This window comes from Rattus rattus, chromosome 8 (genome assembly GCF_011064425.1).
Source record: "Rattus rattus isolate New Zealand chromosome 8, Rrattus_CSIRO_v1, whole genome shotgun sequence".
Classification (NCBI taxonomy): domain Eukaryota; kingdom Metazoa; phylum Chordata; class Mammalia; order Rodentia; family Muridae; genus Rattus; species Rattus rattus.
Window position 1 is genome coordinate 52083926 of NC_046161.1, and position 70590 is coordinate 52154515.

Below are 70590 nucleotides of genomic sequence, written 5' to 3' on the forward strand. Positions count from 1 at the left end.
CCCTATCCCCCAAGTCTTAGGCATTTGATTACTTGATCTCTGATTGGTGGCTATTGGGGGAGAATTAGGAGATGTGGCCTTATTGGAGGAAGTATGTCACTGGGGGCTATGCTTTGAGGTTTCAAAAAGACTCACTCCATTCCCAGTGTCCTCTCTGTTTCCTGCTTGCCGTTCAAGGTGTGACCTCTGAGCTTCTGTCCATTCCTCTGCCACCACCAGTCTGCCACCATGGATGCTAATTCTCAAAATGAAGCCTTGAACACATGCTGGACCCTGACCAAGGAACTTTCTGGTCCCCTGTGACTTGATGGAGTCCCTCACGCCTATGTTAAAAATACAGCCATGCCTATCTCAGTCACCCACTGTCACCACTGCCTGATGACCAAGCTGAGACAGTCCTGTTTGTCTGGACACACGGCTCCAGGAAGCAGAGGCTGTGAGCTGGATGAGCATGTGGCCCCCTATTTAACTTCCCTTCCATCCCCTCCTATATAAACTCCAAGCATCCTCATCCCCCTTCCCAGGCATCCCTTCTCCCACCAGAAAGTGCTAGCCCCTCACTGTTTGAAAGAAAATATCTGTGAGGTCAAGACCCACGGCCTTTCTATGTTGCCTCAGAAATCTAACATGAACCCTTCGGAACCTAAGGCCAAAATAAGCTGTTTATTCTATAAGTTGCCTTGGTTATAGTGTTTTATTACAGATAAAAAACTAATTAAGACTCTGACCTCAAATTTTATACTAAGGATTTTAACTCTCTCTTTTTTTTTTTTTTTTTTTTTTTTTGAGACAGTGTTTCTCTGTGTAGCCCTGGCTGTCCTGGTGCCCATTCAGTAAACCAGGCTGGCCTCCCAAGTTTTGGGATTAAAGACACACCATCTGGCAAATTTTATACTAAGTTAAGGATGACATTGAATTTCTGACCCCCCTCCCTCTGCTTCCTGGAGGGCCATGATTACGCTTGTTTAGGTAGGTGCTGGGGATCAAAACTGGAACTTTGTGCTTGCTAGGCAAACCAAGTGAACTATACTCCCAGTCCTTGGTCATTTACTCTCCTCGGAAGAGATAGAGTACCGCAGCTGTAAACATTGAATCCTTGTGAAGTTTAGCTGGCTCTGTTCAAAATTGTTATTTGTAGGCCCTAGAAAGGATTTTTTTCTGAGATAGACTGAGATAACCCCAAGATAGTGTGTCTCAATGGGGTAGACAGTAGCAGGAGAGCAAACTGTATGCTTGCATAGCAGCCCGGCCTCTGCACTTAATTTTCCATTACCCAATCTTCCTATATGAAGTCCAAGTATTCCCTATACTTTTTGAGGGCCCCTCTTTCCCCCAGAAGAATATCTGCCCTTCACTGTTTTGAAATAAACGGTCTCTTCTGTAGAGGTCAGACTGGTCTCTTCTACCTTCAGTCTCTTTATGCTACCTCAGAAATCTAACAAGGAAAGTGGACCAGATGCACCCAGGGTCTTTTAAGTGCCACCATTACTGAGATCTGTTTCTGGGATGCTGTAACCTTAGGAGCAACTGGTTTTCAGATTGAGTTGAACTTCTTAGGCAGGCTGTTATAGCAATAAGGTTGTCCTGAGCAAACCCAAAGTCTCCTATCCCTTCCCTCATGTCCTCAGCTGGGTCAGCCTTTCTCTTGACTTCTCATTGTAGCATGCTTTATCTCTTGAAGTCATTGGAACACTTGGACCTGGGGAGCTAATTCCCCAACACCCCCCGACACACACAAATACTGCACATTGCTCTATGGACATAGAGAGTCCCAAAGGCAGTGGGGGGGGGATGCTCGTAGAGGTTAGAATCTGATCGGTGAATATTTGATTGGGACATCACCAAGGCAGGGGACACAGGGATGCCTCCTTCTGCTCGGCAGTTCACTGTCGCCTGGACCTTCACAGCACATAGAGAGGGGCTATAGTACACAGGGGCTCAGAGTTCTTCTCCTGTAGACTTCCCAAGGCAGGACCTGGGAGAGGGTCTCCCGCTCTATTCCTCAGCCTCAGAGCTCTTTCCCATCCTCTAGCCCCATTGAAGCTCAGAGCGGATGAAAGGATGGGACAACATCACATCCCTCTTGGTTCTCTTAGGCTCTTGCTGTTCTCTTTACTCTTGGAGCTGGTTTTCTAGAAGCACCGTTGATGTTTTGTGTGCAGGTGGCTGGTTAAGGAATACTCCAGAAGAAAGCAGTAAAGGGGAAGAAGGGAGAGCAGGCGAGGAGGGAGCGAGGCAGTGGTGTGCATCCCAGAGAGCTCCCAGGCAGAACAACCCCTCAGAGCTCTTCCCAGCTCCAGTCAAGGGGACCTGGCTTCCAGGAAGTGTGGCATCAGCATGGGCTGAGGACTGCCAGGGGGCAGAAACTTGTATGCATTTTCCTCTCTGTGCCTGCACACAGTTCTAGTAGCTTGGAGAGTCTGGGTAAGGCCTGGGCCACCTTAGGGGATCAGGAGAGAGGTGGCATGAAGGGTACTGTGGAGCTGTGGTGACAGGCTGAAAGAGTCCCCAGTGTCACCAAGCATCGGGAGGCCTGGGGTCCCCTATCTCTGGTTCATGTCCTATAGTAGAGGGGAGACATCGGAGGGGGGACACAGAGCAGCAAAGGAGGTTGGAAGAGGCACAGCATATGATGGCTCTGAGTCACCTGCTCTCCAGGGCCAGTCCACATCAGAGATGTGCTGAGCTTCGTGGCCAAGTGTAAGCCCTCTACTTGGGGCACCCTGTACAGATGAGGCCTTTGCAGGGGTGAGGAAAGGTGCCTCTGAAGGTAGCCTTTCTTAAGGTCCCCACATCAACCCTCCAAAGTTCAAGAGCATCAGGACAGGAGACATGATCACAGCCACCAAGAAAGACAGTTAAACTCTCCCGTTGGAGACCTAGAGGGGTCTCCAACATTGGACCTCATGGAGGATCACTGCAGTCAGGCTGCTGCCTGAGAAAGATGTGATAAGAAGGAAGGCAGGCAGGCAGGCAGGCAGGCAGGCAGGCAGGCAGGCTTCACAGACCACCCCAGTTCTACAACCAGGCTAGGTCAGCTCCAGTGATTTCATCCTGGGGATGGCCAAGCATGGTTCACCATCAGGGAAGATCAAGGCTTCACAGGTTGAGCTTCCTGCTGAACCCCTGTGAAGCTTTGGAGAAATCTCTCTCCCTTCTCAGACTCAGTTTCCCCCTCTTGCGCTAAGTATTCCTCCTATCTTTTGACCTGAACAGAGTCCCTCTTTCTTCAGGTCAGTCTCTACAAAAATCCAAGTTGAGGAGAGTCCCTCGGCCTAGACCCTCCCCAAGAGACAACCAATCCCCAGGCACAGCCCATTTTCAAACGCCCCAAATGAGCCTTTCTGGAAAGACAGCAAAGGGGAAACTCCCGTGTAGCCATTGTGTGAGCATTTGAGCCTCATCTCCCTCAGTCCTTATCTCCAGACCCAGCTGCAAACTTGATGTATTTATTTGCTCTGATGTGTGTAAGGGGGCGGGGCTCTATCCAACCCACAAGTCTGCAGCACTGTGAGAAAGTGACCTTCCTACAGATGGCTGTCTACTAACCAGGCGGGGGCCAGAAGGAGGCGGGGACTGCTATAAATCCCTTCAGCCTGCCACCCAGGAGGTGACCCCATCAAGGTAAAGGACATCGTCGAGGGGGCTTGGAAAGGTGGGATAGAACCTAAATTCAGAATGGACTGGAATCAGGCAAGAGGGGACAATAAGAAGAGAGGGAGTAAGAGAGTGGAGGGTATTAGGGGCAAAAGCCTGTACTGGGGGGTGTTGTCAGCACACAGGCTGACACTATTGAGAAGAGAGGTGGATTCTCATTGTGTGTGCTCTTTAGCTGATTGGCTAAAGGTTAGTACTTGCTTAATTCTTAGGAGTTAGATTTTTAGTTTATTATCACGCTTAATTTGCAATGAGTGCAGTTTTAGATAATCAGGTAAACAACCTTTTTTTTTTTTCCTGGTCTCATCACGCTGGTCTTACTGGCTGGCTCTTCGGAAATTCTCTATGCTTAGCTAGCTGGTTTTTGTAATCAATCTGGCTATCAAGCTGAGGATATTTATAAGATGTATGAATTGCATTGTACTCTAGGCAGTTGGTCCAAGAGAGAATTCCTTTGAGCTGAGTTTAAAGAAGTTCCCCAAGCCAAGACTGAAGGAATTTTCCCCCTCACTTGACAACAATCATTTTTTATGGTTGGATAGAGACTTTCAAATTTCGCGCGTGCGTGCGCGTGTGTGAATGATGGGGGAGAGTGAGTGGAAATTCTAGATCCTTCTCTTCACAGGCATCTTTGTCATTTAGGCCCAGTGGATCTGGAGCTGACATCTGGGTTCAGAGACAAAAGCTAATGATGGTCCTGCCTACCAGTCTGGAGCCCCAGTTTTTGTGTGATCCCAGCCTCAGCCTGGCCCTCCTGTATGACTAGGACCGTGACTACTCTGAGGGGGAACGTATCCTCAGAGATCTCACCCATATCGTCTTTCATTGCTTTCCATATGTCCCCACCCGACAGCAGGCTCAGCACTCACGCCATGACCAGTTCCAACTTGCACTGTGACTGGAGGTGGGGCCTCCCCAGAAACTGTACATCCTCAACAAAGGCAGCACCCCCACTCCTAGGGGAGGGAAACTATCCCTGGCGGACAGCTGACAACTTTACAGAAATCACCACTCTGATTTCTCACTCTCCAAACAGCTGCGTTGCATAGGTACAGCTGTGAATGAACAAAAACACTCCTTCTAGAGGCACAAATCGAAAACGTCCCAGAGAAGGCCCCGGCATAACTGGCATTAACACACAACTGGGAGGAATGTGAAAATAGGACCAAATTATTTCAAAAGATCCTTTAAGGAGTGGAGTAATATAACAAAAAGATATTGAGAGACGCTGCCCTAAAATTCAAAAACATTAGGGCAAGCTTGAGCAGTGGGCCAGGTTAAGGGAGACAGGAGCTTCGAGGGCCTCCATTTCTCGCCACCAGAGATTGGGCAATCAGGATGCCACTGTAAGGAGACAGGAAACTGCCCCCCGCCCCGAAGCACAAGGTCAGATATCTGGTGGGGTGGCCTAGGCATCGGCTCCCTGTGGAGCCAATTCTTCTTCTGCCGGCATAGGTCAGAGAGCTGACCTTGAGCAAGATATCGGCTTTGCAGGTCCCTGTGTTCACTGGTAGGATGAAGACGAAGGCGTGATGAAATAGTTAGTGTAGCTGGGAGGAGGCGTTGAAGCCACTTGCTCCGGTGGTGAAGTCATGTGGTCGGGCAGCAGTCTCCCTCCTAGTATGATAGCTGGGAGACTATGCACCAAGATGGCGCCTGATGTACTGACTCTTGCCCCCTAGAGAGATCGGCATATGGCTCAGTCTTTCCTGTGATTGGTGGACTTGGCCCCACTGGGGTTCAAAGAGCTGCAGCAGAGGGCTTTCTAGATGCTTCTAAAAGCTGGTCCAAGAAATGGATAGGGCTTTGGGGTGCCATGCGAACAGAAGTTCCTCAGAAGCTTCAGGGACTCACTCCTTCATTGCTAACGCTACAGCTGGAGAGTAAAGAGTGAGTGGCCCAGATTTTCCCGGGATTCCTGATCTTCTCTGTAGACGCGACCCTGAGTCTAATCTAACCCCACACCTTACCATTTACCCTCAGCTGAACCCACGCACCCCACCCCAGTTCTAACCTGGGCCCTAACCTGGCTCAGCTTTCACTCTCCCATGGTCCTCGTCCTAATTTCACTGATTATCCAACATTTCCCAAACGCTTCCACATTTACAGGTTTGCTGTGCCTGTGTCCCTGCTGGGCTTATAGTTACTTAACGGTGATGATAAGCAGGTCTTTGAAGAATTCCAAATTAGTGGCATTCTGAGCTACTGTACCTCAGAAATCAGCGAGATTGGTAAAATTGTTCTTGATAGGTGTTCAAATAAATATAAAGAGTTCAACGTTTGAAAATTGTTCTCCATGGGTCAGCTACCTAAAGCTGTCTCCTGTAGTCCCGGAAGAATGCCCAACACATTACAAAGGGCTGGGATACAATATGTCTAGGCCACCAACCCCAGCAGAGCTGTGCACAATGGTCTGACAAACCTCTAGTCAGACATGTGGGCTGTGGCGCCCTCTGCTGACAGAAGCTGGGAGTAGTGTGAGCTTGGTGCCTCTTCTACCTGGGATGGTTCAGAGTCCTGACTTAACGGCTAGAGTGCCACAGCCAGGGAGTCCACACTAATTAGCTGTGCCCTTAATAGAGAGAAAAAAAAAGAGGCAGAAACCCAGAATGCGGGGGAACCAGACAAACCTAGGGTGTTGACAGGGAGTCTCAGAAGACCTAGGGGATCTGCTGAGAGGGACAGGATCAAGGTTAAACTTTGAAGGTGAAATGGAGTTTGGTCCAGGGTGGCAGAGCAGGCACCTGAGTAGCATTCGGTGTAGTGCAGGATAGAGAAACACGGTTGGGGCTAGGCTAAAGCAGACCTTCAAGGGACATCCACAAGGGCATGAGCTAGCCTTTGTTCCCAAAAGAGGGGCTGGGGCAGGAATGAGCCAAGCAGCCCCAGGAAGCCTGACCTTACTTCAGGTCCTTGTCCCACTGGGTATGTCAGGAACAGAGCTGCTCCTTTACTATGATGTAGTGGTGCCTGACTCTTGGCTCCCTCCCATAGATCTAGATGCCTCCCCCGCCCCCCAACACAGCGTGTCATATTGTTAAAATGCTAAGACTTGGTGTTCGTTTTCTTAAAACATGGTAACTCTCATCTTATTTGTCTATAAAATAAGACCTTAAGTCACATGCACTACTCTTCTTGTTAATTCCAGCAAAGATCTCATGAAGTAAAAATATAACATACATTACCTCACTTTACAGAGGAGCTGCCTGAGGACCAGGGAGTTAGGAGTACCAGATCAGGGCCACAATCTACCAAAAACTGAATCCCAACTCCCAGACCAATAAGGTGTTGGTTGGTGTGTCTGTGGGTAAATCTTGACAAAAATGTAAAATGTGGCACACGCAGCTAAACTTCGATATATTTTGGTCGAAAGGTCAAGCTGAGAGACTAAAGCTCTGGAAGTGGAACTTGGGCATCTGGGACAGGAAGTGGGTACAGTGGTGCTGAACAAGCCTGGCAGCTCACCCAGCCCAGGAACTGATCCCCTAGTATGCTGTGCACTGAAGCTTTGAAAGTTGTGAGCTAAGCTCCATCCAGGATATCAAAGACAACAGAGGGACCACACATTGCCAATTTCCTACGCTGCTCCTCATTTTCAATTTATAGGATTTTATTGCCAGCTCCAGAAACTTGAAAATGGGGGAGGACCCTGCAGGTCCTGGTCTCTGGTTCGTGACTATCTTGGGAGGCAATCCTTGAAGTTGATGCCTCTCCCTTTTGGAAACCACCCTGAGGGAAGTCCACCTAGGCTTCCCTACTTGAAATAGAGGATTCATGTCCTTAGCTCTGAACAAGGAGATGCTCAGCTCTGCCACTCTGAAAGACTTTTCCCAAAGCTGAGTTGGGCAATTACCTGCTCACCCATGCCTGGGAGAGCCTTTTGTCCCCAGAAAAAAAGGCACTTCAAAGGCTCCTCTAGGGAAGGAGGGATGAGAAGAGCTAGGGTTTCAGGATTCACATGTTTACTAAAGGCTGTGACAGCAGTGACAGGGCGGGGCTTCCTTCTGTCACTCATCTATCAGCAGCTGAAGACAAGCAACCTAGTGAGGCAGGGACTCAGTGGGCCCTGTTTAGTTCAGGGATAGGACAAGGGCAAGGTATGAGACACGGCCCCGCACTGCCTTGTCAGTACAGCCAGGCGAGGGTCTCAAACTCCTTTCCCCTCCCACCCTTATCCCCACACAGAACCAGAGCTCTAATGCATAGTTTCCAGAGTTCAGCCTTACTGTGGTAGGAATGAGCGTCTGCAGAATGCCTTAGAGCAGCAGTCCTCAGCCTGCTGTTGATCCATCTGGGAGTCAAACAACCCTTTCACAGGGGTCGCGTATCAGATAGTCTCCATACTAGATGCTTTCATTACAGTTCATGGACAGTAGCAAAATTACAGTTATGAAGTAGCAACAAAATCATTTTATGGTTGGGGGCCACCGCAACAAGAGTATTAAAGGGTCGAAGCATTGGGAAGGTTGAGAAAACACCTCCTTAGAACACCCACAGGATGAGTCAGAGGTGTGGGCACGCAGACATCACCCATATGAAAGTGGAGGCCTCAAGATGCAAACACTGGCACTCTGGGCTACGTGGAAAACACCGTAGGAGCAACCAAGAGTGGGTCAGGGTGAGGAGGACAGCAGCAGCTCAGCAACCGCAGGGAACAACTGACCTCCACGATGGCCATGCGGCCAGGGACCAATGGCTCAAAATGAGAGCTGGGCTCCAAGTTACCTGTTGTCCCAGTGAACCTGCTGTCTGACCCTGAAAGTCCAGAATGGCAGGGCTGGCTGTGTGGGGGCTGAGATAACGCCGCAGGTCAGCCAGCTCACCTCAGAGAACACTGGGGTTCTGGCCCTTTCCTAATCATCCTCAATGTGCAAGGCCAGGGCCTTTCTCTGCTGCCCTTGTGTGGTCTGAGGCAACAGTCATGCTCAGAATTGAGCATACAGAACCACCCAGAGAACGTGTTAACACTACAGGCCCTGCTCCAGAGATTCCGGAGACCTTTGGTAAAGCCCATGGGTTCGCCGTCCCAAGCTTGAGGTGCCCGTGCTCCACAGATGCCCCTTGGAAGGGCTGAGTGCAGGGAGGAGTCTGGTGGCTTGATGAACCAAGGACTAAAAACGGGCATGGGTGGATCAACAGTTCCTGACTTTCTGCTGCTGCAAGGCCCCTTTAGAACAAAAGTACTTTAAGAAAAATAGAACTGAACGCAGTTGGCCTCTGGTCAGTTGGGGCTGAGAGAACCCAAATTCGCGAGGGCGATTTGGTTCAAAAGGCACTTTGAGTGCTCATGGGGCTGCTGGTATAGCGGTCGGTACCACCTTAAAGTATTGTCTGTGGGCTATCAGCAGGTCACTTGGGACACGGATTGAGCATCCAGGGAGAGCTGCAAGGCCACCGTGGTAGTGGTAGGTGGTGACTGGGGGCCTTGGGAGCCCAGAAATCATGCCTTCTTTATGCAACCCTTCCTGGTTCTGGCTTCTGAAAGGGAGATCTAGGCCTGGGGTACCTTTCGTGTCTGCTGCAGGGACTTTAGAGAAAATTGAGTTTGGTCCCAGAGAAAGGACACCTGTTCTGAACTAAATGACGGACCTGGGAATGTAGTGAAGGGTGGGGCCTGGCTCAGAAATGGCCCTCCCTCTGTGCTGAGCGGCTAGGCCAGGCATCCCTTATTTTCAGCTCTGCCAGAGAGAGAAAGAGCAGTGCCTTCTGCCCCAGCAGGGACGTGCCCTTCCAACTGTCCATCCATGTAGGCGCTCAGAGCCTGCAGGAACTGGGCAATCTGGGTGGAAGCTGACGAGGGGGTGGTCTGCAGGCTCAGATAGTGGACATACTTCTTCAAGCCCTCTTGCCGGTTGCTGCGGTATGCGGTCAGCAATTCTAGGAAGCTCACATTGTGGAGGGCCAGCAGGCGGGCCTCAGGCTGGGGCAGGACCTGTGCCTGAATTAGGGGCTGCAGGGAAGCAAAGCACTGTAAGCTACTGAAGGAGTAGATATGCTGGGCCAGCTGCAGACCTGGGGAGACCTCAAGGAGGCAGCACAGATCTCTCATGGCCAGCACAGCAGCCAAGGCACTCCGTTCGCTCATGTTTCTCGCCAGGTAGGTCTTCGCTAGGTTCCTAAGTTTGAAGCTGCGGGCGCTGGGTATACGTTCCCGGATGAGGGGCAACACAGCCAAGAACCCCGAGATGGAGTCCTGGAATTCCCACAGCTTGTTAATGTCGTTCAGGGCCTGGAAGAAGATGGGGAGTCCGGGTCCCCACAGCCTAGGACATGCCAAGAGGGGACGGTGCATGGAGTTGAGGAAGCTGAGGAAGTGCTGCAGCCCGGACTCCAGGGAGACGGCCTTAGAGTAGACGCTGAAGGCCTCGGGCTGGATGAGCACACGGAACTTGCTTTCCCGGTTCACCGCAGCCAGTTGGCTAATTTTCTGGGCTAGGCAGGAAAGAAGGATAGGGTGAGGTTTCAGGGTTCAGGAGGGTTCACTGGGGTGGGTGCAAGGGATCGGGGCTGCTGACTCGCTGTCTAGAAATCCCACCTGGAAGCCTGCTGGCAGGAACCAAGTATCTTCCATATGTAGCCCTTGCCTGGCTCTGATGGGGGTAGGGGGGGCTCACCTGTCCCACAGCTGGCTTTTCCTATCTCTCCTGCCCTGGAGTTTGCCCAACCTTTAGAGTTCTGCCCATTTTCTATTTCCTCAACCTCCACCTCCCACAGAGACCCCATAGTATTTCTTATCGGCCTTCTATTCTGTTCCCACCTCCAACCCCATCTGTCCCTGCTGGATTGGAGCCCTGGGCTGCACCCCTTAAGAGCATGGCCCACAGTCTCCTCCTGAAGCCCAAAGATGGTTTTTCTGTGCTATGGAAGTATCTAATGATTCTGGCTGGCTGGGCTACTTCCAATACCGGGCCCATAACTGCTGACCAGAGTAAAGGGCCAAAGCTGAGAGGCCAGACAGAGAGGAAGACTAGGGACTTCCAGAAGGAGTCACAACTCTCTGTGACCTGGGTTATTCAGGCCTCCTTATGTATCTGCTGGTGGGCTGGGCCCTGTTCTGGGAAATGTGTGTTTATAGCCAAAAGTCAAGAGTGGATTACTTGTCAACAATGGCCTATCCACTGTTCCCGGTCTCTCCACAAAGGTTTTGTCAGAGGTGAATCTGTGGAGTTATATATCTCCCTCCCATGTCCAGGTTCCACTGCAGATATGGCAACACTTGGCATCCCAGTTCTGTCCACCTGGCTGTCATGGCTGACTAGGGGATGGCTGGAGCCTTAGACGTGGTTCTACCTGTCTTTTCCCTGGGGACTCAGAGACTAAGCTAAGAAGAGGCAGGGTAGGTCTCAGGGAACCCACTTTCATTGTCAATCTTGAGGTCGAAGAAAACCAGGGTCCTGTCTTCTAAGTGGGGTTCAGCAAGGCTCTCATCCAAGGCCTTGAGGGAATTGGGGCCCTCCAGCCGGATGCTACTGGACTCACTGCTGCTGTCGTCCAGCTCGTGGGAGGGCTGCAACACAAAGAAGCCAACAGGTCAGGAGTTCCGAGGCCTTGAAAGTCCAAGGCTAGGTGAGTCTGCGCTCTGGAGCAAGTGTGCACACAGGTAGCTGTGGGGGTGTTACCCGCTGTGCACAGGAGAGGGCAGACTAGTGGGAATGCACAACTGTGTATGCAGGTGTGAACTGGATGTGTCCCATGTAAGCAAGGGTCACACACATGAGCCAGGGTACACAGCTTAGGAAGGGAGGTGTGAAAGGGTAAGACCGTGCTGGGGAACATGAGTGTATACAGGTGTGTACGTGAGAGGTATGAATCTATAAACTGTTGACACAAGTTCGTGAAAGTGTGAGATGGGGTGGGACGGGACATGTTGTGCCTGCTTGCAGAGGCTCAGGGAAGGGGCCAACGACTCTGGTGGGCAAGGCCTGAGATATCTGCTACTAATTTCATCTCTCTGAGAAGACTCAGAAGAAACTAACAGCACAAATGGAGACAAGAGAAAGGGGCCTCATCAGCAACCCCAGGTGATTCTTTGGAAAGGGGAGGAGCCTATCTTTCCTTGTCCTCAAAGACAGCCTGACCCATGACATCTTACATTACAGGGAAGGCAAGGGTTGCTTGGCCTCCTGAAGTCCACATCTAGGTGGGCACACATCCCCTGCCTGGGAGACGGCCCTGGAGGGAGTAGCTCAGAGACTCAGATCCTTGAGTTATTCCTATCTCAGCTGCACAAGGAGGACTGGAGCTCTGGGACCCACCCCAGGCTTGCAGTAAGGCCCTGCTCTCCAGCATCCAGGATGTCCTGGCTGGAACAGCATTTCAAAGCCCTCAAGGATGGGAAGGGTGCTCTCTACCTGAGATTTTCCCAAGGAGCAGGGTTGGGGTGTGGATTGGCTACAGACAGGGTAGACCTCTGAGGATAACTAACAGAGTTACTTATCAGCACAGCGGATGAGTGTCCTACGAACTCCACTTCTGGATATTAGCCATGGCCCACGAGGAAGAGAAGGCCAGTGTCACTGGGCCAGCTGGGGAAAAGCCCAGATCAGGCCCCAGGTCTGTCTTCTATAGATTGCTCTGGTTGTCAATGGGGTTATGACCCGGGGCTGTGGCTTCTGCAGAACACCTCTGGCTGCAGAGAAAGTTAACATCCCTGCTGCCCTAACTGTGTTTTTTGTTAACTTGACACAAGCTGGAGTTATCTTATAAGGGGAGATGTGGGAGAATGCCTCCCTTCTTAACTAGTGACTGATATAGAGGGGCGAAGCCCACTGTGCGCGGTGCCACCCTGGGCAGATGGTCCTTTGGTGTATAAGAAAGCAGGCTAAGCAAGCCAGGAGGAGCAGCAAGCCAGCAAAAAGTCCTCTTCCATAGATTCTGAATCAGTTCCTGCCTTGAGTTCCTGTCCTGACTTCCCTGGACGACGGACTACAAGCTGTAACCTGAAATAAGTGGCCACGGCATTTATCACCCACCCTTCCAAAACACTTGCTTTCCACAAGCCGTCAGCCAAGAGAAGTCATGCTGCTCCCTAGAAAACTAACCGTGGCTGGGCTTCCTAAAGGAGGCTGCTTTTCATTCCACTTACACCAACTTCCTCCCAGCCTATCTTCACCCAGACTCTTCTCATTGCTTCTCCTTCTCTGTGAGGACCTTTCTGAAGGCATCTTCCTGGTTTCGAGCTCAGAGCTGTAGACTGTTCTCTTCCCCATGGGAGAATTCTGGTCATTTTCTGTCTGTGGCCTCCTCCAGGGTCCGTACTATCACTCTGGGTTTCTGTCATTAGACTCCCAGTGTCTGTCCTCACACTTGGACTGGTAGGCAGAGCTGAGCCACCCTGACTATGTCCTTCTCTGGTCTAGGTTCACCCTTGCCAGAGGCTGAAGAGCTGCCTCACTGGCCCAGTCAATTCTTCTACCAGTGACATGACACAGGGCCTGCGTCTTCCTTGGTCTTCCTTCTCACTCACTGCAAAAGCTCCTTTGTGGCCCTTACTCACATTATACAAAAGCTCCTTTGTGGCCCAGGGGCTTCCATCTGACTCTTTGCTTCTGACCATGTCCCTTCAGGCCTTGAAGGCAGTCTTCAGAGCAAGACACCTGGAGCACCACACGCTCTACCTTCTGACTACTGCCTCCATTGTCACACCACATCCCTTACAGCGGGGGAACCTTCTCTGAGGGAACCTGTGGGTGCGTCCCTAACAGGATGCCCCCTTTCCTCTGAACTGTGGCTGGAGGAAAGGCAGGGTCCCTCTTTTAGCCTGGACACAGCCCCCGCCCCTTGCCCTGCCCCCAGGAACTGCCAAGCACTGTGGCAGAGGCTGGTCTCACTGCAACACCATGCATTTAAGCTAGGCAGCTGTAAACTCCTTATTCGCCCCTTCTCTTAAATCTGAAACCAGCTTGGCAGTAATGCAGCACTTAAGCAAGACATTTCTAAAGACAAGAGTCTATAGGAAGGGTGCACAGGGCGTCTGGATCAGCATCTTACCCTCCTAGCTCAGCAAGGGAGGCTCTGGTCACACCAGAAGCCCTCACTTCTCCATTTTATTCCAAATATCAGAATAGCTGGGTGTGGAGAAGGAGGGAGGGAGAAAAGAAAGGAGGGAGGGAGGGAGAACAGAGGGAGAGAAGAAAGGAAGAAGAGAGACTGAAAATGGGAAAGAGAAGTGGAGGCAGAAGAGAACAGGGCTGAGAAAAGAGAATTCTCAGGCAGGCAGGGGTGAGACCAGCAAAGAGAAGGCCAAAGAATTAAACAACAACAACAACACACACACACACACACACACACACACACACACACACACACACACACACAAAACAAAAAATTGTGGAGTGAGATGATGAGAGACCAAGGAATGGAATGGGGCACTTATGTGTCATGGTGGGCCATAAGCTCCCCTCCCTTCCCTTCCTTCCCTTCCCTTCCCTCCCTCCTTCCCCCCTCCCCCCTCCCTCCCCCTTCCCTTCCCTACCCTCCCCTTCCCTTCCCTGTTCCCCCATGGAGGTGAGAGCTAGCCTTTCTTGTCCTTCCTGTATCCCATCCACTAACATAAATGTCACTTCCCTCAAAACAAATGAACATTCCTCTCACACAGACATGCAACCGAGTCCCCCAGTTCAGTGGTGCTTGACTTTGGCGAGGCCTGAGAAGCCTAGGAAGTCCAGGAGGTTCATGGGACAGTTCACTTAGAACCTGTGGGGGTGGGATCCAGCAATGTGCTGTTGCTTCAAGTCCTCACTGCACAGCTGGGCCTGAGAACCTCTGGTCTACACAGGCATTCATTCCACGTTTGACGATAAACTGAACAGATAAAAGTCAACTCCTTTTGGGAAGCTGGCATTTAGTTTGGGGAGCCATATAGAATCTTCCATCGATGATCAGCAAGAGTTGTGGTCCTGAAGAACTTTCTCAAGCCTAAGCATCAGCCATAGCTGGGCTCAGTTTAGTAAGACACATGTGTCTCTGGGGTTTAAAGACACAAGGTCCTAGCTCTTGCAGTCTTGAAGGCCTTGGAGACAAGGCACAGATATTAGCAAAGTAGGCCACGTAACTGGCAGCTAGGACCCTCCTGCCTGCTGCTGCAGCCCTCCTGCACGCAGCTCTGCTCTTGGGCAAGCAGTTCCTACCTTCTCTGCCAAGCTCCTGACTCTGATCTGCACACTCATCGGTAGCATGGTGGCATCTCAGCACCAGAGATTCATGGGCCTCCCTTCCTGTGCCAATCACCCTTGCTGGGTCTACCACGGGCTGCCTCCATTCCTGCTTGGTCCTGATACTGTCAAGGTCTCTGGTCATCTGTCACAAAAATGGATGAGAATACCTCTCTCTTCTGCTGTGAGACTCTTCAGCCCTGGCTAGGTGCCTGCCCATCTTTCCAGGGCTTACGTACAGCTTTTCTCCCGTGGACTCCACAAAAGACTAGGACTTGCCTTCTCTCCAAATCTGAGACCCTGCTGCCTCATCTAGCAAGAGTGAGCTCTTCTAAAACACTCCGCCTTGTGCCGTCTCTCCCCTAGGACAGGGGAGTCTTGTAACCGACATTGATGCAGGCCACGCTGAGGCCTATCCTTACTGTCTCGTTTGGAAAAGGTGGCACTTCAGCAGGCCAGTACTATAGAATGGCCCCTCATTACAAAGCAAGACAAAGGTCCTACAGAGAGGACATAGGGATGGGTACCCTGGAGTGCTCTCTGTTCCTCTAAACTGCAAAGTGGAGATTTGCAGGGAGGCGTGCTATAGTGCTTCAGGGGTTTGGAAGGGTCTCCTGGAAGACAGGAGGGAAAGGCATGAAGGGTTTAGTATATTGTTCAATTTGGGACTTCTCTTATGGACAGTTTTTACATATATAGACTAAAGCAGTGGACTCTTCTGTCCCCCAACCCCAGCTTGTTCTGCACAGTGAGTAATGGTCACCTCTTCCTAACCCAAAATGTGTATCTCCCTCCTCCCTTGGTGATCCTGATAGCCCACTGATGGTGGAGATGGATCTCATCTTCCTCTCCCCATCTGCTACGTTGCTTGTGGCATCTCCTGAGCTCAACCATGCACAATGTCCAGGGAAACCACTGGAATACTATTCTCCACTGTTCCTTCGTAGGTTTCCAATTCCATCCAGGGCCAGGAGTGTGAACATTATCAAAGATGATGATTAGATAGAAAGAAATGTCCAGGTAACAGAAGAACGTAGGCAACAGAAAGGCAAGAATTTTGGCTACGGGTGAGAAATAAGGGGTACCCTACCCTCAGCAATGCACCTCTGCAGAGGGCAGAGTGATAATCCAAGGGGGAGACAGAGAGAATGTGCACAGTGCACACGGGGCTTTAGGCAAAGCTGCTGGAAGGCCCTGTCAATCTGGTCTAGCAGGCAGGAGCAAGCACGGGCATCAGCTACTTCTAGCAACTAGTTAGAGTGGGCTGCCCTTACCCAGAGACTGTACACAGTACAGGGGGAAGAGGGTCCAGAACCAAAGCCAGAATGCTAACCTTTACAAGATCAAGGAGACCTGGAATGGAGCAGCCAGAAATGCAAAGAGAAATGGACTTCTGGGAGAAGCCAGCCCAGTCAAGAATGCTGTGGACTATCTAGGACCATGGTGCTGAGAGGCCTGGAGCTTCCCTGGCGCCGGCAGTGTAGACATGGTATGGAGATGCAGAAAGAAGTGGATGAATCAGAAGACACAGGGGGTGAGCAGGAGATAGAGTGAGGCTTCTCACCCGGCAAGGGCTGGGCCAGGACTCAGTAGTGGGTCTTAGAGGCAGACAGACTTCCCCTCCAACCAGGCAGAAGTGGCAGATGAAGCAAAGTGCCAACAGCAGGCAGATCTGTAATTAGGTAACAGATGCTCATTCCCACACCGCCAAAAGGGCTTCTGTGTCCTCCCAGGAGCAGAAGGTACAGTCAACAGGTTAGAGGGAGGATCAGGAGAAAGCTCAGAGAAGAAGTATCCCCGAGGAGCCAAACGACAACAGGATATGACCAGAAGTCCTTAGTTCTTTGCCTTCCTGTGTGGCTTTTCTCTAACATGTCTCCAGGGGGCAGCAGAGAGTCAACAGGGAAGAGACTCCCTGAAGAATCCCCGACTCTTCTGTGGTTGTTTCTGCCAGCAGATCTCCGTAAGATAATGGTTGAACAAGGAAGAGCTGGTAGGAGGTGATGGTAGATCTGAGAGCCCAGGGAACATGAGACTGTGGTCTGAGTCAGAGCAGTCCATTTAGAGACAGTGTGGAGGCACGTGGTGTGGCCATACGGTTGGCTGCCAGAGTTGTCAAGAAGCGGAGGTCAGATGGTGGGTGTTGAAATCAACCAGGAAGAAAGCAAGACATGAAGGGAAGGAGGGATTCTAGGGGATGGGGCAGGTGGTCCTATCTTTCCTCCATGAGAGGGGAGGTGGATAGACAGATATCTGAGACAAAGACGTCAAAGCCACCAGTGATGGACAATGACAGTACAGGTCTTCCCCTGCCTTCCACTTTGGATGTTCAGAGTGTGGAGGGAAGAGAGCCATGGTCTTCCCCTGAGAAGAGCTGAGTTTCATGCAGGGAGAAGACAAAGCCCCGCTGGGAAGACCCTACACGGGATCTGATGGCCTTAGGAAAAAGAGTTCACAATGGAGATTATTTAAAAGTATTTATTGAGCGGTCATACCTGCCAGGCTTTGGGATGGACAGAATCTCTACATTCGTGGACAGGGATGTCTGGCCATAAGATTGCAGAGTGGGACGGGGTGGCAAGCAGCCATGGAGGAGGGAAGAACTCAGGTTCTCAGAGACCCGTCTGAGAGAGGGCCCAGGCCTGGACTGGTAGAGATGTGACCTCTTGGTTGGGTAGAGTGGTGGTAATAAAGTTTCAAAGACGTCGAGGAGGGCCTTGAACTTGGGGATTCTTCAGGGGGGCTTGGTTAGAATCTCTGGGGTGAGGACCTGCTTCCTGAGCACCACCCATGGAAGAAGCATTGGTCTGAGAAGCCATGGAAAAGTAAGGGAGAAAAAGTAAATTGCAAAGTCACTAGTGAAGACCAGTGGAGCCCCGGAGGGAGTATCGAAGGGACTGGAAGGTTCTGTGCATCGAGCAGAATGTGTTGATATGGCATATGGCATCTGTGTATGGGCATTAGCAGGATGCCTGGAAAGCCCTATCTAGCAGGTGTGGTGGCCTGAACTGTAAGAGGAGGCCTGTGTCAGGGTACAATACCCCTTGGACAGGCTCCCAAGGGTGTGATGAAGGTGGGTGGCTCTCCTTGCTTTGTGTGAGAAAATGCGGATCTGAGAACAGCAGCACACTTCTGGCAAGTGGTCGGCTGGCTGGAAGAATCAGTCAGAGATTGCTCAGTAGGATGACGGGAAGACCAACCCGGTGGGTGGCAGGTACCTTGGTGTAGACTACGGGTCCTGCTGGGGTGGGGTGGGGTCCAACATAGGTGGGAGGGTCTTCAGGCGCTCAGCAGGGAGATGTGTGCTGGTAAAGAGGGTTCTGTACACTCTCCAATACAGGATCTCAGACTGTGAGCTTGGGGACCATAGGGACCTCCAGTCTAACCTCTTACTCTTCTCATGCTCTGCTTTCCCTGGACACTTAACAGCCTAGTTTCTGATGACATGCATGCCTCCAGATACAGAAGAGTCACTGGTTTCATTATAAGACGCCTTCAAAGAAGTTTTCTAATATGAGGTAAGATCTTGCATAGGGCTTCTCTGGTGGTGTGAATGAGGATGTTCCCCATAAGCTCATATGTTTGAATCCTTGGACTCTAGTCGGTGGAGCTGTTTGGAAAGGATTAGGAGGTGTGGCCTTGTTGGAGTTAGGTGGGTCACTGGGAGTGGACTTTGAGGTTTCAAAAGTCTATGTCATTCCCAGTTAGCAGCTCTCTCTGTAACTTGTGTTTGTGGGTCAGACGTGAGTTCTTGGCTCTGGCTCTGGCTCCGGGTCCGGCACCAGCACGATGCCTGCTGCCTGATGCTAAGCTCCCTGTCATGATGAGCATAGACTGACCCTCTAAAACTACAAAGCCAAACAAGCTCTCTCTACTCTAAGATGCCTTTGCATCGGTGTCTCTCTGCAGCAACAGAAAAGTAAACAAGGCATCCCTTGTCCATTGTTTGCTACCCATGGGCGCACTCTACCTATCACTAACCTTCACTGACCGACTCTGTGGTTGCTTTCCAATCAGAATCCCTCTACACAGCCCTGGGTTTCCTGGAACTCACTCTATAGACCAGGCTGGCCTTGAACTCGCAGAGATCCATACCTGCCTCTGCCGCCCAAGTGTCGGAATTAAAGGTGTGTGTCACCATGATGCCTGGGAATGAACTCTTGTCCAGCTTTCCTCATGGAGTACTTGGCAGATAGAAAATACACAAGGAAGCTCTAGAGAAGGGCTTTGGATATTACAGAGGATAGCCAAGGCCTGGAGCAAGCAGCCCAGTAAGCATCGCAGAGGTGTTCTTGCCTGGTGCAGGAAGAGGACCAGGATGCAATAAGCACGCAGCTAGTGCCTGCAGACGGTCCTGGCTATGACTTAGGCTTTATTGCCTTGCTGGGAACTTCCCAGCTGCCAGGTGAGCCTGAGAGTCACCTGCTGTGGCTGTGGCCTTTGGGACCTTGAACAAGGGGAGGCAGAAGTCCTAGGCTGAACTCCGAGTTACTCACCAGATTCTCAGCATCTGAGTCCTCTGAGCTGCTGATCACTACGATTCGCTCCTCTGAAATGGACAGGGGGAGGCAGCGTTAAATCCTTCCTGGGATGTCCACTGGCTGGGGTGAGACAGCCAGGAGAATCCTTGTAAGCCATTGGGGCTGGGGATGATGGATGCCCTGTCCTGTGTGCGTTAGGAGGAGATGGAGTGTTTATGTCCCCAGAGTGCAGAGATTGGCACTGGCAGTTTTGGAGGGAAGGAGGCAGAGCTAAGGCCCCTCGGGTGCCTCACACTGGAACCATAGCAAAGTGCAGGGTAAACTATGGTGCCATACTCAGTGGCTACTCAGAGCAACTCAGACACGGGAGTCCTGGTGGCTTTGAGTGTCCAGGTGGGACCGGAATGAGGAGCTGGGGCCTGGGGTGCTCCAGATGTCTGAGGGCAGTATGACGGTCCTACACAGGTATTCCCCTGCCTAACCCTCTTACCTGTTTCCCCTGCATCACTGGTCACATGGTTGTTGTTGGGCAGGGGCGTCTCTTTTTCAGGGATGGTGCTCTCAGTGCTGGAAGTCCCATCCGGATGGGAAGGTGAGATGGCCTTGGAAGTGCTGGGCCTAGGCTGCTCAGGGGAGCTTGTCGACAACCTGTCCTTGTTCTCGTCCGTGGACTCCATCTTGATGATCTTTCTGCAGCAATCTATGTGGCAGCACTTCCTCTTCATGGGGCTGACTGTCTGAGAGGCCTCCTGAGGAGCGGGGAGTTAGAGAGGTGACTCAGGTGCCTCTGGTGTCGCTGGGCTGAGACACTGAACTGAGCACCAGGGGTCTGTGGCACGTTTTCGCTCCCATCCTTTCGGGCATGCTGAGCACGTGTCTGCAAACAGGAGGCCCTCTCAGGTTGCCATGCACACTGGTCATGGCCGCTGACCAATAGTCTCAGTTGATCGAACTCATAGCTTTGGCTGTCTCAGCATCCCAGCTGGGCTGAGAGTGGCTCAAGCTTATTTCGAGTTTCCCGGGGGGGGCACAGCCCAGAGCAACGGAGAATGTGGAGCAAATAAAGACCTTAGAAAGGCCCAGATTCTTATCAGATTACACCTCACTGTTGGCAGGAGTCTAGGCCTTTTAGATGGAGGCAGGGTTGAATAGGGGGCTTACCTCTCTGTACGTGGGGCCTTTCATAGAGAAGGCATACACTGGTACAGGGTGTGCTCCAGGTACTGATTTTACCATAGCCACAGGTTGGGTCTTAGACAGCTCCATGGCCTGAGCCTGTGCCCTCTGTACTTCCTCGGGCTGTAAAATCAGGTAACAAGGAAGTTAGAAATGACCAGTGACCCTAGGCCTACCACCTGCCTCAGGTTTAAGTAACTTGGTCCCAATCGAAGAGTTCACTGGGACAAGTAGTTCTTCCCAAACCCACCATGATGTCACCTCCTTCTGACCTTGGGTTGCTGGTACCCAGGCACCACTTCAATCTGCGTGTGTCCTGACAGGGCAGGAAGCTATCTCAGGGACCACAGTGCCCAGTTCCTCAGAACATGCTTCACAAGCAGCCTAGCTTGTGTGCCTCTGGAGACCAGCTGCTTGCTGTTGAAAGTGACACTTCCCTGAGCAGTGATACAGTGGCAGCAGTCAGGAACTTGGAAGCCAGCCTCCAAGGAGCGTGCCTTACCCCCGAGTCTTAACTCTATCGAGCAGCTGATACACAAGCTGGAACTACTTAAAACTCACTGGGCCTCAGTCTCCCTCCATGAAATGGAATAATATGGCAATGGGGATGAAATATGCCAAACACCATCAACGCGCCTAGAAGAGCGTCTAGTACTTGCAGAGACCCATGAGTGAGGGTGATGAGGATGGCTAGTGAATACTAGTTTGATTACCATCCCATGTCAGACTTGGTGTTCAGGGCTTTGTGTCTCTGTCTCTAAATGAAGCACGAGCAGCTCCTCAAATAGTGAAAAGGAGCTGGAGAGATGGTTCAGTGGTTAAGAACATTGGCTTGCAAAGGAGCTGGGTTCGGTTCTCAGAGCCCACAGGACAGCTCATAACCATCTTTTACCCCGGGATTAGGGGATCAGACGCCCTCTTCTGGTTTCTGCAGGTACTGCATGCATATGGTACACTTAACATGCAAGCAAAACATTCATATACATAAAATAAAAGTGGGGTTGGGGATTTAGCTCAGTGGTAGAGCGCTTGCCTAGCAAGCACAAGGCCCTGGGTTCAGTCCCCAGCTCCGAAAAAAAGAAAAAAGAAAAAAAATAAAAGTGAATAAATCTTTTTTAATGAAAGAATTACCACACGGCTTACAAATTCTACTCCTAGGTACTACCTCAAAAGTATGGAAGGTAGATGTTCAGCTGCAAACTGTGCGTGGGGCTGGGCAGGAAGCCCAGTGGTAAAGCACGACCTCCCACGTTCCAAGGCCCGGATATTCCATCCTCAGAACAGGAGGCAGACAGCTTAACCATCTTATCTTTGCCTTTATGGCTCTGCAGTTGCTGGCGTATAAAAGGCCGGGAACTCCCTGTAGGCAAGGTTGGGTGCCTCTGCTTCTGTTCCCTCAGCACAACACTCACCAGAGTTGAAGAAGCAGAGGGATAGTCAGGTGAATGTGTGTGGAGGGGGCAGTGCTATGTCAACTGGTGCTGCCTCTCCTGACAGCACTGGCTATGCAACCATATTCCAGCCTCACGTGACCTTTGCTCCCGCACATTGCTACGGACTTCTTTCCTGAGTCCTATCAGCTTGTCAGCAGGTGACAACCATGGTGAAAAGGAGGAAGCCCTATGAAAAAAGAGCGCTTGCGTGCCCAAGTTCAAGTTCCAACTAGCTCACCGCCGATTCTCTTTGGGTCTTAACTACATCCCTGAAAGAGGTTTTTAGACTCCACGCGCTCTTATAGCTCTAGCTCAATTCTCAAAAGTCCTGCCTCCCCCAAGAAGCCTTTTCCCAGTGCTGTAACCCACAGCAATCCCTTTTCCATGGCTTACCCCAAGGCAAAGCTAGAAAGGTTTAATACCCTTGCTGCCCACCAGAAGGTCTGCCTGGCCCTGGGCCCACATCTTAACATGCAGCCGCACACAACAGTGACCAAGCTGGGGAGGGGAAGGATGCCAGGCTCGGGAAGGAAGGAGCTCATCCTGCTGCAGGAGAGCCATGCCTACGAGTGTTGGAAAGGATGCCCGTGGGCTTCTATCCTGAGAAGTCTCAGTTGGAGCAATCAGAACAGGAGGTACCGCCTCAAGAATGGATAAACTCCCTGCCCCCAGAGGCATGCGTATGAAAGCCACTGAGTCAAGGATACAGCAGAGGGAATGCAACATGAGATTTTCTAAGGGTGTTTCCAACCCTGAGGAGCTAGTCTTTTAGGCACATGATGGAATCTGTGGGATTGAGCTCTGACTCCTAGCCCTAAGTCCAAGAACCAAGTGCGTGGGAGTTGGTTCTATGCCAGCCCCAGACATTGGCTCAGACAGTCAGTGCGAGCTTCAGATACATCCCGTGTCATGTCGAACAGGGCCGCAGTTTACACTCTACACTCACTGCCTGCCCTCCCATGGGTCTGACCCCTCCTGGACTGGCTTGTGGCACATCAAGAGCTAGTCGGGCATTTAGGAACCTTGCACCAGAGACAGCCAACCCTTCCTTGACCCTCTCCTCCTGAGAGCTCCAGCCCAGCCACCTGCTATCCTCTCTCAGGCACTCTCCCTCATCACAGGACATCAGGACCCCCAAGCATTCGCGTGCTGTGCCCTACTACCCCTCCTCACACATCAAACTCCTCTCACCTGCTCAAGGTCAGTCGAGTCCCCAGGAGTGCTGGCTGCCTCTGGGTGAGCGCTGGCTGCCTCTGACTGAGCACTGGCTGCCTCTGGCTGAGCGCTGGCTGCCTCTGGGCTGGCTCTCCCAGCTACAGCTGCATCTGGGGGAAAACCAAAACAAAACATAGAGAACATTCTAGTAGAAATTCTTAGCTGGGACGGAAACAGAGGGGAGGTCCTTGATGCTTTCCTTGGGTATTCATTCGTGGGCACACCTCCACAGAGGGGCTGGAGTTGACTGCTGCAGGGATGAACCCAAATAGAATGGAATAGGGTGGAGTGGGGTGCGGTGTGGGCAGTAGCACTGGGTGACGCCTTTGGCTCTAAACCCCAAGTGCACATCTTTGCATCTGCCTAGATGGAGAAGCTAGAAGTCCATCTCCATTCTAGGACCCTATCTTTATAAGCCCCTGGCTTATGTGGTCCAGGAGGGAGCCCTCCTATCCTTGGAACCTGCAGGGAACCAAAAGGGGCACCCCCCAACAGCTGCTCAGAGCTAAAGAGTTAAACAAAACCCCTGAAGGTGTAAACGTGTACTCATGGTCTCTGGAAAGCCACTGATGCCACCCACTCATTCAGGGCACAGCTCCTGGATTTTGATTCAGAGCCAAGCATGTCTCTAGCTATGGGATGTAGCCCAGGATCCTCTCCCAGATGGACAACACTTGAGGTCAGGAACTGGCCTGCCACTTCCACACATCATAAAAGCCCAATAACAGAGACTCTAGGACCTAGAGACTGACAGATGACTGCTTTGTTCTAGGGGAATTCTTCCTTTCAGTGTCTGACTAAACACCTCATAGCTAGGTTTTCTGAGCTTCCTCCTCTCCTATCCTTACAGACCAGTTGACTTCTTTTTTGCTGGGCATAGGAGGCTGACACCGAGAGTGGGCTGCAATGATACCACATCCGGTTCTCAGCTCTCAGTTTCCACCTGTTCCCCAAGGCTCACAAAGTCACATCTACTCCATAATCTTAGAAGTTTGTAAAGTGTTTCCTCCAGATGCCTGCCACACCAGATCAGCATATCCTCTTACTCTGTTCCCTGGATCCTCAGACCTGATACTTGTCTTTCATCTATTAAATGGAGATTGTCTCTTCCGATTTGCCTGCCCCTGGGAACAAGAGTGAAGCATAGGTCCTTTAAATGACAAGCCAGCTGCCTATGAGCATGGCCTCAACCCTTACCCGTCCTCTGGGTGATGAAGGAGACGAGGTCCTGCAGGCACAACTTGAACTCCTCGAAGCCGCTGGTGCCCAGCTGGACTTTGTGATTCTGAGGCTCCTCCTGGCGCAAGCGGCAGAGTGCCTTGCGCAGAAAGCCATGCATATCCAGCACCTCCTGTTCGGAGGCGTAGAGCTTCATCCTCTTGACCAGCGCCCCACCAGTGCGGATGCGCTGCAGCACAGTTTCCAGGTGGCCCAGCTGGCCAGCTATTTCCTGGTAGTCGCGCTGGTAGCGCACATTCACCGCCTCGAGCAACTCGCGCTCCTGAGCCTGCACGTGTTCTATCACCTGGCGCACGCGTGCGCGGATCTGCTTCTCAGTGTCTGCGCGTGCGTCATCCAACTGGCCTATGGCTGAGTGCATCTGTGCATGGGCACTGTCGAAGGTTCTGCCCTGCTCCTCCAGAGCCTGCGTCATGGTGCCCAGCTCCTCATGCAGCTGCTGGATCTCCTTACCAATTTCACACTGGAGATGGCTGTGGTTGCGGTCCAGAAGCGCGCATTCACAACACAGAGGCTTGGCGCAGCCTCGGCAGTAGATGCTGTGGACACACGAGACCAACATACTGTTTCTCGGTTTATGCTTTTCCCCTGCTCAGTGTCTATGGATTTGGTTATAGAACCGGATCTATCCATAAAATACCAGACAATAAAAAGAGATGGTTCAACAAGTAAAGATGCTCACAGCCAAGCTTAACAACCTCAGTTGGATCTCCAAAACCTTTTTGATGGAAGGAGACAACCAACTTCTGCAAGCTGTCCTCTGAGCTCTACATGTGTGCCACAACACATGTGCACCCACACACATACACACATAAAAAATACATGTTAAAAAAAACAACTGGGGTTGGGGATTTAGCTCAGTGGTAGATCACTTGCCTAGGAAGCGCAAGGCCCTGGGTTCGGCCCCCAGCTCCGAAAAAAAGAAAAAAAAAAAAAAAAAACAAAAAAAAACCTACCATAGTAACGATTCCTCCACCGAAGCAGCAATGCAAATACAAGAGAAATAACCACTTCCTGCCCCTTCTTAACATCCCCTAACCCCAGCTCTGACCCTACTCTGCCCACTTAGGCCCAAGTTGAGTACGGTATGGCTTCTTCCACATCCAAACTCCGAAGTACGTGCATGCCACACTGGTCAAGTACTTTAATTATTCCCTTGTACAGATGAAGATTAGTATGGAGGGCTAATGTTTGATCTTTAAAAATAAAATCAAAGCACAATCACCTGGTAATTTCCCCCTCTAGTCTTTCCTTCAGGACAGCCCTTTAGGTTCACAGGGACAAACCCAATGTATTCCTTTTTAATAGCTCCATTACAGCTACACAGACAACTATTTACTTCAGCAGGCTTCCTTTGGATAAATACTCAGGTGATTTCCTGTTTGTGCATTTTCTTTCTTCCTTTCCTCTCTCTTTCATTTTTTTGACTGATATGAACAGTCATTTAATAACATAATGTTCATGTCAGGCAGCCTAATGTATGGATGCCTTTCTCTCTATGAAATATAGTACAAACAGCAGACTGCAAGATCAATGAATGTACATCTCTCTTAATGTTTTATGCATGTAAAATATTAATAATGTGAGGTCATGAATATGCTAATTCATTGGATTTTTCTAGTGCTACAATGTATTTCACAACATCATAGTGTACATGATAACTATATATAATTTTTACTAGTCAATTTAATATACATTTAGGCTAACAGAGACTTTCACAGCATCTATTGTAATCACCCTATCTAGTTTTAAAATATGTTACAAGGTCAAGGGACTGTACATGTGTGATTAATTAAGGATCAAGGGCTCGTAGGAGCTGCAGAGGTGCTCAACAGTTTAGAGCACTCGGTGCTCTTGCAGTTTGATTCCCGGCACCTACACTGTGGCTCACAACGATCTGTAACCCCAGTTCCAGGAGATCTGATGTTCTCTTCTTACATCTGTGGGCCCCAAGCACACATGTGGTACACATACACGCATGCAGGGGAAACACATAAATAAATAAACAAATCTTTAAAAATGTTTTAAGTACACATATGGTACACACACACACATGCAGGGAAAACATAAATAAATAAACAAGTCTTTAAAAATGTTTTAAAAGAATTTTAAGATTGAGAGATTGTTCTGAGTTATCTGGATGTTACCATGAGTTGTAATAGGAGAAAGAAGAGAGGTGGGGCCTGTGAGAGAGGCTGGAGTGATGCTCTCTTCCTGGCTTAGGAGGCAGAAGGGAACATGTATTAAGGTATAGGGGCAGCACAGAACGGAGAGAACAGATTCCCTTCAGGAGTCTGCCAAGGAAGCCAAGCTTGGCTGGAACTTTGATTTAATCTCAGAACCATTTCAGATGTCTGGAATCCAAAAAGACAAGATAAAGGAGCTGTATTAATTTAAACGCCTGAGTCTGGTGGTTCACTAGCACAGCAATAGGAAGTTACCACAGAAGTCAGGTAGCAGTCTCTGTCCTGGCTCCTAACCATTGTGATGCTGTTGCTTTAAATGTTAGAGGAACAGTATCTCAGTTACTTCTCCAGAGATATTATGCAATTGGTCTCACCCCACCTCCCGATGTTAAGAAAACGCTCACTTGTGATCTAGGGAAAGGTCTTTTCTGGTGTTATTTTGGTCTAAGTTACTTAGACCAGCATGACCTGAAACTATCAACAGGGAGCTGGTCAGACCGTGGTCCCCAGCTTCACCAGTTCTCAACCTACCCAGGCCACTCAAAGTGAGGAAGTCTCAGGGCTCCCTCAGATACAGGAAGGTTAGTCCAAGACAGCAAAAGATTCCCAGAGAGCTCAGAGTGGTGCAAGAAAAGACCCCGAGCATGCAGGTCTCCCAGCCGTGGGAGTCTGATGTAAGCCAGAGAGAGAATGCCTGACTGAAGTGAACAGTGAACGGCAATGGACCAGAGGGAGGGCTGTACAGATAAAGCCCTGACCCCAGGTCCATGCCATTTGCCAATGGTCCCAATTCTCTGAGAAGGCTGAGGGTAGACCTGGAATTGGGGTAATGCATCAAGGGGCTGCCACCTAGACTCAGGAGTGATCTTTTGAGCCAAGTGATTTCTTCCTCTTCATCTGAGGGACACTCATTGAGCACATACTGTGTGCTTGGCACCATGAAAGAGGTGAGATGGGCACCTACACAGGGAGGCCTGTGCAAGAACCTAGATTCAGGCAAGCAGAAAGCTGGGTCTCCAGGAGGGCAAAAGGATAGTTATGTGCTCCCAAATACACAAAAGAATAAACTAAAACACTACCAACCCAACAAAAAATTATTCAGCAAAAAGGCTAGATTACCTCAGAATTGAGAGTAAATATATACATATATATATGTATGTATATATGTGTATATATATATGGGAGGAGTTTAGGGGAGGAGTTAGGGGAGGAGTTGGGGGAGGGGAAAGAATATGATTATGATAGCCCACATCTGTAATCCCAGTCCTGAGGAGGCAGAGGTGGCTTCCTGGAGTTTGCAGCCTGGCAGTCTGGCTGAATTAGTGCGCTTTGTGGAGAGCTACTGAGAAGACAGTAACATCAACTTCCAGCCAACAAAAACATACACAGTCATGCAAACACACAGTCACACACACATACACAGAGTCATACACACACACACACACACACACACTATGTACACACAGTCATACACACAGTCACACACACACACACAATCATGCATACATTACATAGTCACGCACACATAGAGTTATATACACATACACAGAGTCATGCACACACACAGGCAGCACACAAAAGATAAGCCAAGCTTCATTCTTTAGACAGTAACAGTGATTGAATTGTTTTTCTTAAATCTGTTCTATTTCCACTAAACAAAATAGCAAAATAGAATACCCAAATAATTAGTTAAGGCCATGAGTTTTTTTTAAGGGGGGGGTGGATAGTCAAGACACTAAGATAATAATAATAGCATTTGTTAAGTAACATTAAAAAAACCAGCCAGCTCTGCCATTTATCTCTGCCCATTTTGAATTATCGTGCTAATCTTAACCGCTTTGGCAGGATATGTTCAAAGTACAGGATATGCTAAGTCAGGAATTTGTTACAAAATTCATCCTTAAACGTTAACAGAATCTGGTAATATACAAAATAGTCAGTGATTCCCTATGCGACACAAGCAACTCTGGGATCATCAAATAAGTTATAAAAATGATTGTTATGTGGCTTTGCCTGTAGATGGCAGTTCTAATCTTTGTTCCCACACAAAGGATGTTAAAAAGTTCCCTTCAAAGCACAGTGATAGTGTTAGGTTATTAATAAGAAAGCACTTGAAAATAATAAAGTAAAAGGTGTATTTTTGGCAGCAAAGCAAGAGAAAGATAAGAAGGAAGGAACGGGGAGGGAAATGTCACTGAGATAAACAGAGAGTTTTAGATGAGTGGAGTCTGTCACATTCCGGAATAACTTGATACAAAATGCTCACTATCACAACAGCTTGGATGTCTTAGCTAGTCTCTGCTGCTGCGATGAAACACCACGACCAACTTGGGGAAGAAAGGGTTTATTTGGTCTACACTTCCACACTGAAGGAAGCCAAGGTAGGAACGCAAGCAAGACAGGTACCTAGAGGCAGGAGCTGATGCAGAAGCCGTGATGGAGGGTGCTGCTCACAGCTCCTTCCTCGTTCCTTGTGGCTTGCTCAGCCTACTTTTATAGAATCCAGGCCCACCAGCCCAGGGTTGGAATCATCCACAATGGAACGGGTCCTCCCGCATCGATCACTAATCAAGAAAATGTCCGACAGCTTCGCCTACAGCCCAATGTTATAAAGGCATTGTCTCAATCTGAGGCTCTCTCCTCTCCAGTGATGCTAGCTTACGTCAAGTCAACATTTTAGCCAGCACACTTGTTAACTAAAAAATTCAAGAAGAAGAAACACTTTGGGGACTAAGACAGAATAGGGGATCCTGGGGAGATGGCTCAGTGCTTGCTGCACAAGGGTGAGGACCTGAGTTTGGGTCCCCAGCACCTGTGGAGAAAGCTCAGAACAACAAGTTATTCAGAGACTGAGCTCCATGGTCAGCAACAGACCACGCCTCAAAACAGTAAGGTGAAGACCGAAAGGAGATGGCCAGCGTTAACCTCTGGCCTCCCAGTATACATGTCTGAGCACACTTACCCCTCACTCACATACAGGAGTGCACGCGTGCGTATACACACACACACACACACACACACACACACACACACACACACACACACAGAAAAAGGAAATGGATTTTCCCTTAGGCCTCTGCTTTTTTTGGTGCGTAAGACGCAGCAGTGTGTACAACACTCAGAAGGAGGGAGAGTGTGACCTCCACAGGTCATATCTGGATAAGACAACGCTCAAGTATAAGCAACTTGGAACTCAAAAGTCCTCCTTGCAGGAAAATATTTACTGACAACATCCCTTCAGTCAGGAGCCCAACCAAAACAAAGAATCTGGGCGTCAACAGCCTGTAGCTCAGAGGCAGAGAGCACAAGTCCTGAGCCCCATCTCCAGTCTGAGGAGCGCGACGTTACTGTAAACCGCCCTGGGTTGATCACTATAGCAGCTCGTCCGAGGCTGAGAGTCTGTTAATACTGAGATGGTGTGCTTCATTACAAACTGTAAGACTTCAATAGTTTTTATGTATTTGTGTGTGTGTGTGTGTGTGTGTGTGTGTGTGTGTGTGTGTGTGTGTGTGTGTGTGTGTGTATAGGTCAGAGGACATAGTTTGTGTGTGGAGATCAAAAGACAATTTGCAGGACTCCCTTCTCTCTGCTGTGAGGCCTCTGGGATCAGCTCAGGTCATTAGGCTTAGGAGCAAGTGCTCTTACCCACTGGACCATCTTCCCAGCCTCTCCAATAATCTTTTAAAGTCTAGGCATTGAGGTTTAAAATAGTTAATCTTGGAGGAATCTTTTTGGAAAGGTGGTCTTCCTTCCTTCCTTCTTTCCTTCCTTCCTTCCTTCCTTCCTTCCTTCCTTCCTTCCTTCCTTCCTTCCTTTTCTTCCTTCCTTCGGTCCTTTCTCCCCTTTCTGGTGACTGGGAATTGAACCCAGGGCTCATGGAACTCACTCGATACCCCATCCCCAGCCCCTTGAAGTTGGGAAGTCTAATTTGTTTTTTCTATTCGATTCGAGGAAAAGGAAACTCTGCGTTGCTCTAGCAGCATGTTTCCTTTTGCAGTACGGTTCTAAAGGGAAGCCAGTCGGAGCTCTACATAAGCAACCTGCAGGGTCCTTCTGCTAGCTGCAGGCTGGCGGGCAGGAGAACTCAACCTCGGCAGTCAGGGATCTTTCATCCTGTTCTGTCCCTGGGTGGAGCAGCCCTCCCTCTAGGTTAGCTCCTATAACCTCCATTTCAATCTCCTTCGGGCAGTGGAAACAGTCTTAGCTGAGGGTCAGGGATCCAGAGAACATCTCGGAAGATGGGCGGGTGCTCTACTGTGGGAGGAAGGAAGGTGGGATCAAATCACAGCGCCCCATCCTGCGGCTCTATGGGAAAAGGCTCCTCAGGAGTCAGGATGCTTCCCATGACACCGGCGAAAAACTGTCCTTTGCCCTCATTTCTGGTCATACCTGGCACTTTGTTTTCTTTGATTCCTTTGCAGTAGCCATTTTTTCTGAGACACCTTGAAGGTGTTTTCCCCCTTCTAACAACAGGACGGAATCAGACTTCCTTTTAAGAAGGCTACAGCTTTGGGCTTTGAGAAAGAACGACGACTTAAAGGTCAAGCTGAGCGGCCGCTAGCATTCCCAGCGACTTTGCAAGGAGAGAATTTGACCCACTGGAGATAACACGGAGACTCTGAATAATACGCACAACAGTTTCTTGTCCGCCCCACTCCCCCACCCGCCAGGACTCAAGGCTAGCTATATGTAACCTCCTCAGCGCTTGGCAATCCTCTGGCAGCCCTGAGGAGAGAGTCTTTTGTAAACCAAGTGGCCTTGGCAGGAAGCCAGGCCACAGAAATACAAAGCTGTCCTGGTGGCAGGAGCTACGTGTGTATAACCAGGCCCGGGGCAGGCCTGAGCCAGACCACCTTCCGGGCTTAAGGGGCCTATTAACCATTTTACACTCCAGAAACTAACAAAGCACTTCTCGCTCGTTTTTACAAATTGTTTTTCATGAAACTCATAGAACTCAACATACTTCCTCAAAGTATGATTTAAAGACTTAGTCTTTTATCAACGCTCCCTTAATCCTCCTCACAATCAGATACAAGATCCCCCCTCTATCAAACTGCCAGGCACTGTATCTGAAGCCATCTCCAGGGGCCTACGCTCCTTGCCAGGGAGCACTGCCCTGTGTGGACCTAGCACAGCCTTTGGCTCAAAAGCTGAATATTCAGACTCCAGTTCTCATTCGCTCGGCAATAACCGTTTCAGTGCTCAAAGTAAACTGTTGCCTCCCTAATTGATTGCTCAGCGGCAGCACAGACAGAGAGATAGACACGGTTCCAGTTAGTTTCACTTTATGATTCAACATTGATTACTAACTCATAAACTTAATTAGCATTAGTCTCACTGTTAACCACTCTTCTGCACTGGCCAAGGTCTCATGCCCCATCTCTGTTGAGCAGCCAAATCCAATGCCACTGCTAGAGAGGAGAGAGCAGGACCCCTAGGGACTTACACCCTAACCCTGATCTTGCCTTGAGTTATTTTAAAATTCTTACTTCTTCTCTGAAACATCACAAGGTCCAGATGTGCAGGGGAATCTTTTTTATACACATAGCAACCTACCAAATGGACCATGGCTATTACTGGATATGAAACAAGTCTCTTGGGTAAGTGCATATAAAAATCAAGAAAGGCGTCATTTCCCATCTTTTCTGTTATGCTGCCCAGCTGCTAGCAGCAGTCTCTCTCCTGCCACGTGGTGGTGCTCCCCCCGGCCAGAAATCAATCTAGTAACATCACTGAGCCCCGAGAAGATGCAGCACACTAAAAGTTGCACAGGGTGTGGGTGGGTGGGGACATAGGGTGGGGACAGGCAGGGTTGGGAAGGAAGTGGTTGCTAGGCATCCAGGGGCCAAAACTCAGGTAGATTCTCAGAGGCAGATTCAGGCCAGGCAAGGGAGTCTCCAAGTTTGTACCTCTGACACCTGGCTTGCCCCACTACAGTCCCAATGCTAAGCAGAACCATCAGCATGTCCCCCTTCAACAGTGGCCGACCCTTCCAGGTTCTGTCATGGCTTTACTGCTGTATGTCATTGGTTCCTGCCTGGAGCTGCCAATCACCTCAGCTTCTCATCTTGAAGATTCTCCTCTGGGTTTCCCATCACACCACATTTCTTTTTTTAAGATTTTTTTTTTTAATTTATGTTACATGTACACTGTCAATCTCTTCATGCATACCAGAAGAGGGCATCACGTGGTTGTGAGCCACCATGTGGTTGCTGGGAATTGAACTCAGGACCTCTGGAAGAGCAATCAGCGCTCTTAACCGCTGAGCTATCTCTCCAGCCCCTCACCACACTTTTTAAATTTGATTAACAAGTCTTTAATTTTCTCCATACGGCTATAGTATCTGCCCATAGACTTTGATGGCCCTGAATGAATTCCCTTACCCCAATCCACCACTCTTTAGGCTCTGATATCCAGACACAGGGAGCCCTAGATCCCTAACACTCAGGGGTGGAAGGCCCCTCAGTTGAGCCTCCAGGTCCTTTGGGCTCTGACAGTGTGAGACCCAGTTGTGTCCCATCCCCTTCTCCCCTCTCCCAGCCCACAGCCCTCAATTTGCTAAGGGACTTCCTTTTCCCTTCAGATCTTACACTTTCGTTTCTGAATATAGCCAACACATGGTAATATGTCCTGTCAAAATCTTTGTGAACAGGAGTAAAATAGAGATAAGAATGCAGCCAAGTGAATAAATATTGGCCTTGGAGCTGCCTATGTCACCCACTTGAGACAAAGAATCAGAGAGCAGAGGACCGAGCCATGAGTTGAGGCAGTGAGTTTCCAACAGTGTAGTCCATTGTCTCACTAACACTCCACAGCGACTCAATGAGAAGACATGAGTGTGCATGAAAACAAGGCACTCGATGAACAGGCTGAATGTTCTAGAAAGCATGGAATAAAATCATTAACTTCACTGGGCATGGTGGCTCACGCCTTTATTTCCAGCACTCTGGAGGCAGAGGCAGGCGAATCAAGAGTTCAAGGCCAGCCTGAATAGTCTAAAGCCAGTTCCAGGTCAGCCAGAACCACACAAAGAAACAGTCTCTAAAAACCATGCAAGGAAAAAAAAATCATAACTTCTTGCAAACCCAGCTCGCCTTTCCTGTCCTAGGATAGCATACTTTGTAAGGCTTGCAGACTCTCTAGAGCTCTGCCTTGCTCACAAGCCTTCTTCCTTTTGGCCTTTCTCTTCCCTTCCACGGGGCACTGCTACTTTGCATCAGTATGACACCCTCTTAGAAGTGTCTCCCTGTCTGTCCAGGCTGAGCACGTGGCTTTCTGCAATCTAGGCTGATGTGCCTTTCTTCCTTCTTCCTTCTGCCCACACACTATCAGTGTCCTGAGCAGGTGACAGTGTCAAGGGACCATAACAAAAGAGGCAGTGTAATCAGAGTCACTGTGAAAACACAGCTGGGTGGTTAGTAAGACAGGCTCCCCCACTTTGTCACTCCTCTGTGACCTTAGCTGTTCCCTGATGATCCACCACAGGTTCCCAAGAGGGCAGGGCTGGATCTGTTTGTCCTCACACTGCAACACTTAACAGTGAACACGGCTCACTACAGGCGTCACATGATGGTGGGCTGAAACAAGTCATACCACAGGTGTGGTGATCAAATGCCAAGAACCTGAACACAGACCCTAACCCCAGACTAAAGCCAGCTCTTGCACTGCTCCCCAGGAAGAGCTATATGCCAGCTCAATGACAAAGGCCAGGGTGGTTTATTTTGGCTTGTGGCCGGAGGCAAATTGTGGGCTATTTATGACACTGAAGTTGGTGAAAAAAAATAACAAAGTTTTCCATAACCACCAGTCTGAAAAAAAAAAAACCGAAAAACCTCAAGATGGTGAAAGAAACAATAGACAAAATTGTCCCCTGGCCTCTACATATATGAGTACACACATGCACTTGTATATGAACTATATACACACGCACACACATTTGTACACATACACATGCACACACACATACACAATTTATATTGAACCTGTACAGACTTTTTCATTATTCCCAAATATTACAGTATAAAAACTATTTACACAGTATTTATATTTTTTAGCATCATTATAAGTAAGTTTTTTAAAGGCTGGGTCTCACTATGGAGCACTGGCTCCCTGGAACTTGCTCTGTAGACTAGAGTGTCCTCAAGCTACAAAGATCTGCCTGCCTCTACCACTCCCATGCTGGGATTAAAGGCATCCTGACTTACAAGTAAACTTGATGTGGCTTAGAGTTTGTAGGAAGAAGGCAAGCACTTCTCTGTGGTGGTATTTTGAAGTAGGGATCAATCATCCCTTCTATTATGAAGGGGGACTGCATTATCACACTCAAAGAAATGAAAGATTTCAAATTAAAGAGACTATTATAAGGCAGACAGGAAAACCTAATGCAAAAACCCATACAAACTACATTAGAAACTGATTATACTTATTGTTACAGAGAGTAGCCAAATTAAAATATTTCAAAATGAAACCCAGCCAGGAACAAAATTAATAATAGATCATGATTCAGCTGAGTTTTTCCTCATAAGAACCAAAATCTAGTTCAAAGAAAAGACATAGATTTAATTCATCACACTACAAGACCAAAGATCATATAAGAGATTATTTTTAACACAGGCATGAGCTCTTTTTTGGACTGATTAAAAGTCATACACACTCTAAGAGAGAGATGGACACATTTGATCCTCTAAAACTAAAGCGTAATTTACAGAGGGCCCTGTAAGAACTCCTCAAAGGAAAAGAAAAGTGGGATTCAAACACAATTCACAAAAGACAGGAAACACAAGGGACCATAAAGAGAGAGGAGCTATTTGATCGCAACAGTGCCCAGGAAAGGCAAATTAAGCAGCAGAACGTGCTGCAGAGGAATGGGGGTGGGGGCAGGACTCCTTGTGTGAATCTGACAGGAAGCAAGCTCCTAGAGTGCAGAGGTTAAGGAGTGTCCCCAAAGAGGAAACATTCTCTGTTCCCATTCACTCCTCAAAAACTAGACCCTATGCAAGCAATCTACTTCTGAGTGGCCAAAAGTTTATTTATCATACACTACCTTATTGGCTAAACGGTTGGAAACTAGCCCTGATAAGGTTACCCGACCTGCATTTTATTCACAAAGAAACTTAAAAGAAGCATTCCAAATTAGCAACTGCAGCCGCCCTCTGGATGGAGGGAAAGTGTTGGAAACTAAGCAGATGGGAACAGAATGGAGATGGCACGTTCTTTTATTCAGTATAAATTTTGTTTGTGGGCCATATAAATAGATTCCCTATATAAATAGAAAAAGTGAACTTCTTTGCTCTTTGCATGTAGTCATTTTCAGATAGCACTCCCTGAGGCTGTAGTTTCAACTTTTCAAACACTATTTAAACACTATTTAACCTGCCCCTATCCAGCTTACTGAGATTCCTGGGGCCTCCTAAGGAAAAGTCTACTCTTAAGACATCTAAAGTTCGGTGGTGACAAATACTAAAATGTACTGTTTTTACACATCACTTGCAGTGGCACTCTGAACATTTTTCCCCCAACAGGGGCATTAGAAACGCCTACGAGCCAGCGGACCTCATTTTGAGTGACAGTTCCCTGAAGCTCCCACCCCACCCACCACCCCCAGCTCCAGGATAATCCACTTACTTAGTCTGCGTAGGAGTGCGGTGGTTGGTATTGGAGCAGAAGATGTTGGACTTGCGAGTACTGTCGAGGAATTCGCGCACTGAATTGTCGCGGAGCTCGGCCAGGGGCCGGGCCTCGTGCTTGAGGTACCACTGGTGTGCATCAAAGCACTTGCCACACATGAGCTGTTCACACTCGAAACACCAGAAGTCAGCCAACTCTTTGCAGCGAGTGCACGCAGCCTGCGCATCCACAATCTGCCGGAACACCGCCAGGCGCCGCTGCAGGCTCTCGAAGAACACGTTATCCAGGGCCTCCGCGTTAGCATTGGCCGACCCCGGTGCCTGGCAGATCGGGCATTGCAGGCCGGGCGCCTCCAGGCATCCGGAGCACAGCGTGTGCAGGCAAGGCAGCAGTTTGGGGCACTTGGCTTGGGTCTGGCAGCCCGGGCAGCGCAGAAACTGAAATTCCTCCTTTATGGCTTGCTGGTGAACCAAGGAGAGAGAAGTGAGGCCTACAGAAAGCCCCAAAGTCCTGTCCCCTCCACTGGCCACCCATTCCTTCAGCTGGAGGCTGGAGTAGGTAGGACCTCACATTCCATTCCTGGGAGTCACTGGATCATGTCCTGGCTTATCGGCAGCCCAGTTCCTCATTTACTCAGGCCTTGCAGCTCTCGCCACACAATTTACTGGACTCCCATCTACTTATCCTCAGACTCACTAGTAGACACTGAGATACAAGACTGGATACATCTTTGCCTTTAAAGGACTCGAGTCTGGAAAAGTACCAACTTCATATAAAGCGCTTAACACAGTTGGCGGGATAGTCCTCAAAAAGTTAGACTTAAACCAACATATAACCAGAACTTCTACTTTTCATATATACTCAAAAGAACTGGGAAAAACATCCAAGAATATAATTATATACTAATGTGCCTAGCTAGCAACACCACCACAAAAGTCACAGTGACCCAAGTGTCCATTAGCAAAGGAATATGTGAACAGTGAACAAATGTAACGAAATACTATTCAACCTTCAAAAGGAATGAAATTTTTGATACATTCAACAACCTGGATGAACCTTGAAGACACTGTGTTAAATGAAATATGCCTGCTATACAATGAGAAATACTGTGTAATTCCAGTAATACAAAACAGTAAGACTAGTTAGTTCATAGATAGAAAAGGTAGAGCTGGTGTGTAAATGGTCCAAAGTTCTCAGTACAGTACCGGGCACATGAGAAGTACCCGTTAATGTTAACTAGTATTTTTAACCCTCAGTTATACAACGCTAATATAAAAAGTTACGGCAATGTGGCCTTATTTGTGCTTTTGTCAAGAGAAAAAGGAATGAAGAATAGCGGGATGGGGGTAGTTCCTTCAGGGGAGGTTGAGGCAATACTTCTGGGAGGACCATGAGCTAGGCTTCCTTAGGAAAAGACGCATGACCTTGGGGATGCATACATTAATCCCAGAGCTCAGAAAGCAGAGACAGGTGGTCTCTAGGAGTTTGAGGCCGACCTGGTTTACACAGTGAGCTCCAGCCAGGCCAAGACTACAAAGTGAGACCCTGTGTTCAAAACGATAAAACAAAATAAAAATCCCTGAACACCTCATACACATAAAATAAATGTATGGAGAGAGAGAGAGAGGGAGGGAGGGAGGGAGGGAGGGAGGGAGGGAGAGAGAGAGAGAGAGAAAAGGCTCTGCATGGATCATGTTGGTCTTAGCAGGCACTTTGATCTGGACCAGGTTTTGTTTGTTCTGTTTTGTTTTGAAACAGGTCTTGCTGTGATGCCCTCGGCAGTCTTGAACTCTCTTTGTAGACTAGGCTGGCCTGTAACCTGTCATCCTCCTCCAACTCCCACATCCCAAGTTCTATTGCTCCTGGGATGTGCGACCACAGCTGAGAAACTGGAAGTGTTTGTGTGTGGGTCGGGGTAGGGTGCTAGAGTTCTGCCATGCCTGGGACATGCCTTTAGCTCCAGGCCATGGCAGAGATAGGAGATAAAGGGCAAGGCTTCAGGGAGTAGGAGTTGCAACCCAACTGTCCCCAGGGCTTCTGTAACTCATCCTGTTCCTATTTTATTCTATGCTATAAGTTCTATCCATGCCCAGTCAGAGAGTTCAGGACCCTGGTGTCTCTTTAGGACACTAACTCACTTTTCTATAATGACCTTCTCTGTTCTCAACTTCCCCACCAAAGTAAACGAATAAAAAACCCTAACATCCCCTCATCTCCTAATTCAGTAGTACCTCCGCGGGGCTTTGGCTGTGTTCATGGTCTTCGGAGGGTTCCTCTGGGGGAGGCATGGTGGGCGTGGGGATCAGGGCAGGATCCAGTTGCTAACAGAGAGATCCAGAGGGTGCAGGCGCCTTCTGCGTAGAGCCTGGTTCAGTTTCGATTTCTGGATTGGGTCTGTGAGGGCGGGAAATGCGTCCCAGACTTGAGCCAGAAAAGTGAGCTGCGGGGAGGTGCCGCGGAGGGCCCGCCTCCCGAGAGGAAGTGAGACAGGACTGGGCGGGTCTAGGGGCCGAGAGGCTCGTCCTGTAGTCTCCCTTCTAAAGTTAAGAGAAAGACTGCGAAGTTATGGAACAAACTCAGGTAGAGCCAGAAAGGTTAACCAAACAAGCACGTAAACAAGCCCGGCAGGCTGGCACGGCTCTGTAGCAGAATGATCGCGAGCTTGACTGCTCTACGAGTAACGATCCTATCACGCACTCAGCATGCACACTAGGAGAGATGCAGAGCTGACTGCCTAACAGAGAGGCGTTTATTTCCCGGACTGGGAGCTATTCAACTCACCTCAGTTCTGTGTCTTTCTAGTTAAAAGCCAGGTAGAGAAATAAACCCCCTCTTTGAGAGAGCCCCCAAGTGACCCTAAATGGAGACGTCGACCCAGTGTTGGGATGGGTTTGCCTGGAAAGGCATCCCTCAGCTGAGAATGAAGCATGAGATAGAAAATCACCAGGGATTCAGGGTTGCACGGACACTCTAAAGAGAGCCACGCACCTGGAAAGGAGTGGCGGTCTGAAACAGGAGAGCCAGTTTGAGAAGTAGTCAGGACCAGTTTCAGACTTGAGATGGGGCTCCTGCGATGATGTCAGAGAAGATGAGATTAATCATAAAATGAGAGATGAACCAGTTCTATATATGATCAGAGAGTTGGTGAAGGGTTTGCTACAACGTGTCAGCTGTGTCTCTCGGATGACCTTGAGGCAGGTGGCCTATGAAAAGTGGCTGTGGGAGGCAGCCAGACCTGAGTCAGTGGAAGGACAGTGGTGACAGAACAGGATGATGTGACGAATAGGTCTGGTGAATGTGCTCTGTATGGAGGTAGAGAAGTCAGGGAGGAGCTGGCCAGCAGCAGTGAAAAGAACAAGAAGATAGAAAGTTAGCTTTTTAGCCAATGAAAAGCAATTCAGAACCCAGTGAGTGAGGAAAGCACACAACTGCAGACACTCTCATTGGTCAGTGCCTTTGGCTTCTGACATCAGTCTGTTCCCACCCACTTTTCTGGCCCCTGTGTGCATCCACCCTACTCTCTGTTCTAACTGATTAGAAGGGATGGTGAAACTTAAGAGTTGGGACGAGTTGGGTGCTAAAGGGAAACCCAGCATCCTGGAGACTATGAAAGGCCTTGAAAGTATGCCATACCTCCAAGCTGACCAGTATTCCTTGGCCTTTAAAATTAGGCCATCAAACTAAGATCAGCCAAATGTTCTGGGCAGTTGTTCAGTCATATTATGTACAAATATTTGTGGTTTTTCCCTTCAATTTTTTATTATGCGATGTGATATCTATTAAGAGAATATCAGTGATTATCATATTGAAGATTGAGATACTAAAAGAATGTCCCTCAAGAGACATTGCCACCTATTCTAAATTTATAATACATTTGCAGTTGTATGAGGAATAGCTGTATCGTGTTAGGTGTAATTACAACATGGTTAAAAACATAATGTGCTTGCAATTTTACGTCGGATAGTTATATTATGTTTAGGCATTATTATGACCTGCTCATTGTTTTCACTTGGAAATTAATAAGAAGATATGATTTGTATAAGTTGACAAGGGGTGGACTTGTGATAACTACTTTGGATTGTCAACTTGACTACATCTGAAATTAACTAAAACTCCACTCCTGATACCAACTCGTCTTAGGGTGTGTGTTGCTGTGACAAAACGCCATGACCAAAAAGCCAGTTGGGGAGGAAAGGGTTTATTTTGCTTACACTTCCACATTGTAATGCATCAATTAGGGAAACCAGGTCAGGAACTCAAATAGGGCAGGAACCTGGAGGCAGGAGCTGATGCAGAGGCCATGGAGTATGCTGCTTACTGGCTTGCTCCCTGTGCTTGCTCAGCTTACTTTCTTATAGAACCCAGGACCAGCAGCCCAGGGTTGGCCCTGCCCACAATGGGCTGGGCCCTCCAGCATCAATCATTCATTGAGAAAATGCTCTTCGGGCTTGCCTACAGCACAACCTTATAGAGACATTTTCTCAATTGGAGTTCCTTCCTTTCAGATGACTCTAGCCTGTGTCAAGTTGTCATAAAATTAGCCAGCATAGCAGTCATAGGTAGAGGGACTTAGAAATGGGCTATGGCATGGATCTGGGGAGGCAAGACTGGGAAAGATTCATCCTTTCCTCGATTTGTAAGATAGCCTTCTGTCAGCCTCCCAGCAACCTATTGGAGTACGCTTTCTACCTTCATTTGTGCTTTCTAAAGCCACAGAGAGACAAAGTTGCCTCAAGTGCCTGGATCAAGGAGTCTGATGTAATGCCGTGATAGCCCTCCTGTCTTATAACTCTGTGCTGTACCCACCACCATCGCCACTGCCACCAACACTATCCACTGCCATGTTTCCTGAGGTGTCTGCATGTGAAATTTTTCTTTTATACCAAAGTTCAGGCCTTCTGAGTTCAACTTGTCCACAGTGACTTGGATCTACCATCATTAAGCAAACAAAGACAGGAGTCTGTATGACAGGCTCTGTTTTCTTGGCTGTGGGGGGTGGGGGGGGCGGAGACCAATTTGCTGACCAAACCAGAAGAAAGCCTAACTCTGGATAAGCACATCCCTCAATGTGTTGAGTTTGGAGGACTGGTTTGAGGCCAAAAACATTACCCTGATTCTGGAGAAAACGCTCCTGCAATGCATCTTTAAAGCCAAACTTACTTGTTTCCTTCAGGAAGGAAGTGGTCAGGACGCCTCAAGATGCTTTAGTTCAGAACCAAGGCCACATCCCCCAAACTGTGCTCCGGCCATCGGTCCTCCCAGCGCAGGGGGTGCTGTGGGGCGGCGGGCATGGATCCCGCCTGATTCCTGATCCTACGCAGCCACTGTTGTGGTGGTGCGAGTGAAGCCGGAAGCAGTGGGGACGAGGAGGGGCGGAGCTGCCACGGGCTGGGCAGGGCAGGCTCCCAGTGGAAGCTCTGGGCGTGTCCCAGTTAGAAGTCATGCTTGGCAGGTCGGGCTACCGGGCACTGCCCTTAGGGGATTTTGATCGTTTCCAGCAATCGAGCTTCGGCTTTCTGGGTTCGCAGAAGGGTTGCTTGTCCCCAGAGCCCGGCGGCGTGGGGCCGGGGGCCGGTGAGTGGCTGCCCAGCACTGCGGACAGAGGGACTAGTCAGTACCTCCCAGGCCTGTACTCTACCTCTAGAAGGAAGGAGAGTGAAGGGAATAGGCTATGAAAAGGGAGGCATACAAGGCGTCAGGATGCTGCTACTGGTTTGTCTTCCCTAGGGCCACCAGCTGCGGCTTTGGAAGCCGAGCAATCTTATCTTCCCAAACCTTAACCCACCACGTTACTATTTCCAGGATAGCCCATCATGCTTAGAAAGAAAACAGAGCCCTAGGCAGAGAAAGCCACAACCCACAAGGCATCTGTACAAAAATGGAAAGAGTCACCCTAGGGTAGCAGCACAGGGAGCAGGATTCTCTTGTGTCCTGGTGAAGATGCACAGAACAGAACGCCAGGCCTGCAAGCTGCCCGGCTTGTTTGCTTTCTCTCTCCAAAGCCTCTTGTGGCTCCTTCGGCTCACACTTCTCAGCCTGACATTGGAGTATTAGGGTCCTCTGTGGTTCTCCGGTATTGGCAGTGTGTTGGAAGCTTTGGTATTGCTGAATGAATTCCCCGCCCCCCGCCCCCATTCTGCCCTCTGCTCTTAAGACTGCCTCTGACTAAGAGGTCAGGAGTTGGTTTAAGACTTAGAATGCCCTGCAGGTAGGGGCTTCTTGAAGGATAGAACAGACAGCTCTTGTTGCCTTCCTGTACTGGGCTGGGGAGGAGAGAGCAGATAGCAAGCTCACCCTCAGATTCTGGGCCTGTTTACTCAACACCCATTCTGGATTCTCAGTTCTTCGGGCGTCAGAATCCTTGGCTTTAGCCTCATCTTCCCAGCCTCCAAACGGCTTGAATTGAAACACACATTTAAAAAATATTTAAAGGATATTTCATATTTTCAGGATATTACAGTGGGAATAAAGGTCAAACTAGAAAGGGACACTTTAGTCCCACTCTGTTACTGACAATTAGTTTTATCCTTGTTAGCTGAGGCGTTTTCTCTGTAAGGACCCCTTGAAAGCACACTTACGGGGCTGCTGGTGGAATGTGTTAACACCAGCACTGTCCGTTCCACCCAGCATGAGTGTTCTGTCCCGTGTTTTGGAGGGCGGTACACACTAGACAAGGGGTTGTCGACTCGTGCTATGTCCAGCAAAGAGAAATTTCATGGACCGTTTTCTCAGATTCTGTGCCGCTTCTTAGGAGAGGAAAATCTTGGCTGCACAGGTTCGTTATGGTGGAGGCCCCTAACTAGCTATAGGGAGCCTCTGAAGCAGATCACAGGCGAAAGGTACACACGGCCACTGTACTCTGGGACACTGTACTCGAAGTTGTCCTGCCAGGCCCATCTGGTGTTCTATGGTCGCTTCCCCTCTTTTGTCCTCAGATGCGCCCGAGAGCTGGCCTTCCTGTCTCTGCCATGGCCTCATCAGCTTCCTGGGGTTCTTGCTGCTGCTGCTCACCTTTCCCATTTCTGGCTGGTTTGCTCTGAAGGTAAGTAAGGCTGGCTGGATGCTGTGGGGGAGCTGGGAGGCACAGTGAACGCATCGATGAATAGATTCCCCATATTCGGCCCCTTGCCTCTAAATACTGTCACACCTCTATGAAATAGGCAAGTCGAGGGTTGCTCATTTTGTAATGAATGGCTCGTCCTGGCCGTCAACTTGCCTGTGAAGAGGGAACCTCACCCGAGGGACTGCCTTCGTCCTGTGGCCACATCTTTGGAGGCGTTTCGATTGCTTGACTAGTGTAGGAGGGCCCAGCCCCCTGTGGTGCAGTCCCTGGACAGTTGAGCCTGAGCCACTGGGCACTAATCATCCTTCCCCTGTGGTCTCTGCTTTCACTTCTGTGGCCCCCCTCAGTTTCCTGCTTGAGTTCCTGCCTTAGTTTCTTCCCTCAGTGATAGTCTGTAACCCAGATGCCAAATAAACTCTTTTCTCCCTGAGTTTCTTTTGATCACGGTGATTCTCACAGTAACAGGAAAAAACTAAGGCAGTTCCCATCCTCCAGATGAGTAAACTGAAGCCCAGACTGAACCTTTAGGCAGGAAAGAGCAGAAATGTTTCCTGAGTCCTGGAATCTGGACACATACACTTCCTTTGCAAAATCATCCTCCCTTCGATTCAGGACCACTTGAAAGAAAAGCACCCAGCATACCCAGCATGCACCGTATAGTGAAACTCGGGTCTCCTTTTGCATTCGGGTTGGTGCTTGTGGGTGAGGATGGGGAGACAGATATAGTTGAGCAACACACCTGAAAGCCCCAGGGTAGGCGACGCCCAGGCAGGCCTTCCCCTCTGCATGGCCCTAGGCCGTGAAGTCCCTAGAAAACCTCCATGTTTGTGGGTCTAGAAGAGAGCACTGAGGTGAACCCAGATCCTACTTCTATGGTACCACTGAAGCAAATGTCCTGTAACCACGGGTGTGTGGCCTGGCCTCTGGCCTTTAGTTCTCAATTTAGACTTAACTATTTTTATCAAAGGGATCCAGGGATCTGAAGGTGGTGAAGCCATTTGCTCAGGGCATTTGTTAGAGCAGCCCAGCCTTTTCCTCGACTAATCCAAAAGCAAACCGTTCCCTGGAATGAGTCATGACTAGCGTCGGGCCCCGGAGGTGAAGTTTCTCTGGTCAAGTCAGTACTTGTGGTGACTGAGACATGGCCCGTCACTGAGCTCTGTCTTCAGATCATGCCCCTTTCACTGACGGGCTGTGAAATTGCTGAGTCCGTCTCTCAGCCCAGTGTCTCTTGTCTAAGCACAGCTAAGTGCGCTAGTGTTCTTGTCGCTGTGACAGAGTCGAGAGGGCGGGCTTGGTTTGGCTCTCAGCCTCACAAGTGTGTCAGCCTTTGGTTGCTTGACCCAGTGTGTTTGACCGGAGCATCAGAGTGGTGAGGGTAAACCACCGGAAGTCCCTCACCTCATGGCAGAGGAACAGGAAAATGGGAAGTGGCCCAGGTTGACTTCTGGCCTACACTATACACAACGAAAGGCATTTGACTGGCTGGGTGAAGTGTGGGGGGCAGAGAGGGACCTAGCAAATGACATTGGCCAGCCGAGGCCAGCCACTTCCAAACCCTTTGCTTTGCCATCATGGACAGATTGTGCCCACCTACGAGAGGATGATTGTGTTTCGACTGGGCCGGATCCGTAACCCCCAGGGGCCTGGCATGGTTCTTCTCCTGCCCTTCATTGACTCCTTCCAGAGGGTGGATCTGAGGACCCGAGCCTTCAATGTCCCTCCTTGCAAGGTCAGAGGCTTCTCAGCGGCCCCGCATAAAAGGAATGAGGCCTGTGCATGGTGAACTGTGGGCAGACCGGGGCTTTGACCTCTCCCTAACTCTACCTTCTTGGAGATAACATTTTGCGTTTGAGGGGCTGGCTACCAGGCTGGTGGGCCAAGCTGAGTAGTCTCAGTGGGTACGACCCCGCAGTGGCCTCCAGCCCTTTTAATGTGTTCTCTCTCCTGGTCTTCTGAAACAGCTGGCCTCTAAGGATGGGGCTGTGCTGTCTGTGGGAGCTGATGTCCAGTTCCGCATCTGGGACCCAGTGCTATCCGTGATGGCTGTGAAGGACCTGAATGCAGCCACTCGCATGACAGCCCACAACGCCATGACCAAGGCCCTTCTCAGAAGGCCACTGCAGGAGATCCAGATGGAGAAGCTCAAGATCGGTGACCAGCTCCTGGTAGGTGGCTTTCTCACAGGGTGGGGCCCAGGGTCTGGCAGCAAGGCCTGGCTTCCTCTGCCAGGTCACTTTGAATGAGGACCAGATTACGCTGGGCCATGACTCACTACATCTCAATGCCACAACCACCTGAAAAGAAGCCAGGCGAGACTCCAAGCTGAGGAATGGAAGGCGGCCCAGGCTATGCACATTTGAGCATGTGCGTGGCCTGAGGAGAAAGGCTCTAGCGTGAACTCTGGGCCACTGCCCCTGACTGCTTTGTTGTACCCTTCCCTTCACTGCCATTGTGATCACGATCACGGCCTGGGGCCTTGAGCCCTCCAGGTTTCTGTTCTGGTGGGTGGCAGGAACAGAGCCCTCTGCATACAGATAAGTGTACATCCCCCATGTCCCTTTCCCCTCCCACACACTCCCTAGCTGCCACTTCCCCTCTTCTTCCCCAGTTACGTTCTGACCAACAGCTTTTCAGCCCCCCACTGCTCCCTTGCAGCCTCCCCAGCCCTTGCTCTTCCCGACTACCTTGACTCTTCAAGGTCAGAGGAGACGCCAGGCAGAGTGTCCATATCCTCTGCACCTCTGTTTAACTGTGCTTCCTGCCTCCCCCTGGAGTCTCTTCCCTGTGCTGGCTCTGCCCTGTCTGGTCCACCTCTCTCCCAGGGAGCCTCTTTACCTCCTCACTCAAGCTCTCACCCCTTGTCCCCTAACTTCCAGAAGGTTCTGTCCCTCCCCCTCCAGACAGATGAGGTAGCTCTGCCTGTCACCACACTGACCCCCCGTCTGGTGTGAGCTGTGGGTGTTTCTCAGCCCTTACTTTGTCTAGCGGCGACATTCTACTTTAGATCTCTCTGCTTCCTCCTACCCCCAACCCTGCTTTGTCTTCTGCCCTCCAGTGTCCAGATTTCTGTCATCAGCCTTCTCATTTTTGACACTCCCCTGCCTCGGGAGAGTTCACTCCAGGGCACTCAGCGATTCTGATGCTTGTGTACCCTGCTCCCCTTTCCTTTCCTTTGAAAACCTAGTAAATCATCTTTACTAAACCAATAGTTATAACATAGCTGTTTCCCTCCCTGTCCACCCCATGCGTCCTCTCCAGGTGGATGCCACCATCATGACCCTGGGGACCCAAGCCAGAAGCCCGTCTTCCTCCACCCCTGTGCCATCCATACCCATGACACCGCCCGTTCTCTTCTCCTGTGACTTTTTCAAGAGTTTCCAAGGCTCACCTCACCCCTTTGCCCTCTGCCCAGCCCCTCTCATTTCTTGCCTGCAGTGTGAAACCATTCCTCCACTCCGGCCTCCTCCTACACAGTGACTACACAGCAGCCAGGAGGGTCTGTCTCCCAAAAGGGAGTCTGTTTGGTTGGTCACTTCCGTGTCTCTATGCTCCCCTCTGCGGTCTTAGAACAAGCCCAGCTGAGCAGAAAGAGGCTACCCAGAACCCTCAGTTCTCACCAGTACCCCAATCCATACGTGAGAACCTAAGGAGAACTTTCTAGAGCCTACTGACTGGGGTTTGCTGAGAAGGTCCCATCTCCTTCCACTTAGAGTTTCCACCTCCCTCCCCCGCCCTGCACTTGCCTAGCCAAATGGTTGGGGCTTCTCGCTGAATTCCATGTTCATGAGTGGCTATAGTGAGCTGTCCAGGGAAGATGTTCACGGGGGGCCTTATCCAATGATTCTCCCCTTTTCCCTCACTGCCCTCAGCTGGAGATCAATGACGTGACCAGAGCATGGGGACTGGAGGTAGACCGTGTCGAGCTGGCCGTAGAGGCTGTGCTGCAGCCACCGCAGGATAGCCTAGCTGTGCCCAGCCTGGACAGCACCCTCCAACAGCTGGCCCTCCACTTGCTAGGGGGAAGTATGACCTCAGTAGGACGTGTTCCGTCCCCAGGGCCAGGTAAGGAGTGTGGCAGCTCTTTCCTTCTAGTCCCTTTGGCTTACCTGATATAACCTATCCCATTTGTAGAGCTGACCAGAGTGAGCGCACAGAGAAGAGCCCAAGGATGCAAGTTTGTAGAGGCCCTAGGTAGCCTCTGTGAGGAGAAGCCTCAGTCCTGCAAGGGTAGCTGGAAGGAGGGCTGTGTGCTCCAGGTCAGAGTAGCTCAAACGCATGGGTTTGGGCTGTTTGCTGGGAATCAAGAGGCAGCTTCTTAGGAGAGGAGGCAATTCCACAGAGGATTAAGGGCTGCAAGAAGAAACTTCACAAAGGGCTGGCATGCTCCTGACCTTTGGCAGAGCACTGACCTGTCCTCTGTCACCCTCCCCAACCCTGTTGGCCTCCTGTGTAGACACGTTGGAAATGATAAACGAAGTGGAACCACCTGCCTCTCGTGCTGGGGCTGGGACTGAGCCCAGCCCGAAGCAGCCTGTGGCCGAGGGGCTCCTCACTGCCCTGCAACCCTTCCTGTCAGAGTCACTGGTCAGCCAGGTTGGGGCCTGCTACCAGTTCAACGTCCTCTTGCCCAGTGGCACCCAGAGTATCTACTTCCTGGACCTTACTACAGGTGTGTCTGTCCTCTCTGCCTTTCCCGTCCCTTTCCACTCCGGTTGCTTGTGCCCTTCCCCCATGGTCTATTAGAGACTGTTCACCTGCTCCTGACAGCTGTTTGGACCCATAATAAACCCATAATGACAACCTGGGCTCTGGTCTCCCTGGGATCAGCAGGACAGTTCAGTTTGATCACCGGGAGCCCTCATATACAGCCCATCACATGCTGGGCTCTGCCCTTGAGCACTCTACCTACTTGTCACTGTGAACCTCTTTGTCATTCGTAAATTTGCAAACTGAAGCAACAAGTGGTCACAGTCAGTGAGATTTAAAGCCACTGTATTAGAACCTGGCCCACCTCTACTCTGTGTGTGTGTGTGTGTGTGTGTGTGTGTGTGTGTGTGTGTGTGTGTGTGTGTAAGCCCACATTCCCAGCTCTAGAGTTTGAACTAACCAGCGCTTGCCACTGTTAGTGGGATGTGCTACCCTCCCCGCCCCACACAGCATCCTCCTCCCTCCTACTGATCCTAATGCTGCCTCCCAACAGGACAAGGCAGAGTGGGGCATGGAGTTCCTGATGGCATCCCTGACGTGGTGGTGGAGATGGCTGAGGCGGACCTACAGGCCTTGTTGTGCAAGGAACTTCGGCCCTTGGGGGCCTACATGAGCGGGCGACTGAAGGTGAAGGGTGACCTGGCGGTGGTCATGAAGTTGGAGGCTGTCCTCAAGGCCTTGAAGTAGCACTGTTAGCTGTCCATCCATCACCGAGCCCTGAACCTGGTGCCAAGCCAGAGAAGCCTCTTAGAATAGGAGATGTTGGTTTGGGCCATGGAAAACTGAGACCTGAAGATGTTTCGGGCCCAATGAGGAGAAGCCGGGAGGCTGGGAGACATCTGTGGCTGGTCACAGCTGAGTCAGGTGTCCCACACCTTAACCTGTGGTAGTTCTCTGGACAGGCCTTTGCTCAATCAATCCCCAACAAATGCTTAGTCCTGAGTTGCTACACAGAGCGAAGACAGAGAGCCTGCCCCGCCCCGCCCAGCTGATAACCTGACTGGAGAGACAAGAAGCCTGACAGAAGCAGCCTGAATGGCAGCCACGGGAAGGATCAAAGCACATGGATTATGACTCTGACATCCAGAGAGACCAGAGGGAAGGGAAGGTGAGGGAGGGCAGCCCCCAAGAAGAGGTTACTGCAGTGGATCCAGGTGGCCCCGTCTTCCTATTGGCGAGCCAGAACAGGCTGGGTGGGGAGGGCATGGGATAGAACAGTTTGCTTTTCCTGTGGGTCTGCTCCTGAAGACACTGGGCCTCATCCACCAGCTCCATCCTGCATGTTTGAGGAGCTGGCCTCAGGGCAGCATGTGGGAGAGCCCTGCTGTTCTGTGTGTGTTTACTAGAGGCTTGGAGTCTCCAACAAATAAATGTGGCATTTACAGTGTGGAATGGAGAAGTGCAGCTGGCTGTGGGGTATGGTGGGCCAGGGAGGGTCTGCTAGGTCCTGTGCCCAGCCAAGGGCCAACACTAGAGGCTGACACAGGCCCTCAGAGAATGTGAAGCTCTTCCTCCGGGGTGTCTTACAGCCTTGGAAGTCAGGGTGATGTAGCTGTGGGTTGCTCTATGTTTCTTTTTATAGTGGGGGAACAGATTTCCCAGAGAAGTAGGGCATGACTACAAATACAGACTTACCGAAGAGCAAGGTGAGGGGCTCTTAACCTGTTCAAGAGAGGAATCGGAGGTACTGAGGGCAGCCCCCTTGCTGTCTCTCGGATGCTGTTGCCTCCCTGGGTGAGGAGAAAGATGCAGCTGGAGGCCGGACGCTGGGCTCAGCTGGCTTCTGTCCACCCATAGACCCCCCAACTCAAGGCTAGGAAGTGAATCTCACATCCCAGAGAGGGTTGTAGAGAAAAACCAAACCAACTGGCAAGTCCACAGCCCTCACCTTGTAGTCTGCTTTCTTCGGGGCCCTCTTACTGTGCCAGGCCTAAAGTGCATCCGTCTGTCTTTCCTGGTGCTAGATACTGACTGTATTGCTGTGGGTCCTCTATCTGACCTGGGCACTTCCCTCAGGGCCAGTATGGGCCCCACAAAGGTTTTGTGGTTTGATCGGCACCTTTTTGTGTTATACACATTAGAACTTGTGGGATGGGGGTGGGGTGGGGGAGTGAAGGTTCTCTGTAGGCACCAGCTGGACCTCCCCATGTTTAATGAGTGTGGATCTCGTCTTCAGCAATGGAGGCTGGTTATTATTTTGTTGAGAGCAACCTCTTGTCTTGGCAACAGCCTGGATTATTTGGGGATCTCCGTGTGACTTAGTTTGGGTTTCGTTGCTGTGAATAGACACCATGACCATGGCGATTCTCATAAAGGAGGATATTTCACTGGGGCTGGCTTACAGCTTCAGTGGTTTAATCCATTGGCATCATGGTGGGAAACATGGCAGTATCCATGCAGACATGGTCTTGGAGAAGGAGCTGAGAGTTCTACATCTTGGTCTGCAGGCACGAGAAGGAGACAACCACCCTGGGCACAGCTTGAGTAAAGAAGACCTCAAAGGTTTCCTCCACAGTGATACACTTCCTACAACAAGGTCGCACACACACCCTAGTCTTGCCACACCCTATGGCCAAGCATTCAAAACCATGACTCTGTGAGGGCCATTCCTATTCAAAGCGCCACACCATGGAACCCTTCTGGCCAACAACTCAATCGGATGAAACCCAGTCCCGGCACTAGAAGCTTTGTTTGGTGACGAGGTGTCCAGTAGGGGTTGGTTCTATCTTCCTCATTATCTGGAGACTTCATTAGAATCTCCTTCATATATTATAGGAAGTTTCCACTGCACTGGTGTCCATACCACTCCTCAGATAGCCTTCAATTCTAGCTGTCTCTCCCCATGCTCCTTCCGTCAGTACCATCTCCCTCCCCCTCCCACCTGCTCTTCTTATTCCCCTCCCCTCAATCCCTCCTGCAGTCCACCCATAAAATCTATTTACCCCTCCCTTTTGTGTTCACCCTGGTCCCTTCCTCTATGCCTTACCTCTCTGAATTGTGACTTGGTTATCATTTACTTAATGACTAATATCCAGATAGAAGTAAATTCATACCATATTTATCTTTCTGGGTCTGGATATACTCAGCATAATTTTTTTCTAGCTCCCTCCATTTTCCTGCAAAGTTCATGATGTAATTAAAAAAAACTTTTTATTTAGTATTTTATTTGGGGGACCAGTTTTGAGACAGGTTTTCTCAGTGTAACATCCCTGAGGGACATCTGGGCTGTTTCCAGTTTCTGGCTATCATAAATAGAGCAACAGTGAACATTTCTGTGCTCCCCTGATTCCCCCCTGGGCCATGAGTTACCTGTAAGCGTTCAGTTGTCAGTGCCCTACAGGGCTGCTTTACCCAAGGAACCCAAGCCTTTTTCTGTGTTCATGCAGTCCCCTGGTAGCTGGCACTGTACCCTAGGTATCTGCAGGAAAGATGAGATCATAGCTTAAGGAGAACTGAAACTCCCTTTTCTTTGTGAAGTTTTATTACGCCTATTCCGGGAAATGGAAACTTCAGTGGGTGACTGTAGATGTAGGTAAGGCCTATACCGACCGTCAGTGTAACCTAAGTGGGCATCTCTCCATGTGACCGGTACTCCAGACGTGTATCCCACAGGCTCTAGTGCCTCTGGCTAGGAAGACAGGGCAAAACAAGCAGGCCACATGGGAGGGAGCACAAAAGTACCTAAAGGGTCAGCCAGACATCTTCCCTAAGACTGCCAGTGGGTAGAGCTCTAAAGAGGGAAAGAGGCCAGGCAGGCACCCCCGTTAGAGCACAAGTGGAAGAGACAGGCTAAACCTCTAGTTTGAGTAGATGGAATTGAAATATGACGGCTGAATGTGGAGATTCTGAGGCGGTAGAAACGGAAGCTATTATTGTTCACCCACTAGATCCTGGTGTGCACCAGGCAGACATTTCTATTTTTTTCCCATCAAAATAAACTAGTGAGTAATGTTAATGGCTACTCCTCCATAACTGATATGTGAATATAATGTGGGGTCATTTTAAAGTAGGTCTCTCTCTGTGGGTATGTTTTTTGTGCATGCGTGAGTGTCATATGGCAAGACTGGGTTCATAGCCCCAACTGACTTACACCTCAGCGGGCATCGAGGCTGAGCCTCGACTTTCCATCCTGCTGTATCAACCCATGTCCTGGGCCCTTAGGCCTATTTCAGTACCTGTCAGTCTGCCTTCTGAATCAGCGTCTTAGTTATTTTTCTATTGCTGTGAAGGGACCCCACGACCCACTAAAAAGCATTTCATCGGGGCCTTGCTTACGGCTTCAGAGGGTGAGTCCGTGACCATCATGGTGGGGAACATGACCGTAAGCAGCGGACCTGTCGTTATAGCAGTAGCCAAGCATCTTATCTATCGGCAAGCAGGAGGCAGAGAGAGACACTGGACGTGATGGCCGTCCTCACCGACACACCTCCTGACAGTCCAGGACCAAGGATTCAAACTTATGAGCCTATGGGGGCATTCTCATTTAAACCACATTAGCTAGTATAGCCACATTGCTTTTATTTATTTATTTATTTATTTACTTACTTACTTACTTACTTACTTACTTATTTTAAATTTAAGGGGATGGAAAGATGGCTCAGAGGTTAAGAGCCCTGGCCATTCTTCGGGAGGACCCAAGTTCAATACACAGCACCTAACATGGCAGCTCACAACTGTGACTCCAGTTCCGGTGGATCTGACACTCTTTTGGCCTTGGGCACCATGTGTGCATGCAGCACACAGACATACATACAAGCAAGCCAAAAATTTATATAATATTAATAACAACTTACATTTGTTAAGGAGTAAAGAGAAACTGTGGATTGTCCCTAACATGTACGATTCCTTCTAAGGGTCCCCATTCCTTCCTCTACACAGTTCTTGGTTGTTCTTCCAGAAGGTGTTTTACATAATGACAGTAATTATTATTATCATAGGTCTTGCCCTTAGCCTGAATCTATAAATAAGTTTATATTTCTACTCCAGAGTGCTATAGTGTTCACCACCATGGCCGGGTGTACCTACCCCATCAATTTGTTTGTTTGAGACAGAGTCTTTATATGTAGCCCAGGCTGGCTCATGGGGGTCATCTGCCTCAACATTTCGAATACTGAAAGTACAGATGTATGCCGCCACGGCCGGCTGCCTCCTTTGTTCCTGACACTTTACAATGCTCTCTTGTTTCACTGCATTGACTAGGGTGGGGAGGGCATTTGATTAAAGCAGTTTAAGAGGTTTCTGCACCAGAGGAAAGAGCCTGGGATTGGTGGTGGTTTCTAGAGAAAGAAAAAAGTAATCTATCGTTGGAGGAACAGTGGAGGGAAGAAAATATGGGGGTGTGGGTGGGGGTGGGGTTTGAGCGCAGGCAGGGAAACATTTGCAGTCCAGCCCCTCCCCAGGTTCAAACCAAGTCGGGAGAAGGTTAAGTTGGCCACCAAGCCATTTGCATGGGCATCCCAGCCTCCAGACCAAACATTACACAGGGATGGAGGGGGAGCCAGGGAAGTTTTTATTAGATGGGTGGAGACTGCAGGGAGACAGTGCCAGCTGCCTCTTGTGGATGCTTCTCAATCCCTGTTCTGAGAGTCCAGTGGAGTCTCTCTAGAGCAGCAAACCTTTCTTAGCTTTCTCAAGGCTGGTGGTGGATACCTGGTTCTGGCTTGGGTGAGGACAGAGGAAGAAAACCTCAGGGTGCAGAACTAGGAGGTGTGTGTGTGTGGGGGGTACAGATCCTACCAGCTCACTTCCTGTACAAGGAGACTGAGGCAGGTAGGCCCAGGGTATACGTTTCCCTGAGGGTTTATAACAGAGCTGCTTTGCAATGTCTCCTGACTACTATGCAGGAGGAGAAAGGGATGTCTCGAAACAATGTTTCAAGACCCTGGGGCTTTGTGTCCTGTGAGGCCCGACTCTATTGTACAGGCTGGGTACAGACTTGGAGGGGGGCAGACAGAGACCCACCCTATAGATCCAGACCCTCCTTAGCCCAAGAGAAGCAGGGGAGAGACAAAGAGACCACTGAGGCAGAGAGGAAGAAGACTGAAGAGCAGAGACTGAGGGGTCACCCTTCAGTCTCCTGCCAATAGGAATTACCTGTCTGGAGTTGGTTCTCCAGCCTGCATTTATGGGAGTTCCAACAGTGGCACTGTCTATCATTAATGGACAGCAGCAGCTGGCTTTGAAAGCTAGCTTACTGAACAAAAGGGGAAGAAAATCTTGTGGCTGGAGAGAGGGCTTAGTGGATAATTTCTGTCATATGATCATGAGGTCAGGAATTTGAGTCTCCAGAAACTCTTTAAAAACTGCTGGACCAGAGAGATGGCTCAGCAGTTAAGAGCATTGACTCATCTTCCAGAGTCCTGAGTTCAATTCCCAGCAACCACATGGTGGCTCACAATCATCTGTAATGGGATCTGTTGCCCCCTTCTGGTGTGTCTGAAGACAGTGACAGTGTACTCATTAAAAAGCAAACAAACAAACAAAAAACTGGGCAAGTATGGGTGGAGACCATCTGTAATTATAGAAACATGATCCCTAGACCTGCCAGAATTGGCAAATTCTGGGCTCAGTGAATCCCTGCCTCAGTAATGAAGGTGGAGAAGGATTTAGGAAGGCATTCAGTGTTGACTATATTTGTGCACCCTCACACATTTCCCCCCAGGTGCATGCATATGCGAAAAGAGTAATTTGCATGTGTTGAGAAAGGAAGGAGGGCAGACAGAGAGATACAGAGGTAGCACAGAAGAAAAATGGCGGAGGAGGAAGAGGAAGATAACTGGAAACTGTCCTTGTAGCACCTAACTGGCTTTAGACCCTGTGTGTACCCAAAGCCCTAGGCTTGCCACCGAGGTGAAAATAAAGCCTGAGAGTCACCCTGGAGTGGCCAGAGTCACCTAGAAGGGAAAAAACTAGAGAGGGACACCCAGCAGTCCCCCTGCCTTCTGCTTTGGGGTCTGATTGCCAAAGGAAACCTGAAGAAATCAGTCTGTAGTGTGTGGCGCCATCTAGTGGTGCTTGGGTAACAACAGATTTTCTTTCAGATTCGGCTTTCGAGGATGAAGGTTTTAAGGATAGGGAGGTACTTCTGTGGAGGGAAAATATTCACCTGGCCTGATCACTTCCCATCTTTTTTCTTTTTTCTTTTTTTCTTTTTTTCAGAGCTGGGGACCGAACCCAGGGCCTTGTGCTTGCTAGGCAAGCGCTCTACCACTGAGTTAAATTCCCAACCCCACTTCCCATCTTAATAACAAACAATCCCTGCTACACTTGGGCCTGGTTGGATTTGGTGGGGCTGAGGGTAGAAACGGAAGTGACCATGAAGTTAGCCAGGAGATACTGGGCAATGTTGACTAGTACAGTCGAGAAACTGCAGGTTGTGGATTATATCTGAGAAGTGGACTATTTATAACAAAAGCTACCTCTCTGTGTGCTATGAGGATTCCTCCGTCAAATGTAACATCCTGTAAGGCAACACAATGTGAATTTTGTGGGTTTTCTGTGGGAATGATCAGGCTAAGAGCAGTTCTACGGTTCCTTAGGTTCTGACGTGTTCACAGAGTTAAAAAAAAAAAACTTCTAACCCTACAAATCATTTCTAAATATAATGCAAATCATGATTGCTACATTTAATAATGAAAGAAGCTGACATGAAATTAATGATATACATTAACCATGGATGGCATCTTATAAACACTTGATTAAATATTAATTAATTTGTATTTTCTCTAGTTTTTTCCACTTTACAATCAAGCCTATATCTTAGGTTTTAACCATTTATTTGGGTCCCTGAAACCCCCCCAAGGGCTCTGTGCATGTCCCTGGGGGAGAACCTGTTAGGAAAACCATAAAAAATAAAAGTGGGGGCAGATTATGGTGGTGCACGCCTTTAATCCCAGCACTCAGGAAGCAGAGGCGGATGAATCTCAGGGTTTGGAGGCCTGGTCTACATAGCAAGTTCTAGGCTAGCCAGAGCGATGCAGTGAATGAGACTCTGTCTGAATAAAAGGCTGGAATGGAAGTGGCCGAGCAGTTAAGAGCCCTTGCAGCTCTTGTAGAGAACCTGGTTTGGTTCCTAGCAACCACATGGCAACGCACAACTGCTTACTAGCTCCTTTTCTGGGGATCTGGCGCCCTCTTCTGGCCTCTTGAGTTCCTGCGTGCATGTGATGCCCACAGTCTCACACATATAAACGTCACATAAAAAAAATAAATCTTTAAAAGGTAAAAATAAAAAAGTAGACCCCAGATAAGGACAGCTCGGTGCCTGGTGTACTCTTACATATCCTGTAAAAATCAGTTGTTTAATTAAACATATTCAGGGCACCATCATTCAGTCATTCATTACCCGTTTTGGCCATGTCAATGGCTGGGAAAACTACTGCTGTTTTGCTAAATGGATATGAGGAGCCTGTCAGATGCCCTTCTAAATAACTCTGCTTATGTCCATAGAAGGATGCTGCTGTCAACTTTGTCAGAACCTCTTTCTATTAGTCAGGAGTGACCGTAGAGACTGATGACTGGTCAAAGTGCGGAGAATAAAGTCACCATTGCATGTTCGGCCATAAATGGAGCAATAGTATCATCCCCTTCATTGCTTACAGCAGTGTGGTTACCTGCACAGGACTTGTGCAGGATTGGGCCTGTCAGCACCCTGTCCTGGGAGAGGAAGGGACTTGTGGGACCCTACTTTTTTACTCACCTTCTTAGAAATAATTCTGATGTAACCTAATCTTTCTCTCTGTTTCTCTCTCTCTCTCTCTCTCTCTCTCTCTCTCTCTCACACACACACACACACACACACACACACACACACACACACACACACGAAAGTAAAAGGAGTGTTAGTTGGGAAAACCAGAAAAAACAGAAAGATTAGCAGAGTGGAAACAGGACAAGAGGGTAATTGATAAAAAGATAAAGAGAGAAGGAATATGTTTGGGTGTTGTGTGGTAAAGTATGGGGGAAGAGGGTGCCTCAGTGGGCCCATACTGAGGCATCCCTTCCCCCTGAGGGACCAGTCAGAAGACAGTGTAGAATAGAGTATAGTATAGTATACTATAGAATAGAGTTTATTCAGGGCATGGGGAAGGGAGTTAAGAGGGCAGTAGAGGCAGAGAAAGGCAGAGAGAGAGAGAAAGAGAGGAAGAAGAAGAAAAAGAAGAGGAGGAGGAGGAAGAAGAAGAGGAAGAAGAGGAGGAGGAGGAACAGGAGGGAGGAGGAGGAGGAGGAGGAGGAGGAGGAGGAGGAGGAGGAGGAGGAGAGGCCAGCCATGAGCACGTGGAGAGAGAGGGGAGAAGAGAATGGGGAGACAGGCTGGAAGGGGTGAGGGGACAGACAGGAGCAGGAAGGCAAGACCAAGAAAGAGAGGAGGGGGCAAGTAACCCCTTTTATAGTGAGTCAGGCACACCTGGCCGGGTAATTAGACAAAATGCTAACCGAGATGGAGGGTGACTGTGACTGAGATATGCCATTTATATGTATGGAAGTGTCATAGTGAAACCCACTATGTATAGTTGATATATAGAAAAGTAAATGTTTTACTAGGCACTGACTTTTTTTTCTGGGTAAGGCAGTGTTCTAGGGGGCACTGTTAAAATGGTGAACCAGCTCAACTAAGATGTAAATCCTGTGGAAGTTTCATTGTCGTTGGGAAAACTAGACATGAGCAATAGTATTAAAGGCTGAGAGTGTCTTGGAAGAGGGCCCGGGGCATTCCAGAGCAGCAAGAAGTCTGCATGGTCAGAATGGAAAGGGGCAGAAAATGGCAAAGGAGGCCAGAGGGGAAGTGGGACTGGGTCAGGGGAACATGGGAGGCCACTGGGTATACACTGGGAGATTCTGAAGATGCTCTGGGGAGACTGAACAAATAATGGGGCAATATGTAAAGTAGAACTCTGCCTCACAGCCTGAGCCGCTTGCCCAGGAAACCACTCCCCTTGTCACGGTCAACAGCCAAGAAGCCAGCCTGCTGTCAGCCAAGACTCTAGGAAGCCAAATGGAGAGACCAAGCCAACAGCTCAGGAAACAAAACCGCTGAGTCAGGAACCTGGTGGCTGGGGCCGTGTTGGGAACTGACAGATCTCTCGTGTCTTTGCCTCAAGTTAGGACAAGCCAGAGAAAGACAGATATGTCCCCGTTGTGACTAGGTTATGTCAGAAACAGATATGTTTGCCTTTCCACGGTGTCAGAATTTATTGGGGAACCAATAAATTCACAAGCTACATGGTTTTATTGGTTGTGATTAGCAAAATAGTCCCAGTTGCCCTTTATAGCCAGGCACTGGCAAGCAGGAGCTCCTTTGTTCCAAACTTACTTATTGATATTCCATTTACTTTCTTATTTAATCTCCGTGTGTGCGCCCTTGCATATGCCACACTGTGCGGTGTAGACAACTTGTGGAAGTCCATCCTCTCCTTCCACATGGGGTTGGGTCAAACTTGGGTCCTCATTCTTGGTAGCAATCACCTTTACCTACTGAGCCCACTCCCCAGCCTCCTCATTACTAATATTAACTCTCAGATCACACACTAACGCTTCACGAAACAATACGCAAATGCACAGTTTACAGAAAGGCCAAGAAAGGGCTGGAGAGGCTGCAGAGTTCAGAGGGGTTGTCCTCCAATCGGAAGCAAGGAGCTGGTGCAGGAAGCTGGAGGGAGGGCTCAGCCGTTAGGAGTGCACACACAATCCGTAAGGCAAGAAGCGTCTGCCCACGTCTGGCCTCTGTTCCCAGATCCTGGGACAGAGCTCTTCAAACCCAGGAGTGCCTTTGCTTATCCATAAGGAGCCTCTTCGCACTGGAAGTTTAAATTAACAAAGTGGCTATTTAAGGGAATGTAGTGACAGCATGCAGGATGCTCACCAGGAAGAAGTGTTTAAAGCTAGAACTTGGGCTGGAGAGATGGCTCAGTGGTTAAGAACACGGACTGCTCTTCCAGCGGTCCTGAGTTCAAATCCCAGCAACCACATGGTGGCTCACAACCATCTGGAATGAGATCTGAAGTCCTCTTGTGGCGTGTCTGAAGACAGCTACAGTGTACTTACATATAATAAATAAATAAAGGTTAAAAATAAAAAGACCTTGAAGCTGGAAGCTATCTCCAGGTAGTTAGCATTAGAATGGAACTGATGGGCAGTCTGAGACTCAGCAGGTGGTTTGTTGGAAATGACAGTGCTCGTTTGGCCTGTGCAGTCAGTCACGTCACACAAGTATCCAGGAGCTGCAAACACACATTTGATAGCTTTCCTCAGGCTGCCCGTGTAGGGTTATCAGAGTCTCTCCTATTCCCAGCCCCTGAGAGCAACTCGCCTGTGTCTGTGAATCTGTCCTTTCACCCCATTGGCATACAAATAGGTTCCTTCTCTCAGTATCCTTTGATACACATTTCCTTTGATATCTTTTCTCAGGAGGTCCGCCCACCGGAGCTGAGTTCATTCTTCATTGTTGAGTAGCAGTCTGGGATGTGGATGAACCAGAGTGGCGACCTACGTACAATTGGGAAAACATCTGAGTGTTTTACTTATTGGGGGCTATTACAAATAAAGCTGCTATGAGCATTCGGGTACAGGTCCCGCTGGGAAAATAAATGTCATTTTCTCTGGGAGAAATAGGAGACACTGTAACTGCTGGGCCATCTGGTGAGTCCATTTTTAGTTTTAAAAAGAACCGTTATGTTTTGAAACTTGAGTCAAAGTGATAGATGGGATGAGAGTATGATAGGAAGGAGAAGGGGTGGGGGTTGACTGTGGATGGTGACATACCTGGGTGGTACTGGCGCAGTGCAATGCATGGAGGTGGTGGCCGCCAGTCACTTGAGAGGAAGCAACTATGACACAAGCTGCCGAGAAGTGAAGAAACCGTGAGACACTGTTAGCTGGGGACGCTGCCTCAGAGGGTGTCAGGAGTCAGGCAAAGGATTCGTGGTGTTTAGAAAACCCTTTGAGGGTTGGGGATTTAGCACAGTGGTAGAGCGCTTGCCTAGCAAGCGCAAGGCCCTGGGTTCGGTTCCCTGCTCCGGAAAAAAAAAAAGAAAACCCTTTGATTCTTTACATATGTGAAAACTCTGTCCTTAGCCTGTGGAAAGCCACAGGAGAATTGTCGGTTACATTCCAACAGGAAGGGGCAGATAACGTTATGAATGCATGATTTAGTAAAGCTGTCAGAGTTGAAGTCAGAGGCAAGTTAGAAACTGAATTCCAGTGGCAAGCTCTTCCTGAGGAAAGACAAGACCAGCTGTTCTTCTCCTGAGCAGGAAATGTGGGGGCAGGGCAAGACTGTGCCCTTCCTGTGAGCTCTTGTCTGAGGGCCTTTCCTGGCTGTGCAGGAGAAAGGCTGGGAGGCCAGGAGCACTACTGGGTAATAGCACACATACACTGTACTGCGGCACGGGCACCACACCTCACTGGTTCCCTAGTGTAGTTGCCAAAACAGTGGGCTCCCTAGGCTGCTGCAGAGGAAGCAGGCACCAAGACTGTCTCTGCTTGAAAGAAAAAATAAAAATTGACACCTTTGTCCTTAGGTGAGGCAGGAACTCTGTCCCAGGCACACCGGAGATGGAAAGGACAGAAATACTATGGAAACTCCACCTTCTGAGATCGAAAACATAGACCCTTAGGAGGCTGGGCCAGCAGCACCCAGAAGGGTCCTACTGGCTCGGAACGCACTGAGCCACACCCACACTCAGCTTCTACAAGGCTTGCACAGAGAGTAACAGTAGCCACACTTAACCACTAGTGGGAGAGCACGAGGAGAGGCTATCAAATTAACCTCAAACTTAGGGCGGGAGGGTTGGAAGTTTGAGGTCAGTTTGGGTTGCTTGAAAGACAAAGTTACATAAACAATAGTCAAAAGGAAAGCAGTCCAAAAGCAGTGAGAAGAAGTAGACTTTGGAGTGACGAAGGAAAGGAAGAACATACAGGGGTGGGCTCCTCAGAGGAGATTAACAGTTCCCCGGGGTCTGTGCACTGGATAACAGCATCCCAGGAGACAATTAAAACCATGAAGCTGAGAGAAGGAATGGAGAGAATCCCCTCTTAGCACAGTAAACACAAGCACACAAAATCGGAGCGGTTATGGGTCATTGGGTAACTTGAAGAACACTAACCAATTTAATCTAATGAACATTTATTTATCTGTGAGATGTTCCACCCAACAACAGCAAGATCCACATTCTTTCCAAGTGAATGTGTGGCTTCACGAGGGCCACATCCTGAGCCATAAATCAAACCTCGATGAATTAAAAATAATTAGAATCATTCAAAAGATGTTCTATCGTGATAATTCAAGCTATAAATCAGTAACAGAAAAATATCTGGAAAACCCCCAAGGATTTGGAAATCAAACAACAGGCTTCTAAAAATAACTTATGGTTCTAAGAAGAAATTAGGAGAATATTAGAAATATTTTAGTTAAGTGAAAATAAAAACACAATTTGTCAAAATGTGCAGAGCACGATTTAAAGCCGTGTTTAAGAAAAAATATTTTCGAAATCAAAAAGACAGGGTGTGGGAGGCATGGCTCAGCTTTTAAGAGCACTGCTGCTCTTCTAAGAGGACCTTGGTTTGGTTCCCAGCATCCACATGGCGGCTCACAACCATCTCTAACTATAGTCCCAGAGGATCTGATGCCCTCCTCCGGCCTTCTCTGGCACTGCACACACACACACACACACACACGCACACGCACACGCACACGCACACGCACACGCACACGCACACGCACACGCACACGCACACGCACACGCACACGTAGAGTGCATAGACATTACATTCAGGCAAGAAAACCATACACTTAAAATTAATCTATAAAGAAAAGAAAATATCTGTGATTTTGTTCAGATAAATATTTCTTTGATAGGACAACAAAACAAACAAACAAAACCACACGGTCCATAGCAGAGAAAATATCCAGATACAATTCCTCTCATTAAAATTAAAACTACTGCTCTTAAAGAATTACAGTCAGGTAGCCAGGCGATGGCGGCACATACCTTTAGTCCCAGCACTCAGGAGGTAGAGGCTTCTCTGTGACTTTGTGGCCAGCATCGTCTACGGATCAAGGATAGCCATAGCTACACAGAGGAACCCTCTCTCTCTCTCTCTCTATATATATATATATATATATATATATATTCAGAAAATGAATAAGTCACAGTCTAGCAGACTGGAACTGGGATACTCACACAATGTATAACAAATAAATTCAATAATGTACAAATAAGTCAATTAAAATGTAATTGTTTTTTCGGAGCTGAGGACCGAACCCAGGGCCTTGCGCTTGCTAGGCAAGCGCTCTACCACTGAGCTAAATCCCCAACCCCTGTGTTTTTTTTAACAGAGATATGATGGCCCATCAGAACATAGATACCTAATAATATTAGTCAGTAGGGAAGTAAGTTTAAAACCCCAGCGAGATACTGCTCCCTAGCTACCAGAACGGCTTCACAAAGAGCCTGTGTGCTGGAGAGTGGTGGGACAATAGTCTTTAGGGGAAGCTCCGTGGTTCTAAGACAGTGACGTCTACCCTCATGTAACTTCATTCCCAACTTAAGAAGAAAAAGTGAAAACACAGATGTCCACCACAGAAGCTTGTGTGAGAATAGTGAGGGCAGTTTTCCCATAATAGCCAAATCTAGGGAGAAAACAAACAAAAAGAAACATGAATCTACTGGTAAATGGACGAACAATTGGGGTAAGTCCATGGAAATTGTAGTATGTCTATGAATATGCAATATGAAGAAACAAGGGAACGAAAGTCCTAGAGTTGCGATCACAACTCAGTTGGGGGGGGGGTCACGTGGTTCATTCCCAGTACAAAAGAAAACAATGTAGCAAAGTTACTGATCCACACAATGGACATGAACCAGTCTCAAAAGCGTTACCTCCAGAAGGAATATAGCTTTGCTTTGTCATAATTACATAACACAGCAAATACAGTAAATTTGAATGTATGTCAAGCTCAGTAGGGACAAAGTGACATGGTTCCTGCCCTGGTGTAAGACTCCACAAGTGTCAATGGCTGCTGTGGGCTTAAGGCTTCTTTGTCCAAGAATAGAGGGTGTGACTATGTCTCAGCCAAATGGTAAACACCGGGACCTTCAGGACAGCCCTTAAGGCTATGGGAAAGAGCTCTAAATACATTTAGAAAATGCATAATTTCTCAACTATGCAAAAATATAAGGATGCAATATGAATTATGAGAGGATTCATGAGTTGAAAGGAACAGCTGTAGCTACACTGTGAGCAGCTCCTGGGAAAGATACAAAGACAGGCAGATGCAAAGGCAGGCAGATCCCTGAGTTCAAGGTCATCTTGGGACACAGAAAATCCAGGCCCAGGTGTGGGGGATGTGGTGATTTCAGGACAGGGTCTCACCCGACTAGTTTATCACCTGTGCTTAACAAAGGCAGACAGAGCTCTGAACTGTTTGCAACACTTAAGAAAAAACTATGCTTGCAGTCTAAGAATCAAAAAGGTCTCCAGCTGCTGATTCATAGGGTAATCAAAAGGAAACCAGGAGTAAACCACTGGATTGATTTGTAAAAAAAAAAAGACTGGACCTGTGTTCTGCCGGAGATGAGCTATCCAGAGAATTATTTTTTTTTAGGATAAGAAGAGAACTGCTTGGAGAACTGACACACACACACATGCACATGTGTGTGAGTGAGCACGCAAACACACAAGCCAGCAAGACATGGACAGAGAGATCTTTTAGAATAGCAAGCAAGCATAGACAGAGAGCTCTCGGAGAGAAAGCAGAGCATAGAGAGAAGCAGACTGGAAAGGCTGTATCAAGCAGAATACAGGTGGCCAGCTTGAATCCACAATTTGACTTCAAGTTGTTCTTTTCATGGCTCCCAGACTCCCCTTCTCAGAACCCCTCTCAAGCTGAGGCTGGTCCTTGGCAAATGCTCATTCCCAGATCATGAAGAACTGTGGCTCCGTGGGCAGGGTGCTTCCCTAGCATGCATGAAGACCTAGGTTCGGTCCCCTGCGCTGCAGGAGCAGGGTGTGGCTGCCCATGACTGTAAATGCCCCACGTGGGAGGTGGAGGCACAAGGATAGAAGTTCATTGTAATCCTCTGTGACAGAGCAAGTTCAAGACTAACCTAGGCTAGAGGCCCTGACAAAAAAGCAAACAAAAGTCACCAAGAAACTGCATTTGGACGGTCTCATCGCAAGAAGGTTAGTGCTTGACATGGCGGCTACGTTAATGCGCTTGATTTAATCGTTCTGTCATGTTCATAAATCACGAAGTACCTTACTCCATACCCCACAATTGCAGCAAGATTATTTCAGTTTACAATATAAAAATTAAAATTAAACTAAGCATATTTTGTAAACAAAGTTAGAAATAAAGTGGCTGCATTCCATATGGCTTTATTTACTGGAGATCCCACAAAAGGCAAAGCTACAGGGACAGAACAACTCCGTAACTCCAGGGGTCTGTGATTGTGAGACTGACTACAAGGGAAGGCCACAGGCTAAGATGAAAGCAATTATTAGACATCGATTCATTGATTTATTTGGTGACACCCTTAAAGCACTGTTAGAATGCCTAGTGCCAAACATGGCTTCATTGTTGATTCAGAAACACCTGGAGAAATAGTTGAAACAATGGGCCATGGTCCTTAACAACCTGCCACACGGCTTCTTGCTGACTGCCAAGTATCAGTAAGATCTCACTAGCTCCCCCTTGTGGTTTTAGATATAAAATGGGGACACACACTGGGCCAATAGCAAGGCCTGCGGGGAGCTGTCCTGGCTTTGGTCCCGGTGTTCCTTCCCTTCCACTCCCACTGGTGTCAGAGTGCTTATTCCAGAGAGATTCCCACAATAGGAGCAAGAGAGGAGTGGGGCTTTTGTTTGCATTTTATGTGTATGAGCGTTGTGACTGAATGTCCAGGTGCCATGTTCATACAGTGTCCGTGGAGGACACCTCGGTCCCCTGGAACTGTAGTTACAATAGTGTGCTCCACCATGTAGGTGCTGGGAATTGAACCTGGGTCCCCTGGAAGAGTGAGTGCTTTTAATTGTTGAGCCCCAAGAGAGAATTTTGAGGGCAATGGATTTTTCCCACATTTTTAGTGCAGTGATATATTTATATTTATTTATATTTTTGAGATTTGTCAAACTTTACACATAAAGGAGGCGAATGTAACTGAATGCAAATTATTAGTTAATATCCCTTAGTTATACTGAAAAAGCAAAAGAGAAAATGGGTGCGAATCAGAAATGGTGTTATATATCAAACAAAACAAAACCACACACATACACATACACACACACACACACACACACACACACAAAACCCCACAAACCAAAAAACCACCACCAGCAGCAACAGCAAACACCCAAAAACCACACCAAAAAACCCCCCAAAAACAAACAAACAAACAAACAAACAAAAAACCCCAAAAACAAAAACAGAGGAAATAAAGTCTTGTTCCCTCTGGTGGCCTCCATGTGTATTGACAGTTTGTTCCCTGGCATGCTGCTGGAATCAGGTTAAGACCTCTTGCTGTTAGAGATGGGAGCTCCTTGAGGTTAGAGAGTGGTTGTCAATGTAGGTGTTGTCCTAAAGTTTTGGGGCTGCTTTAATTACTTTTCTATTGCTGTGATCAAACACCATGACCAAAAGCAACTTAAGAAGGAAAGGGTTTCTTTCTGCTCACAGCTCTCAGGTCACCAGCCATCACTGAAAGAAGTCAGGACAGGAACTCAAGCAGGAATCTGGAAGCAGGACCTTAAACATAGACCATGGAAGAATGATTCTTACTGGCTCGTTCACTTTCCATGGTTTTCTCAACCTGCTTTCTTGTACCACCCAGGAGCACTTGCCCAGGGTTGGCAGTGAGCTGGGCTCTCCCACATCAATCATCAGTCAACAAACACCTCCACCTCCCACCCCACCTCGGCTTGCCCATTGGCCAGTCTTGTGGATGAATTTTCTACGTTGAGGCTCCCTCTTCTAAAAGGACTCTAGTTTATGTCAATCTGACAAGACACTAACCAGGACAGGGGTTACACATAGTGACAAAGCAAAACAGACTTCTGTCAGAATTCTGAATTTTATTATCAGCTGCAACCGAGCCTTGGAGGGAGAAGGGAGAGAGGGCAAACTCTTTAAAAACACAAAACAAGACAGGCCTGGTGACATAGGCCTGTCATCCCAGCTACTCAGGAGGCTGAGGCAGGAAGATGACAGGTTCCAGATCTGCCTATGCTACAAGCCTAAGGTCAGACTGGAAAATGTAATAAACCCTTGTTCTTGCTTTTTAAAAAAGGTGAAATGAAAATGGCTGGAATATAGCTCAGTGGTAGAGCATGCCCAAGAGTCTGGGTCCATCCCAATTACCACGAAACATCCAAGAGCTTCTTTAGGCTGGTGTGGTAGCCTCAGTCCTACAATCCCAGTATTTAGGAGGCTGAAGCAGGAAGATAGAGAGATAGAGACCAGCTTGAGCTGCGTGATGAGTTCAAGGCCAGACTCAGCTACCTAGAGAGCTTCTGTTTCAAAAAAACAAAGCAACAAAAATTCCCCAAAAGGTAGAGAAACGTCATTATCAGCCCAGTGTGCTTTGACCAGCTAGCCACAAGTTGCCAGCAAACATCAGGGATCCAAATGGGAGCCCTTTTATGTTGTATTTTTATAAGCTGTGCACACTGCCTTCGCTGGCTTTCTCTGCTTCCTGAGGGGGCATTCAGGACCACACAAAGTAGACGCTGTTTCCAAATTGCTTGGACTCAGATCTTGGCTCCCTGCATTGCTGTAGCATAGATCTGAGAAACAGGGGAGCAAGCCAAATACTGATCGTGTCAGACCACACTATGGTTCTGAGCTCCATGTGCTGACATTTTATCCAGGACTCTGATGTCTGCCGCTGCAAATTAACCCAGTGTGTGGCTGTCGTGTGAGCATGGGCGGGCATGATGGCTATCTCGGTCATAGTTTTGGTGTCAGGATCATGTTTACTTCATAATATCGGCTAAGGAACATAAAAGCAACCCAGTGTTTGCATAGTACTCGGGAAGAGTTTTAATGACATAGACATTACCCATTTCTCCACTTCAAAAGAAATCATTCTAGAATTCTCTTAAGTCTGGCAGTCATTTAGAGGTGACAAATTCTAAAATCCTTCCGTGGTAGTTGGTTATTTTTATGCTTTTTACTCCTTGTTATTGATTTTGGCAGCTTAAAAGTATATTCCTAGGGAAGTACTGAATGTTGAAACATTCTAACTTATAAACATGTATAAATCTTAACTTATTAAGAATTATATTTATTTTGTGTGTGTGTATTTATTTTGTGTGAATGTGTGTGAGTGTGTGAATGTGTGTGAGTGTGTGTGAGTGTGTGAATGTGTGTGAGTGTGTGTGTGCTCCAGTGAGCTTCTCAGGCTATGCATTCTCTCTGGCTGCTGGGGCCTGCCCATAGGCACCACCTCCATGATTCCCTCTGTGGGTTTCAGGGAAGTGGAGTGTACTTCCCAACATGTGCTGTGACTGTGGGATATATCAGGGTGTGGGAACGTGAAAGGCAGCCTGGTTCCTGGTTGAGAGCTAAGGCTAGAAACCCAAGTGAGGGACGGTAGGCATTTTGCCTGACTCCCGAGAAACCAGGCTCCTTCACCAGCCACAGCCCTCTATAGATCTGTGCCCATCAGTCACATAAGGGAAATGCCCCAATCCTTTCCACAGGTAGAGGACTTGACCACAGATCAGGGGCTCAAGACAGATCTCCATTATAATGAGATCTTTATAATTATAAAGGCCTGGAGGCTTAGCCAATCTACTTTCCTCCCCCGACGTTTCTCCCTGCAAAAGGTATTTAATCTCAGGCCCACCCTGAGAAGTGGGGTACGGTTTTACTCATCCACTTTCCACCATGACAATAAATGTCTCAAAATCGTGGACTGCCTCTTTTCTTTGGGATCCACCGTGGGGAGCCATAGAGAAGGCCTTTGCCTACAGACCTGCGGTCTAATCTCCCTAGAAGGCTTCTCTGAGCTCCCAGCCACGGCCACCGAGCTCAAGCGGGCAGTGGGCTGCCCAAGACTCCCCCACACTGGACCAGTTGAAGCTCCCCCTCTTTTCCCACTTGGCTGCAGGCTAGATCCAGACCGCGGGGCCCCCACTCTGTTCTCAGCTCAGCGCCGGATGCCCAAGAGTCTGAGAACCCGATGGCCGGGCCTCCTTGCAGGCCCAGGGACCCCACCGAGCCAGCTCCAGCTGTGTCCCTGTGTCAGACTGAGCCTCCCCACCCTGGAGCAGTGTTCCTCGGCTTCCCTACAGCCTGACACCTGCCTGGTGACTGCGTGGGGTAAGCACGGTCAAACTTCCCAACTTCTTCCTCCTCTCTCCCCAAGCCGCCATGCCCTGTGACAGAGCGGAAGCAGGACTCCAAATAACCCTACACCAGGGTGTGGCCATAGAGGAGGCTGTTGGGAGGGAGAGTCTATCCCCACAGGGACCAGGAGAGGCTCAGAGCCATGTGTGGGCATCCAAGGGGCATCTGATTGCCTGGGCCATGATGGGGAGCTTGGCAGGGACTGGAAAGGGGGGCCTTACCCTGGATGGGTGAATGTTACCAACAGTCTTCAGCAGGCATGAAGACACCCCAACACTGTCTGGCCCAAAGAGCAGGTGTCAAAAGTAAGCCACATCTGTGGATTGTTAGAGAATGTTCTGGAAACAGAGACTTCCAAAGCAAAGGATGAGGAGTTGGGGCCCTGGGTCTCTCTTTCTTTAGGGTTAAAGTAAGATAGTGCAGGTTGCTAGGCAGGTGACCCTAGAGCCTAAAGGGTAGTCTTTGTTTGAGTGGGATCTGTTAGCTGCTTCAAAGCCCCCAGGTTCAGTAAAGTCCCCTTGGAGATACTCAGGATGACAAGACCCTTCATTGAGCAGTCAGCCCCAAACTGGATCAGTGTCTCCCATTCATAGCTATCATCAGTCTCCTGGGTCCTTCACAGGGATTTCTGCTGAGTGGGTGAAGACAGGAAGATGCTTTAATAAATTAGCCTGGGGTCTTGTGGAAAGGGTGCCACTCCCTTGGGTGGGGGGTGGAGCCTGGAACTATCAGCATTCTGGGGCATGGGACAGGGTAAGGTTAACAGAAGAGGCAGCCAGGTCTGATTGACCTCACCCGGTTGGCTTTTGTAGCCTCTCCACATTGCTGGAGGCCCCTGAACACCTTGGTCTGAGTTGGAGACTTTCCGAAGGTTCCAGGCCCAGGTCCTGGTTTGGAGGTCTATCGCCCCACTGCAGGCCTCTATTATGGTATCTTCTAAGCTAGGCGATGGCGCAGCCTGTGCAGCTACAAACCCAGCAATCTTTCCGGTCACTGCCCTGCCCTGAGTCTAACAAGTGGCCTGGTCCTCCCTCACTGGGCTGAACTTTTCTCATTCCCCTCCCCTTCTCTCTTTTCTTTCCTGTTCTCTCTTCTCTGCCACATAGGGAATGGCCCGGGGGCCCAAGAAGCCAGGCCCTCAGATAAGAGAGATAGAGGCCCTCCACAGGGGAGTTAGGGCCTCTGTCTAGTTTTCCTGAATGCCTTTCGTGTCCATGCCCATTGCATCAAATAAGGGACCCTACAGGTTAGACCAAAGGGAGGCTGTGAGCGCCCGAGCAGGCCAAGCTCTTCCAGCAGGCCTTGGGAGAGGAGTGAACCCTCAGTACTAGGACTGAGCAGGGGCTGGATAGTGCAGGTTGCTGGGCAGGTGACCCTAGAGCGCTCTGTAATGAAGGCCCAGGACCCTCCCATCCAATGAAGCACATGGGCCTGGAGTGGAGATGATACCTGTGCACCCTTGGTTGTTTCTGAGGGAAGCTGAGGAATCTTCTTCTCCCCACACCTTGTCCATACGGCAAGGATGTGTGAAAGTCATGTGTGCGGACGTTCAGTGCTCCCCAGGCTCAGAGGGAAGAGGGTGAAGGAAGGAACATGTAGGAGATTGAGGTGTTAAGTGGACCAAGTCCCTGAGCCTCGTGGCCCGTCCTGTGGGGCTGACGTAACTCTGAGTGAAGCTTGGGATGAGGCCCAGGTCATCTTCCACTAGGTGAGTCCTGCCTGGGTAAGGGTCAGAGCCAGGTAACAGCCAGACAAGGGCAGTGGGGACACTCTTCCCTCAAGTGACATACTGAGATAAACCTGAAGGGACCCCACCTCTGTCTCCCTCCCAGCTCTGCACCTCCTGACTATAACACACTTGCCCAACCACTTAGGACTCCCTTCTCCTCTCTTGGCCACAGACACCACCATGCCCTACATTTGCCAATGCCCTGTGAGCCACTTCTCTGAGGTGGGTGGAACACATCTCTTCTTCCAGAGGAAGGAGCAGTGCTGACAGATCCCTCAGACCATGGCAGTTCTTCAGAAAGAACAATGGCCACCCACAGTCCCTGTGTATCCTAGCTGTCATATCTCCGGTGAGGTGGAGGCTTCCTTTCCTTTTTGCCTCCACTCCAGACTGCTCATCTCAGAAGGTCCTGCCAGAATGTGGGGACTGGCCCACGTGCCCTTTCCACCCTAAGGGCAGAGCTGCAGTCATCGCCCAAGACTCTGGGGCCTGAGCTACAGGGGTAGAGTTCACGTGCACATAGGGACCCTGTGTCTGGAGTCTATCCCTTCCCTATGGTTTGAAATGAGCCTCC

At 49.2% G+C, this 70590-nt stretch overlaps 2 protein-coding genes across 3 annotated transcripts; one reads left to right on the forward strand and one right to left on the reverse strand.

Moving 5' to 3' along the window:
* Positions 1–8044: 8044 nt before the first annotated feature.
* Pml (promyelocytic leukemia) lies at positions 8045–38470 on the reverse strand. The gene is made up of 9 exons (XM_032910226.1): positions 38399–38470; positions 36165–36628; positions 24313–24893; positions 23092–23195; positions 20453–20590; positions 19782–20040; positions 19307–19359; positions 11014–11164; positions 8045–10089 (listed from the first exon to the last, which is right to left on the reverse strand). The coding sequence occupies exons 1-9, from the start codon at positions 38453–38455 to the stop codon at positions 9308–9310; spliced, it is 2589 nt and encodes an 862-aa protein (XP_032766117.1). The 5' UTR covers positions 38456–38470; the 3' UTR covers positions 8045–9307.
* A 3059-nt stretch (positions 38471–41529) lies between these two features.
* On the forward strand, positions 41530–49332 carry Stoml1 (stomatin like 1). Of its 2 annotated transcripts, XM_032910399.1 has the most exons (7): positions 41530–41741; positions 43103–43209; positions 44813–44962; positions 45195–45398; positions 47103–47295; positions 47687–47902; positions 48434–49332. In XM_032910399.1, exons 1-7 carry the CDS (start codon positions 41609–41611, stop codon positions 48625–48627), a joined length of 1197 nt encoding a protein of 398 aa, XP_032766290.1. In that variant the 5' UTR covers positions 41530–41608; the 3' UTR covers positions 48628–49332. The 2 variants fall into 2 exon arrangements, with proteins under 2 accessions (XP_032766290.1, XP_032766291.1); XM_032910400.1 differs by lacking the exon at positions 44813–44962.
* The last annotated feature ends 21258 nt before the right edge of the window (positions 49333–70590 follow it).

Coding starts and splice junctions, on each gene's coding strand:
- Stoml1 (XM_032910399.1), top strand. CDS start 41,609: ATGCTTGGCAGGTCGGGCTACCGGGCACTGCCCTTAGGGGATTTTGAT. Junction 41,742..43,102: donor CGGCGTGGGGCCGGGGGCCG/GTGAGTGGCTGC, acceptor TTTTGTCCTCAG/ATGCGCCCGAGAGCTGGCCT. Junction 45,399..47,102: donor AGATCGGTGACCAGCTCCTG/GTAGGTGGCTTT, acceptor CACTGCCCTCAG/CTGGAGATCAATGACGTGAC.
- Pml (XM_032910226.1), bottom strand. CDS start 38,455: ATGCCTCCCCCAGAGGAACCCTCCGAAGACCATGAACACAGCCAAAGC. Junction 20,041..20,452: donor AAGGCCCCACGTACAGAGAG/GTAAGCCCCCTA, acceptor CCCGCTCCTCAG/GAGGCCTCTCAGACAGTCAG. Junction 10,090..11,013: donor CCTCAAGATTGACAATGAAA/GTGGGTTCCCTG, acceptor TTTCCTGCCTAG/CCCAGAAAATTAGCCAACTG.